The sequence below is a fragment of the Dreissena polymorpha genome, chromosome 3 (assembly GCF_020536995.1).
Source record: "Dreissena polymorpha isolate Duluth1 chromosome 3, UMN_Dpol_1.0, whole genome shotgun sequence".
Lineage (NCBI taxonomy): Eukaryota > Metazoa > Mollusca > Bivalvia > Myida > Dreissenidae > Dreissena > Dreissena polymorpha.
The window spans coordinates 47582401-47654489 of NC_068357.1; the positions used below are offsets into that span (position 1 = coordinate 47582401).

General features: G+C 36.6%; 2 protein-coding genes and 1 non-coding gene across 52 annotated transcripts; all 3 read left to right on the top strand.

Annotated features, from left to right (window-relative positions):
• Window positions 1–10238: 10238 nt before the first annotated feature.
• Window positions 10239–31893, top strand: LOC127874025 (uncharacterized). Of its 50 annotated transcripts, none has more exons than XR_008046540.1 (13): window positions 10239–10276; window positions 11052–11113; window positions 15235–15296; window positions 17338–17399; window positions 19056–19177; window positions 19890–19951; window positions 21626–21747; window positions 22460–22521; window positions 24196–24317; window positions 25030–25091; window positions 26764–26814; window positions 27598–27659; window positions 31763–31849. It is a non-coding gene; the product is annotated as an uncharacterized LOC127874025 (transcript). The 50 variants fall into 50 exon arrangements; XR_008046548.1 differs by having other exon boundaries at window positions 24196–24246; XR_008046553.1 differs by having other exon boundaries at window positions 21626–21676.
• A 10501-nt stretch (window positions 31894–42394) lies between these two features.
• Window positions 42395–47251, top strand: LOC127874029 (zinc finger protein SNAI3-like; the record flags this gene model as incomplete). The annotated part of the gene is made up of 2 exons (XM_052418131.1): window positions 42395–42535; window positions 44902–47251. Coding segments are annotated over 2 exons (396 nt in total), but the record flags the coding sequence as incomplete, so codon positions are not given.
• Window positions 47252–51105: 3854 nt separating this feature from the next.
• LOC127872194 (zinc finger protein 567-like) lies at window positions 51106–57045 on the top strand. The gene is made up of 5 exons (XM_052415524.1): window positions 51106–51118; window positions 52112–52246; window positions 53341–53510; window positions 54996–55230; window positions 56807–57045. Exons 1-5 carry the CDS (start codon window positions 51106–51108, stop codon window positions 57043–57045), a joined length of 792 nt encoding a protein of 263 aa, XP_052271484.1.
• The last annotated feature ends 15044 nt before the right edge of the window (window positions 57046–72089 follow it).

Consider the following 72089-nt stretch of genomic DNA (forward strand, 5'->3'; position numbering starts at 1 on the left):
TCCCCCACCACGCATAAGCCTCACGTGCCCTGTCCATTTGGTTTGTTTTGGTATTTGTTGCATTATTGAACACAACAACTTAAATCTTAAAGGGACATTTAAGCTTTAACAGGCCTAAAATTGCCTTCTTCGGACCGAAAACACCGCGTGTGAAACATATGATATAAAATGGCAAATGACAGATAATCCGCCAAACTTAATATTTTGCTGCATATGCATATGAAGATAATAAATGCAAGAAAAACACATTTTAATCCAATTAATTTCTCCTTTAGGTTACAATATACTAAAAATATTTTGGAGTGCAATGCTATACTCTCTAAAAAACTGAACATCATTTATAAGAAGACACAATTCTCTGTAGGGCACTTGCATGGCTTTATTTAGAATGATTCTTTGTGCAAGTGGTAGGGAAAAACATGATGTTTAACAGAAATTCACTCTTTTGCTTGAAGGTTGGAGACTACATGAGACTTTGACAGATGGCGGGAAACCCTTTTCAAATGGTACGAAGCGGTAAATAGATGGCCATAAAACAGTGACCGCTGATTCGCGTCGAGTTTCTTCTTGCATAACGTTATGACCCCTTTTTTATTGTTTAAATCATTGGTCTTGGAATGCTCTTTAAGAAAAGGTATGGTTATGGGGATGTCTATGCGCAAAAGTTTGACTTTTATTTTAGTTAAAGTATTGCTTTCACATGAATTTGTGTAGGAAATCTTTTAGTATATGTCACTAAACTAACTCTAGGTAAAAATGAAATATCATCTGCAAGTGCCAAATATGACTGGGAAAGCTGATTTTTGGTCATTTCTTAGCAAAAGAGAAGAATATAAGTGCATTAAATGCATGAATTAGATTATTTGACCTGGAATAGTTGTTTTTCAAGTTTGACCCCCCACCCTTATATAGCCGAATAAGGGCTAAATTGCTTTCCGACGTAAATTCAAAGGCATTTGGTTGACTGTGAAGCGTAAATGTGCAACATGAAGTCAGAATTCAACGCCAGGGACTCCGTGATCCAGTAACGCAACAATGCTTGTGCGTAAAGCATGAACATTCAAACAGAGCCCATGTCACCGACATGGAATGGCGGACATTTTTACAGTTTGGACAATGCAGCAGACGCTAACTGAGCCAGCTTTCATATTTAGTTCAATCATGAACATAACAAGCTTTATTACTTGCTATTATTCATGGAAATACACATAAAAATACATAAATGCATTTTCATTTTCATTATACCTATTTCTATTGGGTATTTTGACCTTTTCAGGCAGAGAAATGTCTGGGACTTAGCCGAGGGCAACTGGAGAAGGGTTGTTGATGGCCAACAGGGTAATAATACTAAATACTCTCATGTACACAAGCAAATAAGCATAGTTATGATGCTTAAGGTGTGAAAAACTGTCATAATAAGGTTTGTGGTCACTCAAATCCTTGCAGTCGAGCAATTCCCCGTGCAGTTTGTATTGATAGCTCCGCGTCCTGACACGTAAAGCTCGTGCTTGTTGGCAGCGGAAGTGGCACTTAACAGGTTTTTCCTTGTTCCCAAGCAGGTATGCAGTACATCTGAGTTGATATGCTACTTGTTACCCTACAATTAGCTTGTGTTTGTATTGTTTTCTCACAATATGCTTACAGTCATGGTCCCGGCTTGAAAGGATGTGGCGTCCGACTTAAACATAGGATTGTTGTAGCAAGTGTCCCCTTCATCATTTACCTTAGAGGGATTTTTTGCCAAAATTTGGCATTTCAGCAACTAGTTTTGTTTTTTATTGGTACATGCTTCTCTCATTCAGTGATTTAAGGGAAGTATTGACCTTATTCGCTTGTCTTTGCATACAAAGGTGACATGGATCAATGATATGTATTGTGTTGAGAATTCTGCGGGAAGCTGTGTCCCCAGAAGAAGTACCAGAAAACCCTTTCAGGAAGCTTGCATTGATCTGAGCTGCCTTTCTGCCCCTGTGACAACATGAAACCTCATTTCTAAGCTTATAAGGCTTTCATTACATGTGTGTGTCTTGTTCATTTTAACCTTTCCTTCCATTCTAAACCCCCAAAATGAGCATTTTTGTCTTTGGCTCGGTTATGAAGCCCCATTTTGACCAGATTGCCACCTAAAAATAGTCAAAAGTACTTATTTTGTGCCCAAAATATGAAAACTTGTATTCTCTTTGACCTCTTAATGAGAGCTGGCAGTGATATTGACCATCTTCTGCAGTTTAAAGGCACCCATGACATTATATGCTAGAATATATCATTGGCAGCTGGCAAACAAATTGGCTCCTAGCCCAAGGCGCTTTGAAGATTTCACGCTTTTATTGGTGCGAAACAACAAGTTATTGGAAGCTTATTGATTTCTACACTTCAACGTATCTTTGATCTCTCATTTTCACCGATTTGCTTATTGTCTGTGATGAAATGGATTTTTTTTTGCTTCGAAATTGACATTTTGGGGGTGATTAAAAAAAAAGAACAAAAAAGGCATTATCAAAATTGCTTTGAGTGAAAATATTTAACAAATTCATTCTTCCCCCACCCCGCATAAGCCTCACGTGCCTGTCCATTTGGTTTGTTTTGGTATTTTGTTGCATATATGAACACAACAACTTTAAATCTAAAGGGACATTTAAGCTTAACAGGCCTAAAAATTGCCTTCTTCGGACCGAAACACCCGCGTGTGAAAATATGATATAAATGGCCAAATGGACAGATAATCCAGCCAAACTTAATATTTTGCTGCAATATGCATATGAAGATAATATATGCAAGAAAAACACATTTTAATCAGAATAAATTTCGCCTTTAGGTTACAATATACTAAAATATTTTGGGGAGTGCAATGCTATACTCTCTAAAAACATGAACATCATTTATAGAAGACACAATTCTCTGTAGGGGCACTGCCATGGCTTTATTTTAGAATGAATTCTTGTGCAAGTGGTAGGGAAAACCATTGATGTTTAACAGAAATTCACTCTTTTGCGTTGAAGGTTGGAGAACTACATGAGACTTTGACAGATGGCGGGAAACCCTCTCACTGGTACGAAGCCGGTAATAGATGGCATAAAACAAGTGACCGCTGATTCGCGTCGAGTTCTTTCTTGCATAAACGTATGACCCCCCTTTTTTTTATTGTTTAATCATTGCGTCTTGGATGCTCTTAAGAAAAGGTATTTGGTTATGGGATGGTCTAGCGCAAAGTTTGACTTTATTTTTAGTTAAAGTTATTGCTTTCACATTGAATTTGTGTAGGAAATCTTTAGTATATTGTCACCTAAACTAACTCTAGGTAAAATAAATATCATCTGCAAGTGCCAAATATGACTGGGAAGCTGATTTTTGGTCATTTCTTAGCAAAAGAGAAGAATATAAGTGCATTAAATGCATGAATTTAGATATTTGGACCTGGAATAGTTGGTTTTCAAGTTGACCCCCCACCCTTATATAGCGATAAGGGCTAAATTGCTTTCCGACGTAAATTCAAAGGCATTTTGGTTGACTGTGAAGCGTAAATGTGCAACATGAAGTCAGAATTCAACGCCAGTGACTCCGTGATCCAGTAACGCAACATTGCTTGTGCGTAAAGCATGAACATTCAAACAGAGCCCCATGTCACCGACATGGAATGGCGGGACATTTTACAGTTTGGACAATGCAGCAGACGCTTAACTGAGCCAGCTTTCAATTAGTTCAATCATGAACATAACAAGCTTTATTACTTGCTATTATTCATGGAATACACATAAAATACATAAATGCATTTTCATTTTTCATTTTATAACCTATTTCTATTGGGTTATTTTGACCTTTTCAGGCAGAGAAAGTTCTGGACTTAGCCGAGGGCAACTGGAGAGGGTTGTTGATGGCAAAACAGGTAATAATACTAAATTACTCTCATGTACAACAGCAAATAAGCATAGTTATGATGCTAAGGTGTGAAAAACTGTCATAATAAGGTTTGTGGTCACTAAAATCCTTGCAGTCGAGCAATTCCCCGTGCAGTTTGTATTGATAGCTCCGCGTCCTGAACGTAAAGCTCGTGCTTTGTTGGCAGCGGAAGTTGGCACTTAACAGGTTTTTTCCTTGTTCCCAAGCATGTATGCAGTACATCTGAGTTGATCTGCTACTTGTACGCTACAATTAGCTTGTGTTTGGTATTGTTTTCTCACATATGCTTACAGTCATGGTCCGGCTTGAAAGGATGTGGCGTCCGACTTAAACATAGGATTGTTTGTAGCAAGTGTCCCCTTCATCATTACCTTAGAGGGATCTTTTTGCCAAAATTTGGCATTTCAGCAACTAGTTTTGTTTTATTGGATACATGCTTCTCTCATTCAGTGATTTAATGGAAGTATTGACCTTATTCGCTAGTCTTTGCATACAAGGTGACATGTATCAATGATATGTATTGTGTTGAGAATTCTGCGGGAAGCTGTGTCCCAGAAGAAGTACCAGAAACCCCTTTCAGGAAGCTTGCATGATCTGAGCTGCCTTTCTGCCCCTGTGACAACATGAACCTCATTTCTAAGCTTATAAGGCTTTCATTACATGTGTGTGTCTTGTTCATTTTAACCTTTCCTTCCATTTCTAAACCCCCACAAAATGAGCATTTTTGTCTTTGGCTCGGTTATGAAGCCCCATTTTGACCAGATTGCCACCTAAAATAGTCAAAAGTACTTATTTGTGCCAAAATATGGAAAACTTGTATGTCTCTTTGAACCTTCTTAATGAGAGCTGGCAGTGAATATTGACCATCTTCTGCAGTTTAAAGGCCACCATGACATTATAGCTAGAATATATCATTGGCAGCTGGCAAACAATTGGCTCCTAGCACCAAGGCGCTTTGACGATTTCACGCTTTTATTGGTGCGAAACAACAAGTTATTGGAAGCTTATTGATTTCTACACTTCAACGTATCTTTGATCTCTCATTTTCACCGATTTGCTTATTGTCTGTGATGAAATTGGATTTTTTTTTTGCTTCGAAATTGACATTTTTGGGGGTGATTTAAAAAAAAAGACAAAAAAAGGCATTATCAAAATTGCTTTGAGTGAAAATATTTAACAATTCATTCTTCCCCCACCCCGCATAAGCCTCACGTGCCTGTCCATTTGGTTTGTTTTGGTATTTGTTGCATATATTGAACACAACAACTTTAAATCTTAAAGGGACATTTAAGCTTAACAGGCCTAAAATTGCCTTCTTCGGACCGAAAACACCAGCGTGTGAAAATATGATATAAAATGGCCAAAATGGACAGATAATCCAGCCAAACTTAATATTTTGCTGCAATATGCATATGAAGATAATAATATGCAAGAAAAAACACATTTTAATCAGAATAATTTCTCCTTTAGGTTACAATATACTAAAATATTTTGGAGTGCAATGCTATACTCTCTAAAAACATGAACATCATTTATAAGAAGACATAATTCTCTGTAGGGGCCATTGCCATGGCTTTATTTTAGAATGATTCTTTGTGCAAGTGGTAGGGAAAACATTGATGTTTAACAGAAATTCACTCTTTTGCTTGAAGGTTGGAGACTACATGAGACTTTGACAGATGGCGGGAAACCCTTCTCACTGGTACGAAGCCGGTAAATAGATGGCCATAAAACAGTGACCGCTGATTGCGCGTCGAGTTCTTTCTTGCATAACGTATGACCCCCCCTTTTTTATGTTTAAATCATTGCGTCTTGGAATGCTCTTTAAGAAAAGGTATGGTTATGGGGATGTCTCTGCGCAAAAGTTTGACTTTATTTTTAGTTAAAGTTATTGCTTTCACATTGAATTTGTGTAGGAAAATCTTTTAGTATATTGTCACCTAAACTACTCTAGGTAAAAATGGAAATATCATCTGCAAGTGCCAAATATGACTGGGAAAGCTGATTTTTGGTCATTTCTTAGCAAAAGAGAAGAATATAAGTGCATTAAATGCATGAATTTAGATTATTTGACCTGGAATAGTTGTTTTTTCAAGTTGACCCCCCACCCTTATATAGCCGAATAAGGGCTAAATTGCTTTCCGACGTAAATTCAAAGGCATTTTGGTTGACTGTGAAGCGTAAATGTGCAACATGAAGTCAGAATTCAACGCCAGGGACTCCGTGATCCAGTAACGCAACAATTGCTTGTGCGTAAAGCATGAACATTCAAACAGAGCCCCATGTCACCGACATGGAATGGCGGACATTTTTACAGTTTGGACAATGCAGCAGACGCTAACTGAGCCAGCTTTCATATTTAGTTCAATCATGAACATAACAAGCTTTATTACTTGCTATTATTCATGGAAATACACATAAAATACATAAATGCATTTCATTTTTCATTTTATACCTATTTCTATTGGGTATTTTGACCTTTTCAGGCAGAGAAATGTCTGGGACTTAGCCGAGGGCAACTGGAGAAGGGGTTGTTGATGGCAAAACAGGTAATAATACTAAATTACTCTCATGTACACAAGCAAATAAGCATAGTTATGATGCTTAAGGTGGGAAAAACTGTCATAATAAGGTTTGTGGTCACTCAAATCCTTGCAGTCGAGCAATTCCCCGTGCAGTTTGTATTGATAGCTCCGCGTCCTGACACGTAAAGCTCGTGCTTTGTTGGCAGCGGAAGTTGGCACTTAACAGGTTTTTCCTTGTTCCCAAGCATGTATGCAGTACATCTGAGTTGATATGCTACTTGTTACCCTACAATTAGCTTGTGTTTGGTATTGTTTCTCACAATATGCTTACAGTCATGGTCCCGGCTTGAAAGGATGTGGCGTCCGACTTAAACATAGGATTGTTGTAGCAAGTGTCCCCTTCATCATTTACCTTAGAGGGATCTTTTTGCCAAAATTTGGCATTTCAGCAACTAGTTTTGTTTTTTATTTGGTACATGCTTCTCTCATTCAGTGATTTAAGGGAAGTATTGACCTTATTCGCTTGTCTTTGCATACAAAGGTGACATGGATCAATGATATGTATTGTGTTGAGAATTCTGCGGGAAGCTGTGTCCCCAGAAGAAGTACCAGAAACCCCTTTCAGGAAGCTTGCATTGATCTGAGCTGCCTTTCTGCCCCTGTGACAACATGAAACCTCATTTCTAAGCTTATAAGGCTTTCATTACATGTGTGTGTCTTGTTCATTTTAACCTTTCCTTCCATTCTAAACCCCCAAAATGAGCATTTTTGTCTTGGCTCGGTTATGAAGCCCCATTTTGACCAGATTGCCACCTAAAAATAGTCAAAAGTACTTATTTGTGCCCAAAATATGAAAACTTGTATTCTCTTTGACCTCTTAATGAGAGCTGGCAGTGAATATTGACCATCTTCTGCAGTTTAAAGGCACCCATGACATTATATGCTAGAATATATCATTGGCAGCTGGCCAACAAATTGGCTCCTAGCACCAAGGCGCTTTGAAGATTTCACGCTTTTATTGGTGCGAAACAACAAGTTATTGGAAGCTTATTGATTTCTACACTTCAACGTATCTTTGATCTCTCATTTTCACCGATTTGCTTATTGTCTGTGATGAAATTGGATTTTTTTTTTGCTTCGAAATGACATTTTGGGGTATTTAAAAAAAAAGAACAAAAAAGGCATTATCAAATGCTTTGAGTGAAAATATTAACAAATTCATTCTTCCCCCACCCCTCATAAGCCTCACGTGCCTGTCCATTTGGTTTGTTTTGGTATTTTGTTGGCATATATTGAACACAACAACCTTAAATCTTAAAGGACATTTAAGCTTTAACAGGCCTAAAATTGCCTTCTTCGGACCGAAAACACCCGCGTGTGGAAAATATGATATAAAATGGCCAAATGGACAGATAATCAGCCAAACTAATATTTTGCTGCAATATGCAATATGAAGATAATAATATGCAAGAAAAACAACATTTTAATCAGAAAAATTTCTCCTTTAAACTAACTCTAGGTAAAAATGAAATATCATCTGCAAGTGCCACATATGACTGGGAAAGCTGATTTTGGTCATTTCTTAGCAAAAGAGAAGAATATAAGTGCATTAAATGCATGAATTTAGATTATTGACCTGGATAGTTGTTTTTCAAGTTGACCCCCCACCCTTATATAGCCGAAATAAGGGCTAAATGCTTTCCGACGTTAAATTTCAAAGGCATTTTGGTTGACTGGTGAAGCGTAAATGTGCAACATGAAGTCAGAATCAACGCCAGGACTCCGTGATCCAGTAACGCAACAATTGCTTGTGCGTAAAGCATGAACATTCAAACAGAGCCCCATGTCACCGACATGGAATGGCGGACATTTTACAGTTTGGACAATGCAGCAGACGCTTAACTGAGCCAGCTTTCATATTTAGTTTCAATCATGAACATAACAAGCTTTATTACTTGCTATTATTCATGGAAATACACATAAAATACATAAATGCATTTTCATTTTTCATTTTATACCTATTTCTATTGGGTATTTTGACCTTTTCAGGCAGAGAAATGTCTGGGACTTAGCCGAGGGCAACTGGAGAAGGGTTGTGTTGATGGCAAAACAGGTAATAATACTAAATTACTCTCATGTACACAAGCAAATAAGCATAGTTTATGATGCTTAAGGTGTGAAAAACTGTCATAATAAGGTTTGTGGTCACTCAAATCCTTGCAGTCGAGCAATTCCCCGTTGCAGTTTGTATTGATAGCTCCGCGTCCTGACACGTAAAGCTCGTGCTTTGTTGGCAGCGGAAGTGGCACTTAACAGGTTTTTCCTTGTTCCCAAGCATGTATGCAGTACATCTGAGTTGATATGCTACTTGTTACCCTACAATTAGCTTGTGTTTGGTATTGTTTTCTCACAATTATGCTTACAGTCATGGTCCCGGCTTGAAAGGATGTGGCGTCCGACTTAAACATAGGATTGTTGTAGCAAGTGTCCCCTTCATCATTTACCTTAGAGGGATCTTTTTTGCCAAAATTTGGCATTTTCAGCAACTAGTTTTGTTTTTTTATTTGGTACATGCTTCTCTCATTCAGTGATTTAAGGAAGTATTGACCTTATTCGCTTGTCTTTGCATACAAAGGTGACATGGATCAATGATATGTATTGTGTTGAGAATTCTGCGGGAAGCTGTGTCCCCAGAAGAAGTACCAGAAAACCCCTTTCAGGAAGCTTGCATTGATCTGAGCTGCCTTTCTGCCCCTGTGACAACATGAAACCTCATTTCTAAGCTTATAAGGCTTTCATTACATGTGTGTGTCTTGTTCATTTTAACCTTTCCTTCCATTCTAAACCCCCAAAATGAGCATTTTTGTCTTTGGCTCGGTTATGAAGCCCCATTTTGACCAGATTGCCACCTAAAAATAGTCAAAAGTACTTATTTTGTGCCCAAAATATGAAAACTTGTATTCTCTTTGACCTCTTAATGAGAGCTGGCAGTGAATATTGACCATCTTCTGCAGTTTAAAGGCACCATTGACATTATATGCTAGAATATATCATTGGCAGCTGGCAAACAAATTGGCTCCTAGCACCAAGGCGCTTTGAAGATTTCACGCTTTTATTGGTGCGAAAACAACAAGTTATTGGAAGCTTATTGATTTCTACACTTCAACGTATCTTTGATCTCTCATTTTCACCGATTTGCTTATGTCTGTGATGAAATTGGATTTTTTTTTGCTTCGAAATTGACATTTTTGGGGTGATTTAAAAAAAAAGAACAAAAAAGGCATTATCAAAATTGCTTTGAGTGAAAATATTTAACAAATTCATTCTTCCCCCACCCCGCATAAGCCTCACGTGCCTGTCCATTTGGTTTGTTTTGGTATTTTGTTGCATATATTGAACACAACAAACTTTAAATCTTAAAGGGACATTTAAGCTTTAACAGGCCCTAAAATTGCCTTCTTCGGACCGAAAACACCCGCGTGTGAAAATATGATATAAATGGCCAAATGGACAGATAATCCAGCCAACTTAATATTTTGCTGCAATATGCATATGAAGATAATAATATGCAGAAAAACACATTTTAATCAGAATAAATTTCTCCTTTAGGTTACAATATACTAAAATATTTTGGAGTGCAATGCTATACTCTCTAAAAACATGAACACTCATTTATAAGAAGACACAATTCTCTGTAGGGGCACTGCCATGGCTTTATTTTAGAATGATTCTTTGTGCAAGTGGTAGGGAAAACATTGATGTTTAACAGAAATTCACTCTTTTGCTTGAAGGTTGGAGACTACATGAGGACTTTGACAGATGGCGGGAAACCCTTCTCAACTGGTACGAAGCCGGTAAAATAGCTGGCCATAAAACAGTGACGCTGATTCGCGTCGAGTTCTTTCTTGCATAACGTATGACCCCCCTTTTTTATTGTTTAAATCATTGCGTCTTGGAATGCTTCTTTAAGAAAAGGTATGGTTATGGGGATGTCTATGCGCAAATGTTTGACTTTATTTTTCGTAAAGTTATTGCTTTCACATTGAATTGTGGTAGGAAATCTTTAGTATATGTCACCTAAACTAACTCTAGGTAAAAATGAAATATCATCTGCAAGTGCCAAATAATGGAACTGGGAAAGCTGATTTTTGGTCATTCTTAGCAAAAGAGAAGAATATAAGTGCATTAAATGCATGAATTTAGATATTTGACCTGGAATAGTTGTTTTTCAAGTTGACCCCCCACCCTTATATAGCCGAATAAGGGCTAATTGCTTTCCGACGTAAATTCAAAAGGCATTTTGGTGACTGTGAAGCGTCGTAAATGTGCAAATTAAGTCAGAATTCAACGCCAGGGACTCCGTGATCCAGTAACGCAAACAATGCTTGTGCCGTTAAAGCTATGAACATTCAAACAGAGCCCCATGTCACCCGACATGGAATGGCGGACATTTTTACAGTTTGGACAATGCAGCAGACGCTTAAACTGAGCCAGCTTTCATATTAGTTCAATCATGAACATAACAAGCTTTATTACTTGCTATTATTCATGGAAATACACATAAAATACATAAATGCATTTTCATTTTTCATTTTATACCTATTTCTATTGGGTATTTGACCTTTTCAGGCAGAGAAATGTCTGGGACTTAGCCGAGGGCAACTGGAGAAGGGTTGTTGATGGCAAAACAGGTAATAATACTAAATTACTCTCATGTACACAAGCAAATAAGCATAGTTATGATGCTTAAGGTGTGAAAAACTGTCAGTAATAAGTTTGTGGTCACTCAAATCCTTGCAGTCGAGCAATTCCCCGTGCAGTTTGTATTGATAGCTCCGCGTCCTGACACGTAAAGCTCGTGCTTTGTTGGCAGCGGAAGTTGGCACTTAACAGGTTTTTCCTTGTTCCCAAGCATGTATGCAGTACATCTGAGTTGATATGCTACTTGTTACCCTACAATTAGCTGTGTTTGGTATTGTTTTCTCACAATATGCTTACAGTCATGGTCCCGGCTTGAAAGGATGTGGCGTCCGACTTAACATAGGATTGTTGTAGCAAGTGTCCCCTTCATCATTTACCTTATAGGGATCTTTTTGCCAAAATTTGGCATTTCAGCAACTAGTTTTGTTTTTTATTTGGTACATGCTTCTCTCATTCAGTGATTTAAGGGAAGTATTGACCTTATTCGCTTGTCTTTGCATACAAAGGTGACATGGATCAATGATATGTATTGTGTTGAGAATTCTGCGGGAAGCTTGTGTCCCCAGAAGAAGTACCAGAAACCCCTTTCAGGAAGCTTGCATTGATCTGAGCTGCCTTTCTGCCCCTGTGACAACATGAAACCTCATTTCTAAGCTTATAAGGCTTTCATTACATGTGTGTGTCTTGTTCATTTTAACCTTTCCTTCCATTCTAAACCCCCAAATGAGCATTTTTGTCTTTGGCTCGGTATGAAGCCCCATTTTGACCAGATTGCCACCTAAAAATAGTCAAAAGTACTTATTTTGTGCCCAAAATATGAAAACTTGTATTCTCTTTGACCTCTTAATGAGAGCTGGCAGTGAATATTGACCATCTTCTGCAGTTTAAAGGCACCCATGACATTATATGCTAGAATATATCATTGGCAGCTGGCAAACAAATTGGCTCCTAGCACCAAGGCGCTTTGAAGATTTCACGCTTTTATTGGTGCGAAACAACAAGTTATTGGAAGCTTATTGATTTCTACACTTCAACGTATCTTTGATCTCTCATTTTCACCGATTTGCTTATTGTCTGTGATGAAATTGGATTTTTTTTTGCTTCGAAATTGACATTTTTGGGGTGATTTAAAAAAAAGAACAAAAAAGGCATTATCAAAATTGCTTTGAGTGAAAATATTTAACAAATTCATTCTTCCCCCACCACGCATAAGCCTCACGTGCCTGTCCATTGGTTTGTTTTGGTATTTTGTTGCATATATGAACACAACAACTTTAAATCTTAAAGGGACATTAAGCTTTAACAGGCCTAAAATTGCCTTCTTCGGACCGAAAACACCCGCGTGTGAAATATGATATAAAATGGCCAAATGGACAGATAATCCAGCCAAACTTAATATTTTGCTGCAATATGCATATGAAGATAATAATATGCAAGAAAAACACATTTTAATCAGAATAAATTTCTCCTTTAACTAACTCTAGGTAAAAATGAAATATCATCTGCAAGTGCCAAATATGACTGGGAAAGCTGATTTTTGGTCATTTCTTAGCAAAAGAGAAGAATATAAGTGCATTAAATGCATGAATTTAGATTATTTGACCTGGAATAGTTGTTTTTCAAGTGACCCCCCACCCTTATATAGCCGAATAAGGGCTAAATTGCTTTCCGACGTAAATTCAAAGGCATTTGGTTGACTGTGAAGCGTAAATGTGCAACATGAAGTCAGAATTCAACGCCAGGGGACTCCGTGATCCAGTAACGCAACAATTGCTTGTGCGTAAAGCATGAACATTCAAACAGAGCCCCATGTCACCGACATGGAATGGCGGACATTTTTACAGTTTGGACAATGCAGCAGACGCTTAACTGAGCCAGCTTTCATATTTAGTTCAATCATGAACATAACAAGCTTTATTACTTGCTATTATTCATGGAAATACACATAAAATACATAAATGCATTTTCATTTTTCATTTTATACCTATTTCTATTGGGTATTTTGACCTTTTCAGGCAGAGAAATGTCTGGGACTTAGCCGAGGGCAACTGGAGAAGGGTTGTTGATGGCAAAAACAGGTAATAATACTAAATTACTCTCATGTACACAAGCAAATAAGCATAGTTATGATGCTTAAGGTGTGAAAACTGTCATAATAAGGTTTGTGGTCACTCAAATCCTTGCAGTCGAGCTATTTCCCCGTGCAGTTTGTATTGATAGCTCCGCGTCCTGACACGTAAAGCTCGTGCTTTGTTGGCAGCGGAAGTTGGCACTTAACAGGTTTTTCCTTGTTCCCAAGCATGTATGCAGTACATCTGAGTTGATATGCTACTTGTTACCCTACAATTAGCTTGTGTTTGGTATTGTTTCTCACAATATGCTTACAGTCATGGTCCCGGCTTGAAAGGATGTGGCGTCCGACTTAAACATAGGATTGTTGTAGCAAGTGTCCCCTTCATCATTTACCTTAGAGGGATCTTTTTGCCAAAATTTGGCATTTCAGCAACTAGTTTTGTTTTTTATTTGGTACATGCTTCTCTCATTCAGTGATTTAAGGGAAGTATTGACCTTATTCGCTTGTCTTTGCATACAAAGGTGACATGGATCAATGATATGTATTGTGTTGAGAATTCTGCGGGAAGCTGTGTCCCCAGAAGAAGTACCAGAAACCCCTTTCAGGAAGCTTGCATTGATCTGAGCTGCCTTTCTGCCCCTGTGACAACATGAAACCTCATTTCTAAGCTTATAAGGCTTTCATTACATGTGTGTGTCTTGTTCATTTTAACCTTTCCTTCCATTCTAAACCCCCAAATGAGCATTTTGTCTTTGGCTCGGTTATGAAGCCCCATTTTGACCAGATTGCCACCTAAAAATAGTCAAAAGTACTTATTTTGTGCCCAAATATGAAAACTTGTATTCTCTTTGACCTCTTAATGAGAGCTGGCAGTGAATATGACCATCTTCTGCAGTTTAAAGGCACCCATGACATTATATGCTAGAATATATCATTGGCAGCTGGCAAACAAATTGGCTCCTAGCACCAAGGCGCTTTGAAGATTTCACGCTTTTATTGGTGCGAAACAACAAGTTATTGGAAGCTTATTGATTTCTACACTTCAACGTATCTTTGATCTCTCATTTTCACCGATTTGCTTATTGTCTGTGATGAAATGGATTTTTTTTTTGCTTCGAAATTGACATTTTTGGGGGTGATTTAAAAAAAAAGAACAAAAAAGGCATTATCAAAATTGCTTTGAGTGAAAATATTTAACAAATTCATTCTTCCCCCACCCGCATAAGCCTCACGTGCCTGTCCATTTGGTTTGTTTTGGTATTTTGTTGCATATATTGAACACAACAACTTTAAATCTTAAAGGGACATTTAAGCTTTAACAGGCCTAAAATTGCCTTCTTCGGACCGAAAACACCCGCGTGTGAAAATATGATATAAAATGGCCAAATGGACAGATAATCCAGCCAAACTTAATATTTTGCTGCAATATGCATATGAAGATAATAATATGCAAGAAAAACACATTTTAATCAGAATAAATTTCTCCTTAATAAACTAACTCTAGGTAAAAATGAAATATCATCTGCAAGTGCCAAATATGACTGGGAAAGCTGATTTTTGGTCATTTCTTAGCAAAGAGAAGAATATAAGTGCATTAAATGCATGAATTTAGATTATTTGACCTGGAATAGTTGTTTTTCAAGTTGACCCCCCCACCCTTATATAGCCGAATAAGGGCTAAATTGCTTTCCGACGTAAATTCAAAGGCATTTTGGTTGACTGTGAAGCGTAAATGTGCAACATGAAGTCAGAATTCAACTGCCAGGGACTCCGTGATCCAGTAACGCAACAATTGCTTGTGCGTAAAGCATGAACATTCAAACAGAGCCCCATGTCACCGACATGGAATGGCGGACATTTTTACAGTTTGGACAATGCAGCAGACGCTTAACTGAGCCAGCTTTCATATATAGTTCAATCATGAACATAACAAGCTTTATTACTTGCTATTATTCATGGAAATACACATAAAATACATAAATGCATTTTCATTTTTCATTTTATACCTATTTCTATTGGGTATTTTGACCTTTTCAGGCAGAGAAATGTCTGGGACTTAGCCGAGGGCAACTGGAGAAGGGTTGTTGATGGCAAAACAGGTAATAATACTAAATTACTCTCATGTACACAAGCAAATAAGCATAGTTATGATGCTTAAGGTGTGAAAAACTGTCATAATAAGGTTTGTGGTCACTCAAATCCTTGCAGTCGAGCAATTCCCCGTGCAGTTTGTATTGATAGCTCCGCGTCCTGACACGTAAAGCTCGTGCTTTGTTGGCAGCGGAAGTTGGCACTTAACAGGTTTTTCCTTGTTCCCAAGCATGTATGCAGTACATCTGAGTTGATATGCTACTTGTTACCCTACAATTAGCTTGTGTTTGGTATTGTTTTCTCACAATATGCTTACAGTCATGGTCCCGGCTTGAAAGGATGTGGCGTCCGACTTAAACATAGGATTGTTGTAGCAAGTGTCCCCTTCATCATTTACCTTAGAGGGATCTTTTTGCCAAAATTTGGCATTTCAGCAACTAGTTTTGTTTTTTATTTGGTACATGCTTCTCTCATTCAGTGATTTAAGGGAAGTATTGACCTTATTCGCTTGTCTTTGCATACAAAGGTGACATGGATCAATGATATGTATTGTGTTGAGAATTCTGCGGGAAGCTGTGTCCCCGAGAAGAAGTACCAGAAACCCCTTTCAGGAAGCTTGCATTGATCTGAGCTGCCTTTTCTGCCCCTGTGACAACATGAAACCTCATTTCTAAGCTTATAAGGCTTTCATTACATGTGTGTGTCTTGTTCATTTTAACCTTTCCTTCCATTCTAAACCCCCAAAATGAGCATTTTTGTCTTTGGCTCGGTTATGAAGCCCCATTTTGACCAGATTGCCACCTAAAAATAGTCAAAAGTACTTATTTTGTGCCCAAAATATGAAAACTTGTATTCTCTTTGACCTCTTAATGAGAGCTGGCAGTGAATATTGACCATCTTCTGCAGTTTAAAGGCACCCATGACATTATATGCTAGAATATATCATTGGCAGCTGGCAAACAAATTGGCTCCTAGCACCAAGGCGCTTTGAAGATTTCACGCTTTTATTGGTGCGAAACAACAAGTTATTGGAAGCTTATTGATTTCTACACTTCAACGTATCTTTGATCCCTCATTTTCACCGGATTTGCTTATTGTCTGTGATGAAATTGGATTTTTTTTGCTTCGAAATTGACATTTTTGGGGGGTGATTTAAAAAAAAGAACAAAAAAGGCATTATCAAAATTGCTTTGAGTGAAAATATTTAACAAATTCATTCTTCCCCCACCCCGCATAAGCCTCACGTGCCTGTCCATTTGGTTTGTTTTGGTATTTTGTTGCATATATTGAACACAACAACTTTAAATCTTAAAGGGACATTTAAGCTTTAACAGGCCTAAAATTGCCTTCTTTGGACCGAAAACACCCGCGTGTGAAAATATGATATAAAATGGCCAAATGGACAGATAATCCAGCCAAACTTAATATTTTGCTGCAATATGCATATGAAGATAATAATATGCAAGAAAAACACATTTTAATCAGAATAAATTTCTCCTTTATAAACTAACTCTAGGTAAAAATGAAATATCATCTGCAAGTGCCAAATATGACTGGGAAAGCTGATTTTTGGTCATTTCTTAGCAAAAGAGAAGAATATAAGTGCATTAAATGCATGAATTTAGATTATTTGACCTGGAATAGTTGTTTTTCAAGTTGACCCCCCCACCCTTATATAGCCGAATAAGGGCTAAATTGCTTTCCGACGTAAATTCAAAGGCATTTTGGTTGACTGTGAAGCGTAAATTTGCAACATGAAGTCAGAATTCAACGCCAGGGACTCCGTGATCCAGTAACGCAACAATTGCTTGTGCGTAAAGCATGAACATTCAAACAGAGCCCCATGTCACCGACATGGAATGGCGGACATTTTTACAGTTTGGACAATGCAGCAGACGCTTAACTGAGCCAGCTTTCATATTTAGTTCAATCATGAACATAACAAGCTTTATTACTTGCTATTATTCATGGAAATACACATAAAATACATAAATGCATTTTCATTTTTCATTTTATACTTATTTCTATTGGGTATTTTGACCTTTTCAGGCAGAGAAATGTCTGGGACTTAGCCGAGGGCAACTGGAGAAGGGTTGTTGATGGCAAAACAGGTAATAATACTAAATTACTCTCATGTACACAAGCAAATAAGCATAGTTATGATGCTTAAGGTGTGAAAAACTGTCATAATAAGGTTTGTGGTCACTCAAATCCTTGCAGTCGAGCAATTCCCCGTGCAGTTTGTATTGATAGCTCCGCGTCCTGACACGTAAAGCTCGTGCTTTGTTGGCAGCGGAAGTTGGCACTTAACAGGTTTTTCCTTGTTCCCAAGCATGTATGCAGTACATCTGAGTTGATATGCTACTTGTTACCCTACAATTAGCTTGTGTTTGGTATTGTTTTCTCACAATATGCTTACAGTCATGGTCCCGGCTTGAAAGGATGTGGCGTCCGACTTAAACATAGGATTGTTGTAGCAAGTGTCCCCTTCATCATTTACCTTAGAGGGATCTTTTTGCCAAAATTTGGCATTTCAGCAACTAGTTTTGTTTTTTATTTGGTACATGCTTCTCTCATTCAGTGATTTAAGGGAAGTATTGACCTTATTCGCTTGTCTTTGCATACAAAGGTGACATGGATCAATGATATGTATTGTGTTGAGAATTCTGCGGGAAGCTGTGTCCCCAGAAGAAGTACCAGAAACCCCTTTCAGGAAGCTTGCATTGATCTGAGCTGCCTTTCTGCCCCTGTGACAACATGAAACCTCATTTCTAAGCTTATAAGGCTTTCATTACATGTGTGTGTCTTGTTCATTTTAACCTTTCCTTCCATTCTAAACCCCCAAAATGAGCATTTTTGTCTTTGGCTCGGTTATGAAGCCCCATTTTGACCAGATTGCCACCTAAAAATAGTCAAAAGTACTTATTTTGTGCCCAAAATATGAAAACTTGTATTCTCTTTGACCTCTTAATGAGAGCTGGCAGTGAATATTGACCATCTTCTGCAGTTTAAAGGCACCCATGACATTATATGCTAGAATATATCATTGGCAGCTGGCAAACAAATTGGCTCCTAGCACCAAGGCGCTTTGAAGATTTCACTGCTTTTATTGGTGCGAAACAACAAGTTATTGGAAGCTTATTGATTTCTACACTTCAACGTATCTTTGATCTCTCATTTTCACCGATTTGCTTATTGTCTGTGATGAAATTGGATTTTTTTTTTGCTTCGAAATTGACATTTTTGGGGTGATTTAAAAAAAAGAACAAAAAAGGCATTATCAAAATTGCTTTGAGTGAAAATATTTAACAAATTCATTCTTCCCCCACCCCGCATAAGCCTCACGTGCCTGTCCATTTGGTTTGTTTTGGTATTTTGTTGCATATATTGAACACAACAACTTTAAATCTTAAAGGGACATTTAAGCTTTAACAGGCCTAAAATTGCCTTCTTCGGACCGAAAACACCCGCGTGTGAAAATATGATATAAAATGGCCAAATGGACAGATAATCCAGCCAAACTTAATATTTTGCTGCAATATGCATATGAAGATAATAATATGCAAGAAAAACACATTTTAATCAGAATAAATTTCTCCTTTAGGTTACAATATACAAACATTTATGTATAAAAACATGAACATCATTTATAAGAAGACACAATTCTCTGTAGGGGCACTTGCCATGGCTTTATTTTAGAATGATTCTTTGTGCAAGTGGTAGGGAAAACATTGATGTTTAACAGAAATTCACTCTTTTGCTTGAAGGTTGGAGACTACATGGGACTTTGACAGATGGCGGGAAACCCTTCTCAACTGGTACGAAGCCGGTAAATAGATGGCCATAAAACAGTGACCGCTGATTCGCGTCGAGTTCTTTCTTGCATAACGTATGACCCCCCTTTTTTATTGTTTAAATCATTGCGTCTTGGAATGCTCTTTAAGAAAAGGTATGGTTATGGGGATGTCTATGCGCAAAAGTTTGACTTTATTTTTAGTTAAAGTTATTGCTTTCACATTGAATTTGTGTAGGAAATCTTTTAGTATATTGTCACCTAAACTAACTCTAGGTAAAAATGAAATATCATCTGCAAGTGCCAAATATGACTGGGAAAGCTGATTTTTGGTCATTTCTTAGCAAAAGAGAAGAATATAAGTGCATTAAATGCATGAATTTAGATTATTTGACCTGGAATAGTTGTTTTTCAAGTTGACCCCCCACCCTTATATAGCCGAATAAGGGCTAAATTGCTTTCCGACGTAAATTCAAAGGCATTTTGGTTGACTGTGAAGCGTAAAAGTGCAACATGAAGTCAGAATTCAACGCCAGGGACTCCGTGATCCAGTAACGCAACAATTGCTTGTGCGTAAAGCATGAACATTCAAACAGAGCCCCATGTCACCGACATGGAATGGCGGACATTTTTACAGTTTGGACAATGCAGCAGACGCTTAACTGAGCCAGCTTTCATATTTAGTTCAATCATGAACATAACAAGCTTTATTACTTGCTATTATTCATGGAAATACACATAAAATACATAAATGCATTTTCATTTTTCATTTTATACCTATTTCTATTGGGTATTTTGACCTTTTCAGGCAGAGAAATGTCTGGGACTTAGCCGAGGGCAACTGGAGAAGGGTTGTTGATGGCAAAACAGGTAATAATACTAAATTACTCTCATGTACACAAGCAAATAAGCATAGTTATGATGCTTAAGGTGTGAAAAACTGTCATAATAAGGTTTGTGGTCACTCAAATCCTTGCAGTCGAGCAATTCCCCGTGCAGTTTGTATTGATAGCTCCGCGTCCTGACACGTAAAGCTCGTGCTTTGTTGGCAGCGGAAGTTGGCACTTAACAGGTTTTTCCTTGTTCCCAAGCATGTATGCAGTACATCTGAGTTGATATGCTACTTGTTACCCTACAATTAGCTTGTGTTTGGTATTGTTTTCTCACAATATGCTTACAGTCATGGTCCCGGCTTGAAAGGATGTGGCGTCCGACTTAAACATAGGATTGTTGTAGCAAGTGTCCCCTTCATCATTTACCTTAGAGGGATCTTTTGCCAAAATTTGGCATTTCAGCAACTAGTTTTGTTTTTTATTTGGTACATGCTTCTCTCATTCAGTGATTTAAGGGAAGTATTGACCTTATTCGCTTGTCTTTGCATACAAAGGTGACATGGATCAATGATATGTATTGTGTTGAGAATTCTGCGGGAAGCTGTGTCCCCAGAAGAAGTACCAGAAACCCCTTTCAGGAAGCTTGCATTGATCTGAGCTGCCTTTCTGCCCCTGTGACAACATGAAACCTCATTTCTAAGCTTATAAGGCTTTCATTACATGTGTGTGTCTTGTTCATTTTAACCTTTCCTTCCATTCTAAACCCCCAAAATGAGCATTTTTGTCTTTGGCTCGGTTATGAAGCCCCATTTTGACCAGATTGCCACCTAAAAATAGTCAAAAGTACTTATTTTGTGCCCAAAATATGAAAACTTGTATTCTCTTTGACCTCTTAATGAGAGCTGGCAGTGAATATTGACCATCTTCTGCAGTTTAAAGGCACCCATGACATTATATGCTAGAATATATCATTGGCAGCTGGCAAACAAATTGGCTCCTAGCACCAAGGCGCTTTGAAGATTTCACGCTTTTATTGGTGCGAAACAACAAGTTATTGGAAGCTTATTGATTTCTACACTTCAACGTATCTTTGATCTCTCATTTTCACCGATTTGCTTATTGTCTGTGATGAAATTGGATTTTTTTTTTTGCTTCGAAATTGACATTTTTGGGGTGATTTAAAAAAAAGAACAAAAAAGGCATTATCAAAATTGCTTTGAGTGAAAATATTTAACAAATTCATTCTTCCCCCACCCCGCATAAGCCTCACGTGCCTGTCCATTTGGTTTGTTTTGGTATTTTGTTGCATATATTGAACACAACAACTTTAAATCTTAAAGGGACATTTAAGCTTTAACAGGCCTAAAATTGCCTTCTTCGGACCGAAAACACCCGCGTGTGAAAATATGATATAAAATGGCCAAATGGACAGATAATCCAGCCAAACTTAATATTTTGCTGCAATATGCATATGAAGATAATAATATGCAAGAAAAACACATTTTAATCAGAATAAATTTCTCCTTTAGGTTACAATATACTAAAATATTTTGGAGTGCAATGCTATACTCTCTAAAAACATGAACATCATTTATAAGAAGACACAATTCTCTGTAGGGGCACTTGCCATGGCTTTATTTTAGAATGATTCTTTGTGCAAGTGGTAGGGAAAACATTGATGTTTAACAGAAATTCACTCTTTTGCTTGAAGGTTGGAGACTACATGAGACTTTGACAGATGGCGGGAAACCCTTCTCAACTGGTACGAAGCCGGTAAATAGATGGCCATAAAACAGTGACCGCTGATTCGCGTCGAGTTCTTTCTTGCATAACGTATGACCCCCCTTTTTTATTGTTTAAATCATTGCGTCTTGGAATGCTCTTTAAGAAAAGGTATGGTTATGGGGATGTCTATGCGCAAAAGTTTGACTTTATTTTTAGTTAAAGTTATTGCTTTCACATTGAATTTGTGTAGGAAATCTTTTAGTATATTGTCACCTAAACTAACTCTAGGTAAAAATGAAATATCATCTGCAAGTGCCAAATATGACTGGGAAAGCTGATTTTTGGTCATTTCTTAGCAAAAGAGAAGAATATAAGTGCATTAAATGCATGAATTTAGATTATTTGACCTGGAATAGTTGTTTTTCAAGTTGACCCCCCACCCTTATATAGCCGAATAAGGGCTAAATTGCTTTCCGACGTAAATTCAAAGGCATTTTGGTTGACTGTGAAGCGTAAATGTGCAACATGAAGTCAGAATTCAACGCCAGGGACTCCGTGATCCAGTAACGCAACAATTGCTTGTGCGTAAAGCATGAACATTCAAACAGAGCCCCATGTCACCGACATGGAATGGCGGACATTTTTACAGTTTGGACAATGCAGCAGACGCTTAACTGAGCCAGCTTTCATATTTAGTTCAATCATGAACATAACAAGCTTTATTACTTGCTATTATTCATGGAAATACACATAAAATACATAAATGCATTTTCATTTTTCATTTTATACCTATTTCTATTGGGTATTTTGACCTTTTCAGGCAGAGAAATGTCTGGGACTTAGCCGAGGGCAACTGGAGAAGGGTTGTTGATGGCAAAACAGGTAATAATACTAAATTACTCTCATGTACACAAGCAAATAAGCATAGTTATGATGCTTAAGGTGTGAAAAACTGTCATAATAAGGTTTGTGGTCACTCAAATCCTTGCAGTCGAGCAATTCCCCGTGCAGTTTGTATTGATAGCTCCGCGTCCTGACACGTAAAGCTCGTGCTTTGTTGGCAGCGGAAGTTGGCACTTAACAGGTTTTTCCTTGTTCCCAAGCATGTATGCAGTACATCTGAGTTGATATGCTACTTGTTACCCTACAATTAGCTTGTGTTTGGTATTGTTTTCTCACAATATGCTTACAGTCATGGTCCCGGCTTGAAAGGATGTGGCGTCCGACTTAAACATAGGATTGTTGTAGCAAGTGTCCCCTTCATCATTTACCTTAGAGGGATCTTTTTGCCAAAATTTGGCATTTCAGCAACTAGTTTTGTTTTTTATTTGGTACATGCTTCTCTCATTCAGTGATTTAAGGGAAGTATTGACCTTATTCGCTTGTCTTTGCATACAAAGGTGACATGGATCAATGATATGTATTGTGTTGAGAATTCTGCGGGAAGCTGTGTCCCCAGAAGAAGTACCAGAAACCCCTTTCAGGAAGCTTGCATTGATCTGAGCTGCCTTTCTGCCCCTGTGACAACATGAAACCTCATTTCTAAGCTTATAAGGCTTTCATTACATGTGTGTGTCTTGTTCATTTTAACCTTTCCTTCCATTCTAAACCCCCAAAATGAGCATTTTTGTCTTTGGCTCGGTTATGAAGCCCCATTTTGACCAGATTGCCACCTAAAAATAGTCAAAAGTACTTATTTTGTGCCCAAAATATGAAAACTTGTATTCTCTTTGACCTCTTAATGAGAGCTGGCAGTGAATATTGACCATCTTCTGCAGTTTAAAGGCACCCATGACATTATATGCTAGAATATATCATTGGCAGCTGGCAAACAAATTGGCTCCTAGCACCAAGGCGCTTTGAAGATTTCACGCTTTTATTGGTGCGAAACAACAAGTTATTGGAAGCTTATTGATTTCTACACTTCAACGTATCTTTGATCTCTCATTTTCACCGATTTGCTTATTGTCTGTGATGAAATTGGATTTTTTTTTGCTTCGAAATTGACATTTTTGGGGTGATTTAAAAAAAAAGAACAAAAAAGGCATTATCAAAATTGCTTTGAGTGAAAATATTTAACAAATTCATTCTTCCCCCACCCCGCATAAGCCTCACGTGCCTGTCCATTTGGTTTGTTTTGGTATTTTGTTGCATATATTGAACACAACAACTTTAAATCTTAAAGGGACATTTAAGCTTTAACAGGCCTAAAATTGCCTTCTTCGGACCGAAAACACCCGCGTGTGAAAATATGATATAAAATGGCCAAATGGACAGATAATCCAGCCAAACTTAATATTTTGCTGCAATATGCATATGAAGATAATAATATGCAAGAAAAACACATTTTAATCAGAATAAATTTCTCCTTTAGGTTACAATATACTAAAATATTTTGGAGTGCAATGCTATACTCTCTAAAAACATGAACATCATTTATAAGAAGACACAATTCTCTGTAGGGGCACTTGCCATGGCTTTATTTTAGAATGATTCTTTGTGCAAGTGGTAGGGAAAACATTGATGTTTAACAGAAATTCACTCTTTTGCTTGAAGGTTGGAGACTACATGAGACTTTGACAGATGGCGGGAAACCCTTCTCAACTGGTACGAAGCCGGTAAATAGATGGCCATAAAACAGTGACCGCTGATTCGCGTCGAGTTCTTTCTTGCATAACGTATGACCCCCCTTTTTTATTGTTTAAATCATTGCGTCTTGGAATGCTCTTTAAGAAAAGGTATGGTTATGGGGATGTCTATGCGCAAAAGTTTGACTTTATTTTTAGTTAAAGTTATTGCTTTCACATTGAATTTGTGTAGGAAATCTTTTAGTATATTGTCACCTAAACAAACTCTAGGTAAAAATGAAATATCATCTGCAAGTGCCAAATATGACTGGGAAAGCTGATTTTTGGTCATTTCTTAGCAAAAGAGAAGAATATAAGTGCATTAAATGCATGAATTTAGATTATTTGACCTGGAATAGTTGTTTTTCAAGTTGACCCCCCACCCTTATATAGCCGAATAAGGGCTAAATTGCTTTCCGACGTAAATTCAAAGGCATTTTGGTTGACTGTGAAGCGTAAATGTGCAACATGAAGTCAGAATTCAACGCCAGGGACTCCGTGATCCAGTAACGCAACAATTGCTTGTGCGTAAAGCATGAACATTCAAACAGAGCCCCATGTCACCGACATGGAATGGCGGACATTTTTACAGTTTGGACAATGCAGCAGACGCTTAACTGAGCCAGCTTTCATATTTAGTTCAATCATGAACATAACAAGCTTTATTACTTGCTATTATTCATGGAAATACACATAAAATACATAAATGCATTTTCATTTTTCATTTTATACCTATTTCTATTGGGTATTTTGACCTTTTCAGGCAGAGAAATGTCTGGGACTTAGCCGAGGGCAACTGGAGAAGGGTTGTTGATGGCAAAACAGGTAATAATACTAAATTACTCTCATGTACACAAGCAAATAAGCATAGTTATGATGCTTAAGGTGTGAAAAACTGTCATAATAAGGTTTGTGGTCACTCAAATCCTTGCAGTCGAGCAATTCCCCGTGCAGTTTGTATTGATAGCCCCGCGTCCTGACACGTAAAGCTCGTGCTTTGTTGGCAGCGGAAGTTGGCACTTAACAGGTTTTTCCTTGTTCCCAAGCATGTATGCAGTACATCTGAGTTGATATGCTACTTGTTACCCTACAATTAGCTTGTGTTTGGTATTGTTTTCTCACAATATGCTTACAGTCATGGTCCCGGCTTGAAAGGATGTGGCGTCCGACTTAAACATAGGATTGTTGTAGCAAGTGTCCCCTTCATCATTTACCTTAGAGGGATCTTTTTGCCAAAATTTGGCATTTCAGCAACTAGTTTTGTTTTTTATTTGGTACATGCTTCTCTCATTCAGTGATTTAAGGGAAGTATTGACCTTATTCGCTTGTCTTTGCATACAAAGGTGACATGGATCAATGATATGTATTGTGTTGAGAATTCTGTGGGAAGCTGTGTCCCCAGAAGAAGTACCAGAAACCCCTTTCAGGAAGCTTGCATTGATCTGAGCTGCCTGTCTGCCCCTGTGACAACATGAAACCTCATTTCTAAGCTTATAAGGCTTTCATTACATGTGTGTGTCTTGTTCATTTTAACCTTTCCTTCCATTCTAAACCCCCAAAATGAGCATTTTTGTCTTTGGCTCGGTTATGAAGCCCCATTTTGACCAGATTGCCACCTAAAAATAGTCAAAAGTACTTATTTGTGCCCAAAATATGAAAACTTGTATTCTCTTTGACCTCTTAATGAGAGCTGGCAGTGAATATTGACCATCTTCTGCAGTTTAAAGGCACCCATGACATTATATGCTAGAATATATCATTGGCAGCTGGCAAACAAATTGGCTCCTAGCACCAAGGCGCTTTGAAGATTTCACGCTTTTATTGGTGCGAAACAACAAGTTATTGGAAGCTTATTGATTTCTACACTTCAACGTATCTTTGATCTCTCATTTTCACCGATTTGCTTATTGTCTGTGATGAAATTGGATTTTTTTTTGCTTCGAAATTGACATTTTTGGGGTGATTTAAAAAAAAGAACAAAAAAGGCATTATCAAAATTGCTTTGAGTGAAAATATTTAACAAATTCATTCTTCCCCCACCCCGCATAAGCCTCACGTGCCTGTCCATTTGGTTTGTTTTGGTATTTTGTTGCATATATTGAACACAACAACTTTAAATCTTAAAGGGACATTTAAGCTTTAACAGGCCTAAAATTGCCTTCTTCGGACCGAAAACACCCGCGTGTGAAAATATGATATAAAATGGCCAAATGGACAGATAATCCAGCCAAACCTAATATTTTGCTGCAATATGCATATGAAGATAATAATATGCAAGAAAAACACATTTTAATCAGAATAAATTTCTCCTTTAGGTTACAATATACTAAAATATTTTGGAGTGCAATGCTATACTCTCTAAAAACATGAACATCATTTATAAGAAGACACAATTCTCTGTAGGGGCACTTGCCATGGCTTTATTTTAGAATGATTCTTTGTGCAAGTGGTAGAGAAAACATTGATGTTTAACAGAAATTCACTCTTTTGCTTGAAGGTTGGAGACTACATGAGACTTTGACAGATGGCGGGAAACCCTTCTCAACTGGTACGAAGCCGGTAAATAGATGAACATAAAACAGTGACCGCTGATTCGCGTCGAGTTCTTTCTTGCATAACGTATGACCCCCCTTTTTTATTGTTTAAATCATTGCGTCTTGGAATGCTCTTTAAGAAAAGGTATGGTTATGGGGATGTCTATGCGCAAAAGTTTGACTTTATTTTTAGTTAAAGTTATTGCTTTCACATTGAATTTGTGTAGGAAATCTTTTAGTATATTGTCACCTAAACTAACTCTAGGTAAAAATGAAATATCATCTGCAAGTGCCAAATATGACTGGGAAAGCTGATTTTTGGTCATTTCTTAGCAAAAGAGAAGAATATAAGTGCATTAAATGCATGAATTTAGATTATTTGACCTGGAATAGTTGTTTTTCAAGTTGACCCCCCACCCTTATATAGCCGAATAAGGGCTAAATTGCTTTCCGACGTAAATTCAAAGGCATTTTGGTTGACTGTGAAGCGTAAATGTGCAACATGAAGTCAGAATTCAACGCCAGGGACTCCGTGATCCAGTAACGCAACAATTGCTTGTGCGTAAAGCATGAACATTCAAACAGAGCCCCATGTCACCGACATGGAATGGCGGACATTTTTACAGTTTGGACAATGCAGCAGACGCTTAACTGAGCCAGCTTTCATATTTAGTTCAATCATGAACATAACAAGCTTTATTACTTGCTATTATTCATGGAAATACACATAAAATACATAAATGCATTTTCATTTTTCATTTTATACCTATTTCTATTGGGTATTTTGACCTTTTCAGGCAGAGAAATGTCTGGGACTTAGCCGAGGGCAACTGGAGAAGGGTTGTTGATGGCAAAACAGGTAATAATACTAAATTACTCTCATGTACACAAGCAAATAAGCATAGTTATGATGCTTAAGGTGTGAAAAACTGTCATAATAAGGTTTGTGGTCACTCAAATCCTTGCAGTCGAGCAATTCCCCGTGCAGTTTGTATTGATAGCTCCGCGTCCTGACACGTAAAGCTCGTGCTTTGTTGGCAGCGGAAGTTGGCACTTAACAGGTTTTTCCTTGTTCCCAAGCATGTATGCAGTACATCTGAGTTGATATGCTACTTGTTACCCTACAATTAGCTTGTGTTTGGTATTGTTTTCTCACAATATGCTTACAGTCATGGTCCCGGCTTGAAAGGATGTGGCGTCCGACTTAAACATAGGATTGTTGTAGCAAGTGTCCCCTTCATCATTTACCTTAGAGGGATCTTTTTGCCAAAATTTGGCATTTCAGCAACTAGTTTTGTTTTTTATTTGGTACATGCTTCTCTCATTCAGTGATTTAAGGGAAGTATTGACCTTATTCGCTTGTCTTTGCATACAAAGGTGACATGGATCAATGATATGTATTGTGTTGAGAATTCTGCGGGAAGCTGTGTCCCCAGAAGAAGTACCAGAAACCCCTTTCAGGAAGCTTGCATTGATCTGAGCTGCCTTTCTGCCCCTGTGACAACATGAAACCTCATTTCTAAGCTTATAAGGCTTTCATTACATGTGTGTGTCTTGTTCATTTTAACCTTTCCTTCCATTCTAAACCCCCAAAATGAGCATTTTTGTCTTTGGCTCGGTTATGAAGCCCCATTTTGACCAGATTGCCACCTAAAAATAGTCAAAAGTACTTATTTGTGCCCAAAATATGAAAACTTGTATTCTCTTTGACCTCTTAATGAGAGCTGGCAGTGAATATTGACCATCTTCTGCAGTTTGAAGGCACCCATGACATTATATGCTAGAATATATCATTGGCAGCTGGCAAACAAATTGGCTCCTAGCACCAAGGCGCTTTGAAGATTTCACGCTTTTATTGGTGCGAAACAACAAGTTATTGGAAGCTTATTGATTTCTACACTTCAACGTATCTTTGATCTCTCATTTTCACCGATTTGCTTATTGTCTGTGATGAAATTGGATTTTTTTTTTTGCTTCGAAATTGACATTTTTGGGGTGATTTAAAAAAAAGAACAAAAAGGCATTATCAAAATTGCTTTGAGTGAAAATATTTAACAAATTCATTCTTCCCCCACCACGCATAAGCCTCACATGCCTGTCCATTTGGTTTGTTTTGGTATTTTGTTGCATATATTGAACACAACAACTTTAAATCTTAAAGGGACATTTAAGCTTTAACAGGCCTAAAATTGCCTTCTTCGGACCGAAAACACCCGCGTGTGAAAATATGATATAAAATGGCCAAATGGACAGATAATCCAGCCAAACTTAATATTTTGCTGCAATATGCATATGAAGATAATAATATGCAAGAAAAACACATTTTAATCAGAATAAATTTCTCCTAAATATTTTATTTGTAAAATCAACTGTTTCAATCGACAATTAATTACGACACATTTCTTCGTTATCAAACACCGGAATAGAGTCGGACAATACAATTGTGAGCGTGTTTCACATCGATCGCCTCATCATAATTGAATTATGTTTATTCCATAAACAGTATCATACAGATATTTTTCAGTATTTTTGTTAGGATTTGCAAAAAGAGATGATTTCTTTAGATAACATATATATATTTATGTTGGATGAACAATAAAAGTAAAAAATAATTAATATTAACGTTCAATCTGAAAATGGATATTATTAAAACGCTTAAAAACCGATGAAATTCGTTTAAAACGCTTCTTAACCGCTGAAAATCTATTTTTCGGTTAAAAACGCTTATTTTTATGCGATTTTTAACCGTTTAATCGCGGAACACAATCGCTTACGCTACTGTATACATGCGTTGTTGTTTTTTTGAATATTGTAAAAAGGCTTAAATGATTTCTCTCCTATAACCTTTAACAATTAAATGTGACCTTGACCTTCAACCAAGGACTTGCTTCTTGCATTTGGAACTTTATCTCAGTAGACTTGTAAGATCTGTTATTTGATAATCTTTTTTAGGCCCAAGACTATGTTTTGAACTTTGACCTTGAATAGTGACTATTGTCTAAATGGTCATTAAATTGTCTAAGCATCCATTGTAATTGTAAAAATGGAAGTTGTCATTGCTTAACGTGTTATTTTTAATGTCAGAATGCTCATTGTCATCGTCAAAATTGTCATTGTCATGGTTAAAATGGTTATAGTCATTCTCTAAATAGTCTTTGTCTTAATATTCATTTTCATTGTCAAACTGATCATTGTAATTGTCAAAATGGACATTATCATTGTTAAAGGGATCTTTTCACGCTTTTGTAAATTGACAAAATTGAAAAAAGTTGTTTCAGATTCGTAAGTTTTCGTTTTAGTTATGATATTTGTGAGGAAACAGTAATACTGAACATTAACCATGCTCTGATATAGCCATTATATGCATCTTTTGACGATTTTAAAACCTAAAAATTATAAAGCGTTGCAACGCGAAACGATCGAATAATTTGGAGAGTTCTGTTTTTGTCGTTAAATTTTGTGAAACTACGAAGGTTGCTTATATAAGGTATAAAATACGTCAACAATGTGTACTCGGCGGAATAGCTCAGTAGACTAAAGCGTTTTTACTTCAGGACTCAAGGGGTCACTGGTTCGAAACCTGCTCCGGGCAATGTTCTTTTCCTTTTTTTATTTTTTTTCTTGATTTTTTACTGGAGCTTTTATGATCCAATGTTTACATTTATCAATATAAAGCATTTAATGAATAAGTTAAAAAAATGCCAAAATCTGTGAAAAGGCCCCTTTAAAATAGTCATTGTCAAATTGGTCATTGTTATTGTCTAAATAAGGATTGTCATTGTTTTAATTGTTTTTGTAATTGTCTAAATAGTCATTTCCATTATCAAAACTGTCATTGTCATTGTCTAAATAGTCATCGTCATTTTCAAAATAGTCATTGTCATTGCCTCAATGTTTATTTTCATTGTCTAAATGGCCATTGTCATTGTCTAAATGGTCTTTGTCTAAATAGTCATTGTCATTTTACTAATGGTCATTGTCTTAGTGGTCATTATCATTGTCGTAACTTCCTAAATTAAACTCATTTTTTGTTTAATCAAAACATGTGCGTGAGTCATCTTTCACATAATAACACCTGGGTTAACTTCCAAATCCAAAACTTTTTAAATAAAAAAATACAGGTTACATATAAATTTTGTAATACCAAATAAAAAAAATTAAAAAATCAAAATTTATTTTACTTTTTTATCAGATGGTTCATCGTTAATCATTTGTTGACACATTGTTTACATCGTGATCAGTTTGGTTGTACTTATATAGCTCATATACTTCACATGTATACTTCGCATAGCAATAATTGTATGGTTCAATAATTATAACCAATATACAAAAATGTTCTTTGTTTCAATAAATAGTTTATTTGAGCATTTTTCTCGGACAAATGCACTTCATTCAGTCCACACAGGTTTAACAGGGACGACATTTTCCGCCCAGACTGGAATTTCGTTTAAAGAAAACAAAAACTTATTTAACGAAAAAGTTCATAAAAGCGGAACGTGTCCCCCCTAATTAGTAGCCTGTGCGGACTGCGCAGGCTAATCCGGGATGACACTTTATGCAAATCCATTTAGCCCAGTTTTCCCAGAACTAGGTTTTATTGCATATAAACCTTTAGGAGTGTGATTCCTTATATGTTGTAATCCTCGTAGTAAACTATGCTTAGTTTTTTTATTACAATTTTTTTTCGAACCGTTTTTATTAAATTCACCACTTGTTATTCACCATCTCTATGAATAACTTACCGTTGATGTACAACAAAATACAATGAATAAAATTCTGTCCTTTTAAAAATCTCTATGACTTTTTTGTTCTAAGGCCGTTGTTCTTTCGTGTTCTAAGACCGCTGTTCTTTTGTGTTCTAAGACCGATGTTCGTTTGTGTTATCAGACCGCTTTTTTGGTAATAAGACTTAAAAAAGTCAACTACCACGGAGAATTATGGCCACGAACTCTTTCCTTGCAGGTAACGGCTCGCAGATGGTTTCGCTGGGAAGCATTCGCCTCTTCCCATGTCCATTATGTCCTAAGCTGTTCCCCAGTCGGTTCAACCTTCTAGAACACACGCGCACCCACACTGGAGAGAAACCATTCAAGTGTGATGTCTGGGAGTACAGGTCCGCCAAGAAAGGGAACCTGACCCGGCACATGCTCGTAATGCACAATTCTATTCAGTAACCGCATGGGACCTGGGTCGCCTAGCGACCTGGAGGTCACGGGTTCGATCCATACAGTGGTGGCGTTCTTAATATCACCCCTAAAAGGCCCAATACAGACACCAAAAACTGGTTTTACCCAGGAAACGGCATCGAGATTGTTTCAATAAGCCTTAGGCGTTTGGTGCATTCGAGCTAAAATAAATAGATTTTAAAAAACTCTTACTTGCAGGTAAAGGCAAGTCGGCGATTTCGCTGAGTGCCATCCGTTACTTCCGGTGTCCAGTGTGCCCTAAGCTGTTCCCCAGTCGGTTTAGCCTCCTGGAACACTCGCGTACACACACCGGGGAGAAACCATTTAAATGTGACGTGTGCGAGTACAGGTCGGCCAAGAAAGGAAACCTGACCAGACACATGCTTATAGTGCACAATTCCATTCAGTAACCACCTGGATTTCATCATTGGAGCCTCGTTCTGAGAAAACTGGGCTTAATGCATGTGCATTAAGTGTCGTCCCAGATTAGCTTGTGCATTCCGCTAAGGCTAATCAGGGACGACACTTTCCGCTTTTTGGAATAATTCGTTTAAATAACTTTTTTTTTAAACGAAAATCCATTAAAAGTGGAAAGTCTCGGCCCTGGTAAGCAGGTGCGAAATGCACAGGTTAATCTGGGATAAAACTTTACGCACTTGCATTAAGTCCAGTTTTTCCAGAGCGCGGCTTATTGAGTGACGTAGCTGAATGTTATTGAGAAACCAGGCGCGATTTATAGTTGAATGACAGTGCACACTAGAATTGCATAACTGTCTGACATTAAGTAATGTTCTGATATGTATTTTTAAGTGACATTGTACAATGTCGAGTGATTATACACACCATCACCTGGAAACAATATTCGGAACATTTTGAGCGACATTCAGCATTGAATACAGGACGGTGCAAGTGTGTTACATGGCGGCAATGAATAATAACATTGAGTGCACGTGTTTATGGTTTACGTGTGTTGACTGCAAAATATACTCGAATGGTAGTGACTTGTGATTAAAACAAGATCGTGTGTTCTTTATGTAAAACAGTTCTACTGCATTGTTATTTGTGTCGGTGAAAATGTCTATATTCTGCCGCTCACCACGTGAATATTGCGGTTTCATGAGATAGCGATACCTTGGGCAGTCATTTAAAAGAGGGCTACTTCGATTTCCAATCTTAAAGCAGCATAGTCACAGAAGTCTGTCTTACATAGAATTTGAATACACACGCCATATTAGGCTAAATGTGGATGCACTAAGATAAAGTCCGCGGAAGAATAACATAGATTCTTACTTTTCAACGCTAGATTGATCATTGTCGGCTCAGGTACTATTTTAAAGTACCCCGTACTCTTCAGTTTACTACAAAGTACCCGGGAAACGGAACATATACTAAATCGTACTCCTGAGTATGGCCATATTTTCCGTACCCAGGGTGCACTGCAGTATATTTTAGAGTACCCGTGGTTCTTTTTAAGAGTCTCTGAGCAACGACCAATTGAGCCTTATGAACTGTCACATTATATTAAATTCAAACACTCAAAACATTGTTTTCATGTAAATGTACCCGTGAAATAAAATTCGAGCACTTCCGTTATCATGTTGTTTCGATCACTTCGGTTACATACATACGTATTAAAGCTACACGTGTGTGCAATTATTAAATGCGGCGGATTCGTGTTTTTTAAACTGATCTAAATGGTGTACGCACAAGTGTATCTACAAAGTGACGTTCTTATCGATGAATGGCGACTTTTGAAACTGTTTAGTGGAAGCGTCTTATGCATACGTTGGTGCAAGATGAAAACGGTACTTCCTTTTTATGAGAAGTGACACCTTTGTATACAATATTCATAGGCGGCAAAAGTTAGTCGATTCATTTGATGTTTCACACCTTGCTAGATCTAAATCACCTATTTAAACTATTTTTTCTTCTTTTTCGTACACAGCATTTCCCACTTATAACAGGCAATCGCTAAATGTTTTAACTTTAAACTGTCTGTCGCCCGGTTTTTGAAGTCGCATTATAAGAAGATACTTTGATGAAAGTACATAAGGCGTGGCGTGCTCGATAAGTGGTTGTCAAAGCCTTCAAAATCACTAAAATCGTTGAGCTTATAGGGGGCGAAGCCCCCCCTGGACCCCCTAACAGGGCTTTGCACTGCACCCACCAGGGGCCCTTGCGGCACCCTGTACCCCAAGCAAATCTTTAAATATCCCGCCTCCTAACGAGAAATCCTGGATCCGCCCCTGATACTATCCGAGGGCAAGGTTTGGAACTGATATTCAAGTCAAAATATCTCATTCAACTATGATAACAAACCATTTTGGCTTAAGCTGAACATTTATAAGCCTGGCCGTTTTATTTTTTTATTTTATAAGTTTAACACATTGTAATTTAGTTAATTTATGTCTGATTTTATTTAAACATAAACATACGTTCGTTGCAGAAGGCGATTTCTATTTTTTTGGAACAAGCTTCATTCTCTATTGTTTTGATAAAATGTTTTGTTTTAAATGCAGACTATTTGAAATTAAAGTTGGTGCTTTGTATAAAATAATCATTGTGTTGCACACGTCTCATATTATCATGCTGCATATGGGTACTTTTATTTGATTTCATCTTAACTAAATTTGACATTCTAAAAGATAAGTTATGGATAAATGGTTTGCCGATATTTTTATTATGTATATGGGTCAAAAACAAAACCGATTAAACACGGAATCATATGCACATTATGGGGAAAAACACCTCGCATCTGTTACTACCTCTGTCTGTTGACGTTTTCAACCGAGCTAACAAAGATGGTAGAGCGCTGGACTACAAATTGGAGGGTCGCGGGGTCGATTTCCAGCCGACCACATTAGTTGTATGGTGATTGGTTAAGAAATAATGTTTACGGTCATTCTTCCCATACGTATGACTTATGCATGGCTGGCTTTAATTTGTGCACTTAATAAGGCTCCATTGGTCGTTTTCGGCTCAGGAAGTTCTTAAAAATACCCCGGGTTTTCTTAAGTTTACTACAATTAACCCCGGGTACTTTGAAGTTCACTTTAGAGAAACCGGGGTATTTTTTTAAGTATACTACAATCAACCCCGGGTACTTTGTAGTACACTTTAGAGTAATCGTGGTATTTTTTAAGTATACTACAATTAACCCCGGGTACTTTGAAGTACACTTTAGAGTAACCGGGGTATTTTTTAAGTATACTACAATTAACCCCGGGTACTTTGAAGTACACTTTAGAGTAACCGGGGTATTTTTTATGTATATTACAATTAACCCCGGGTACTTTGAAGTACACTTTAGAGTAACCGGGGTATTTTTTAAGTATACTACAATTAACCCGGGGTACTTTGAAGTACACTTTAGAGTAACCGGGGTACATTTAAGTATAATACAATTAACCCCGGGTACTTTGAAGAACACTTTAGAGTAACCGGGTTATTTTTTAAGTATACTACAATTAACCCCGGGTACTTTGAAGTACACTTTAGAGTAACCGGGGTATTTTTTAAGTATACTACAATTAACCCGGGGTACTTTGAAGTACACTTTAGAGTAACCGGGGTATTTTTTAAGTATACTACAATTAACCCGGGGTACTTTGAAGTACACTTTAGAGTAACCGGGGTACATTTAAGTATAATACAATTAACCCCGGGTACTTTGAAGTACACTTTAGAGTAACCGGGTTATTTTTTAAGTATACTACAATTAACCCCGGGTACTTTGAAGTACACTTTAGAGTAACCGGGGTATTTTTTAAGTATACTACAATTAACCCGGGGTACTTTGAAGTACACTTTAGAGTAACCGGGGTATTTTTTAAGTAGACTTCAATTAACCAGGGGTACTTTGAAGTACACTTTAGAGTAACCGGGGTACATTTAAGTATAATACAATTAACCCCGGGTACTTTGAAGTACACTTTAGAGTGACCGGGTTATTTTTTAAGTATACTACAATTAACCCCGGGTACTTTGAAGTACACTTTAGAGTAACCGGGGTACATTTAAGTAGTACCTAAGCCGACAATTACAAATCGAGGCTTACTCACAATAGTGGTAAACCAGATTGCCCAGAAAAAGTTTGGCTAAGGTAACTCACAGCCGTTACATGGCTTAAATACTGATGAATACGGCGAACATAAAAATAAACGATAAGCGTTGGTCTGAAGCGATGTCTCTGTACTACGCGGTCGTACTTCCGATGGTATAGGTGTCGTGTAACCGGTGTATACACAAGTTACCGCCCCTTGTTTCAACTCCGGCATAATACTGATATTCAATTAATTGTAAATTAAAAAGAAGAGAACACGTGCGCTATTCTATCCAAAGGTGTAAAAGGTGCTTTGAACATAACCATTCATTTTAGAAACCCTTTTGATTCACGTGTTTCTGCATGGAATTGTATTTCAACTGAAAAGAAGATAGGGAATCCCCGGTTTCAGGTCCAGGTTTTACCCCACCCCACCCAAAGCTTGTATAGACCGGTATGCGGTACGACTTAAGTGCGACTATGACTCATATTCGCGAATATGACTGAAAGGGGCGAATATGAACAGACATCGCCTGTTTTAAAATGTTTTTCTTAAACAAAATTATATGGAAATCATTCAATGAATAAAAATCTTCCTAAAATAAGATCGAGTGAACATTGAGTTTTTTTTCCTGAGATTTTTTATTGTTGAGACGTCGTGGTTATATTGTTGGTGGTCATAATGTCTAGTTAATTGCTCTATTTATGTTAGGCCAAACAAAAAAATAGTCTTGGTTCAGGGAACCCGACTGACCCTATTTTTTGCCCCGACCCTAACGATTTTTTTGTTCTGCGGAAAAAAATCTGATGGCTATGTTTTTCGCCGGTACAGTACACCACAGTACAAATTTAACCTATAGGGCATTGTATCTGATAACCATCGCAAATTGTGACCACAAAAAAGGCTGTCAGGATATGAGTGTTACCCCAACCTCATCAACAGCAGCTGAGATTTTTGATGAAAATTTGGAAAGTCTTTTTAAAATAGGACAAACATTAAAGTAAAATTTTAGGGAAATGTCAAAGTTCCTCCCCCCCCCCCCCATTACATCATGCATCAAACCTTTCAAGCAGTATTGTAGATTTAAGTGTTAATACAGTTATCTTTAATCTGTTGACCAATTTTTGTGTCTTGTACTATTATAAAACATGTATTTGAAAGCCAGTTTTCAGTATCGTTACGATCTGTTGTATGTCAATAAATTAGGAATAGGAACATGTTTTTTTCCAAGCTGTCTAGGTTCTAGAATGATGAATGTTTAGAGTTTTTGAGGTCACTAAGTGGTATATATTTATATACTTCAAATTTTTATGCCCCCTCTTAAGGTGAGCATAAAGATTTGCCCCTGTCTGTCCGTCCCACAATGTTGTATCCAAAAGTGTTTGAGTTATAGTCATGAAACTTTATATGGATCTTAAAGAACAATCTTTTACATGATAGTCTAACCTGAACCCACAGGACCTGAGTGCACTGTTATGAAGTACACCAAGACCTAGCTAATGCCTTACATGGGTCTCTGTGAATCCACTCAACATGTCACCATGTACACATGTTACTGACAGAATTTGCAAAAGGCAAATAATTATATGTACTACAAAACAATCATTTGCATATGTGATAAATGTTATACCTTTATGAATATAAAAAGACATTGTATTTATGGATGAAAAATAAATACAAGACGTGTTCTCGTTTGTGAATTCTTTACGCAGGTTAGCATTAGAAGAGAGGGTGATTAAAAGGCAAAAGGTGCATAAAGAGCTAGGAATGATGAAATGATGAATAATATACAAGACTAAACACCACATGTGCAATGTTAACCATTTGGTCAGTGTTTAAACAATCATGGGTGCATTAACTGACCCTTTTTTACCCTGAAATCAGTCTACTGGTAAAAAAAACATAAAAAAAGAACCCACCTACCTCCTACATTTTTCTGGCCATGTTCAATGAACCAAGACATTTTTTGGCCTTAACAGGTTTTACACATGATGTATATTTTTCATTATACAGTTATTTGTTGATAAAAATATTGCAGAAAAAAGCATCAATATTGCCAATATTGGTTCATATTTTGTCGTTTCGTTCATATCGCGAATATGAGTCATATTCGCCTTTTAGACGGACCCTGCATAGACCGTTGCAAGTGGGTGACAACATCATATATGACTTTTTAAGTATTTTATTTTATGTTATGTTGCATTTTTATCCCCACGCTTTTTGAAAAAAAGGTGGGGATATTGTGGTTATCTCCGCCGTCCGTCCGTCTGTCTGTCTGTCCGTCCGTCCTGGCCACTATCTCCTCCTACACTAAAAGCACTAGAACCTTGAAACTTACACACATGGTAGCTATGAGCATATGTGCGACCCTGCACTATTTGGAATTTTGATCTGACCCCTGGGTCAAAAGTTATAGCGGTTGGGGTGGGGCCGCGTCAGAAATTATCACTCATTTTTTTAGGTTATTTTACATTTACTTCTTTATTTCTACACCGATTCACTTCAAATTGATACTGGACCTCTCTTATGACAATACGGTCAATCTCAACCATGCATAGCCCCATTCCCAACCCTGGGGCGCCCCGCCCACATAGGCCACACCCACCAAAAATTTCCATTTACTATAATTTTTTCATTTCTACAAGGATTCACTTCAAATTGATACTGAACTTTTGTTATGACATTAGGGTCAATCTCAACTATGCATGGCCCCAATCCCAACCCTGGGGCGCCCCGCCCACATAGGCCACACCCACCAAAAAAATCCATTTACTATAATTTTTTCATTTCTACACGGATTCACTTCAAATTGATACTGAACTTCTCTTATGACATTAGGGTCAATCTCAACTATGCATGGCCCCATAACCAACCCTGGGGCCCCGCCCACATAGACCACACCCACCCAAAATTGCCTTTACTATAATTTCTTCATTTCTACACCGATTCACTTCAAATTGATATTGAACTTCTCTCATGACAATACAGTCAATCTCAACTATGCATGGCCCCATTACCAACCCTGGGGCGCCCCGCCCACATAGACCACACCCACCCAAAATTGCCTTTTACTATAATTTCTTCATTTCTACACCGATTCACTTCAAATTGATACTGAACCTCTCTTATGACAATACGGTCAATCTCAACTATGAATGGCCCCATTACCAATCCTGGGGCCCCGCCCACATAGACCACACCAAAATTGCCTTTTACTATAATTTCTTCTTTTCTACACCGATTCACTTCAAATTGATACTGAACTTCTCTTATGACAATATGGTCAATCTCAACTATGCATGGCACAATTACCAACCCTGGGGCGCCCTGCCCACATATGTCACACCCACCCAAAATTTCCTTTTACTATAACTTCTTCATTTCTACACCAATTCACTTCTAATTGATGATGAACTTCTCTTGTGACAATACGGTCAATCTCAGCTATGCATGGCCCCATTACCAACCCTGGGGCACACCTAGGTCAAACATTCGGCGTGGGAATACGCGTCGGCCTCTGCCGCGCCATTTCTAGTTTGTCTTGTATTGTATAGGCAATTGGTCCATGACCTTAAAGAAAAGACTTGCATATATGTATAAACAATAAAAATTATACCTCATGATAATGTTATTGATTTTAATTATTCCTTAATTAATAAATCATTTGCATGTGAAATAGAAATATCCCTACATGCTTCAAAAATAGAGATTGTGACCTTACCTTTTTTATTTGTATGATGCAAATCATAATATTTTATTAGTAATTTTAGTAATTCAATTATTTATTTGAGAATGTAAAAAATAACAATAAGGTAGCTGCATTTCTAATAATCAGTTTTGCCTGTTTTCAATAGATGTGATATGTTTGCACATATTTTCAGTATCAGTATGAAGATGAAACAGTCGAGATATAAATTTGTTGTTAAAGCATTTGTAGATTTTCTTGTTGAGTTGCAAAAAAATAATGGTCTTAGACAGGCCTTTTATCTTGTATACAAAATCTTTTGAAACGTTATATTGAAATATAATTTTAATGACTAAATATTATGTGTCACTGACCTTACACTAAAAAATACATTTCAAGTTACCGAGCCAACCAATGAAAAAGAGTGTTCCGGACAAGGTAAGATAACATTATGTTACAAGCTTCTACCTACATTGTATCTTTACCAGACAAATCTTTCTGACATGCTGTTTTTCTTGTGTTTTTGTGTGTGTAGGTCAGCAAAAATCAAGCATAATCCTGGATACCATAACACTGTTTTATATTAGGAATATAACAAATTACAATATGTTGTTACGATGTTTGTAGATTTGTGCTTGTTGACTTGTTAAGTTACAATAGAATAACTGTCTTAGACAGGCCGTTACGGAAACCTGATTGAACTTGTATATACACAATCTGTTTACTGAGTTACCTGACTGGAGATTACTGACGTCATACAGAAAAATACACTTCAAGTGACCCAGCCAACCAATGAAAAACGAGTGTTGTGTACAAGGTAAGATAAAGTTATGTCCAGCCAACCAATGAAAAACGAGTGTTGTGTACAAGGTAAGATAAAGTTATGTCCAGCCAACCAATGAAAAACGAGTGTTGTGTACAAGGTAAGATAAAGTTATGTCCAGCCAACCAATGAAAAACGAGTGTTGTGTACAAGGTAAGATAAAGTTATGTCCAGCCAACCAATGAAAAACGAGTGTTGTGTACAAGGTAAGATAAAGTTATGTCCAGCCAACCAATGAAAAACGAGTGTTGTGTACAAGGTAAGATAGAGTTATGTCCAGCCAACCAATGAAAAACGAGTGTTGTGTACAAGGTAAGATAAAGTTATGTCCAGCCAACCAATGAAAAACGAGTGTTATGTACAAGGTAAGATAAAGTTATGTTCCAAACCTATCTGAATCAGCCTTATCCTTCTACTCCTGAAAGCAGTTTTTCTTGGTTATTTGTAGGTCGGCACGAATCAGGCATTATCGTGGACAGCATAACACAGGGATTTCGTCAATTCTGTTGCCCAGTTTGCGCTAAGCTGTTTTCCAGTCGGAGCAACATCGATTCACACATACGAATGCACACGGGAGACAAACCATTCCAGTGCAACATTTGCTCCTACAAGTCCACGCAGAAAGGGAACTTGCGGCAACACAGGATGGCTGTTCACAATTTTGCGGAATGATCACGAAGCAGGCTTCATAATTGTATAAACACTGAAAATGTATTGTAGAAATAAAATTATTTGTCGGCTGATAAAACCATGTTGAAAGCAGTGTTCAATTTAAAAACGTGTTAATTAAACAATATGCTATGCACTGCAGCGATTTCTTCAGAGTTTGAAAACCAGGATTCAAATGAACCTGTGCTCCAAATATTTTGGGGTATAATGGAATGTTCAGTTTTCAAAAAACTAAAGTCCAGAGTTATTTTGTTTCTGCATATTTTTCAAATGCTTTGCAAATGTTACTTTGCATTAACTTAAGTGAAATACTAAAGAGAACACAATTCGTATGACATAAATATATTTTTGAGGTAGCATTTTGGTAATTCAATCTTAAAAATGAAGGAAAGCAGACCAGTTGCAGGGGTCAAAAGTGAGAAAATTGCAAAATTCAATTGAAATCCTTGCTATTGTATTCATGCATATGCATACTGACGTCAAAGTCTGACAAATATCTAACCAATTTAATCCGTGATTTAAAAATGGCATCAATCACATCTGCTTTAAAGGTCAAATGTTTGTACTTCATAATATAAAGACTATAGACTTGTAGAAATGATACATGTGATAAAGCAGAATTGTGGTGAATGGATAAGATTCGCTGTTTTGATAGAATGATTATACATGTATATAATATCCATAGTTTGTTTAAGGATATTGAAGGATATTCATAAATATTATATGAACTATACGCTTTCTGTAGCCATTTTGGAAATAGAATAAATCAAGTGCAATGGCCTTTTCTTTAAATGGCCAAGTTATTCTTGACATGACATTCCTGTAAATGGGGTGCTGGAACATCTGTCTTTCACAGGGATTAAAACCCTTATTTAAAGGTCGCCCTGGCTTAGTGGATATTGTAACCGCCTAGCGACTTGGAGGTCATAGATTCAATCCCCACTTTAGAGCGTTCTTTAGATCTCCCACAAACACACCAAGTACTGGTTCTTCCCAGGAACGTACTCTAGAGCCTTTCATTAAGCCTTCGGCTTTGGACGCAATCCAGCTAAAATAATTAGGTTTAAACTAAATCCTTCTGTTTCAGACATATAGGCACTGTGTAAATGGTTCTGGCACATTTGTTTTTCACAGGGATTCAAACCCTTCTGTTTCAGACCTGAGGGCTCTGTGCTGTGATTTCTGTAAGAAGTTGTTCCCCTCGACGGCTCACCTGACCATGCACCTGCAGGTCCACATCAGGGAGAGGCCGTACTAGTGCCACGTGTGCCACAAGGGATTCAACCAGAAGGGGAACCTCAGGAGGCATTACTTGGCCTTGCATCACAAGTAAGGGCTCCCACTTCCTCAAAATTTTCCTTAGCCAAATTTGCCTCACTTTGGCAAAATGTGTGTAATTTTGGCTATTTTTATGGGTTTTCATGAATAAAAAGTTAAAGCCAAATACAATTTTCTTTAGCCAAATGGATCAATATGTAGCCATTTGCTAATTTAGTGAATGGAATAGAAAGCCTTGAAATTCCTTGTTGTGAACTGCTTGATTCCCATAAGTGTTTAAAGATGATGAATCAGAAATTTATTTATAACTCTTGTTTAAAAAAATAATATAAGGAGGCATTACATTGCCTTGCATCACAATTATTCGTCGTGAACGTCCCTAAAGTGTTTAAATATGATGAATCAGTACTTTTTAGCTCACCTGAGTGCTTCTTGCTCATGGTGAGCTTTTGTGACTGTCTTTTGTTCGTCGGTAGTTGTCCGTCCTTCGTCGTCATTGCTTACCTTGATAATATTTTTGTTTAATCAAATTGGTTAGTATCTCTCATTAAAAAAAATAATTTTGTCTCTGTTTCACAATCCAAAAATTATTCAATCCCTAGTGGAAATATTAACAATTTTTTTTTTTAATTTAATGAAAAAAGGTGCCAGCATTTATTTTTTCATTTATACTTTCAACACCTGCATCAAAGATTATGACTGGAAATATTTTTGAGAAGTAGATTCGCTGACACATAAATTTTGAAAACTCCAGCGTTCATTGAGAGCAATCAGGTTACCAGCAAGATGTAGACAAACAGACGTTTTGATAGGCCAAATTAGTGGGCAATGAAACGGTCCTTAATTTGAGATGACTTCAAATATGTTATTAAAAGTCATGCTTAATATATATTTTGTAAAGTATTCTTTTTTGGCAAAATTCAGTTTCTATAAGACTTAAGGCTACCCAGATAGCTTATAACATTTTTATGCCCCCTTTTTAAAAAAAAGGGGGTATATTGTTTTTGGCCTGTCTGTCTGTCTGTCATTCTGTCTGTCTGTCCAAAACTTTAATAAATCTTAAAGTTTTGTCATAACGTTTGCAATATTGAAGATAGCAACTTCATATTTGGCATGCATGTGTATCTCATGGAGCCACACATTTTGAGTGGTGAAAGGTCAAGGTCATTCTTCAAGGTCAAAGGTAAAAAAAAAGCTGTTCTGACAAACACATCTCTTGTTTCAATAATGATGATAAAACCATTTGTGATAGATTTAAACATGTTATGAACCTACAAGGCAGATATATTGTTAAAGCTTTGAATTAGAAAAGTGACCTTTGATGGAACTATTATAACTTTCTGTTTAATAGCATTATATCAGATAAAACATACTTTTTACAAGAAATTTGAGATGTTACTTTGCTGAATTTGTATTGTTGATCTTAGACTATGAATATTTTTATCTCTGTTTTCATACAATTATTGTCAATAATTGGGTATATTTGATAATCCCTTTTACAATTATTATATTCTTTATTGAAAGAAGTATTGTGTTATTGACATAATTGACATAATTCACATAACAATAGTTAAACAATAAAAATCTGATGTCACTGAAATATTTAAAAAAGTTGCCTCCCCTGGTGCGTTTGAATTTAAAATCCTAGCATCAAAAGTCTTAAAAGCTTTTCAATAGTCCAGCAAAATAAAATGTGTTTTTAATGTTTACCGTTATTTAAGTGGTAATGTTTTTTTTCAATTTGTACAGGAATATTATGTTTGTATTCCATTCAGTTGAATTTTTTATGATTAAGAATTGTTTTCAATATAAATATGCCTTTTTCTATCACTGTATAATAATTCTTCACTTTGTCGATTTGTGAAATAAACAGGTCCATCTATCATAATACTTTCTTTTATTGTTTTATACTTTTTATGCAAGGTATGGTATGCACTGTGATGTAAAACAAAATCAAGTCATCATGTTTCATCAGTTTTGTTTAGTTATTTATGGAAGTAAAATTCAGACTGTTTCCTTTGTTCACATGCTGTTTTATAAACCTCAATATAATGTGAGTTACATGAGGTCTTTTTGATTGAGATTTTGAGAATTGTTAATGCTATTATTCATGGAATAAAGTTAAGATAGTAGTTTCCTGGATACATTTGTATAATATTTTGTTTCTTAGTTAAGTAAATGTGTTTAATGTTCTGATGTACTGTTTTAGTGTTTTTTTTAACAAACTTAACGCTTGAAAAAACCATTAACCTTATGTATGTCGTAATGTTAAGTTACAATATGAGAACAAAAATTCTTTAATTATATTTTCTAATTTCAGACTCGAGTCAAATTTCCAACCGCTATTTAGACACCAGCCTATTTAACACTCCGGATAAAACTCTCAAGAATACTTCAGTTCTATTTTCTAATTTCAGACTCAAGCCCAATTTACAAACAGCTATCTAGACAAGAGCCAACTGGGCCCTCCTACTGAAAAAAATCGTCAACACAGCTGCCCATTTTGTCAGAAATGTTTCCCACGCAAGTGGCACCTGGAGAACCACGTTCGTACCCACACCGACGTCAGACAGTTCGTGTGTAGGTTGTGCGGGAAAACATTCAGTGTGAAGGGAAACTTGAAGGCTCACCTGGTGACTCACGTTGGCGTGGGCAGTCAACTGATGATGTGATAATGTGACTTTGATTCCCTTCTTGAAAATGAGAATTTAATGAGCATTAAATGCAGCTGTTTTGGCATAGTATTTAATGCACTTAAATACACTTGTACATTTCTATGCCCCCCTTGGAAGAAGAGGGGGTATATTGTTTTGAACATGTCGGTCGGTACCGTCCACCACATGGTTTCCAGATGCTAACCCAAGAACGCTTAGGCCTGGGATCACAAAACTTCATAGGGACATTGGTCATGACCGGCAGATGACCCCTATTGATTTTCAGGTCACAAGGTCAAAGTTCAAGGTCACAGTGACCTGAAGCAGTAAAATGGTTTCCGGATAGTAACTCAAGAACACTTAGGCCTGGAATCACGAAACTTCATAGGGACATTGCTCATGACCGGCAGATGACCCTTATTGATTTTCAGGTCACTAGGTCAAAGGTCAAGGTCACAGTGACCTGAAGCAGTAAAATGGTTTTCGGATGATAACTCAAGAACGCTTAGGCCTGGGATCACAAAACTTCATAGGGACATTGGTCATGACCGGCATGACCGGCAGATGACCCCTATTGATTTTCATGTCATTAGGTCAAAGGTCAAGGTCACAGTGACCTGATGCAGTAAAATGGTTTCCGGTTGATAACTCAAGAACGCTTAGGCCTGGGATCACGAAACTTCATAGGGACATTGGTCATGACTGGCAGATGACCCCTATTGATTTTCAGGTCACTAGGTCAAGGTCACACAATGGCTGCCACTACAACTGACAGCCAATTTGGGGGTCATGCATGTTTTACAAACAGCCCTTGTTTCATTTTTATTTTGTTTTATGTTTACAAAAAAGTGTATTAATACAGTGGACAATATACTTAAAACGCACTCACAATGTACTGAAACATACTTATTTTAAGTTAAAGTGTACTTTTCGCATAAATAAATACACCTTGAAAGCACATAAGTGCAAAAAAATACCAAAAAAATACACCTTTTTTGTTGTCGAGTGTCAGTTGTGTGGGTTAACATTCAGTGTGAAGTGAAACTTGAAGGCTCACATGGTTACACACTTTGGAAGTCAACTGATGATGTAACAGAAATTAATGCGGAGGAGAAATGTAAAAAAAAAAATGGGCTCCATCTTTATCATTGGTTATTTGCATTGTTATTGTAACATGAAATCTTTCTTGAATGAGATTGTTTTATTATGTTGTAATTTGTGATGATTTTTTCATTGACGTTGAGGAAAACCCATTATGTTTTTAAGCGGTGTATTCAATCGTGCAGGGAATACTGAATACTAGTACAATGTAAATGTTGTGTACCACACTCAACATGTTTTTAAACCGCTCATTAATAGCATACAAAAAAATCAACTAAAATTCTACATGTGATAATGTGACTTCAATTGTTGTACCGTGTGACAATGTTTTTTTTTGTTCATTTTCAGACATGTTTTATTAAAACTGAAATTATTTTTCAACTTGAACATTTGCTTGTAATAAGTAATTGTGCTGCAACCTTAGGTCTTGGCTTGTGATAACGTGACATTGTGAAAATATTTTTAAAGTTTTTTTTCCAGACATTGTTATCAATCTACGCAGAAAGCGTTAAACATATTTTTACGTTCTTTTTCCAGACATTTTTTTGCAATCTACGCAGAAAGCGTTAAAAATATTTCTTAAGTTCTTTTTCCAGACATTTTATCAATCTATGCAGAAAGCGTTAACAATATTTCTTAAGTTCTTTTTCCAGACATTTGCATCAATCAACGCAGAAAGCGTTAACAATATTTCTTAAATTCTTTTTCTATACATTTTTATTAAAACTCAACTTATTTTGCAACTTGAACATTTCCTTTTTATAGGTCACTTGGTAGCAACCTGAGGTCTTGGTTTGTTAGAGGACTCTTGTTTGCTATTTGATCATTAATTTTGCATGTCATTTTATTTGAAACATATGCATGGTAAGGAGCTAGGTATTAGACATGGAAGCCACTTTTAAAACCTTGAACTAAACAAGATATTTTTGTAACATCAATAAAAGGCTTTCTGGTTTTACATAATAACTTACGGGTAGATTTATCTATTTGAATAAAATCATTGTGCACTAAACAGCACTTTGGGGTTTTGGTATATAATCCCAACCCTTAACCATATTGTATATACTTTATAATTTTTCCATGTTTAACGTCTACATAATTTTGAAGGCCTTTGCAAACAGTTTGGATCCAGATGAGACGCCACAGAATGTGGCGTCTCATCAGGATCCAAACTGTTTGCTATTCTGATAGTATTCTTAGAAAAAAATCGAAGAAAACGCTAATTTAAGAAAACCAGCTGACAACATTTTAGCAGACGACAAATTTCAAGGGTCAAACAAGTAAAAAAGCCTGTCAGCTTAAGTATGTGAAATATGGGATGACATGAGTCTACAATACAACACTTATCATCGTATGTTGACATACAGTTCTATTTGCTCATTTCAGACTTCATGGGAACTAACCAGACCTTTATCGACAAGAGCAGCACACACGCTTTGATTACTTATTGCAGGCATGCCTACGCCTGCCCGTATTGTCAGAAAAACTTCAAATGCAAACTTCACATGGAAAACCATATTTGCATTCACACGGGAGAAAAACCATTCAAGTGTCGAATGTGCGGAAAAACCTTCAATGTGTAGGGAAATTTGAAGGCGCACATGGTTAGGCATGTTAGCAGTGAGCAGATAATGTGATACAGTGTTGTCTTGTGAGCCGTTATTCGGCCTCATTCACAATGTGATACAGTGTTGTCTTGTGAGCCGTTATTCGGCCTTATTCACAATGTCTTGATACAGTGTTGTCTTGTGAGCCGTTATTCGGCCTTATTCACAATGTGATACAGTGCTGTCTTGTGAGCCGTTATTCGGCCTTATTCACAATGTGATACAGTGTTGTCTTGTGAGCCGTTATTCGGCCTCATTCACAATGTGATACAGTGTTGTCTTGTTAGCCGTTATTCGGCCTCATTCACAATGTGATACAGTGTTGTCTTGTGAGCCGTTATTCGGCCTCATTCACAATGTGATACTGTGTTGTCTTGTGAGCCGTTATTCGGCCTCATTCACAATGTGATACAGTGTTGTCTTGTAAGCCGTTATTCGGCCTCATTCACAATGTCTAAAAGTATATTGTGATACAGTGTTGTCTTGTGAGCCGTTATTCGGCCTCATTCACAATGTCTTGATACAGTGTTGTCTTGTGAGCCGTTATTCGGCCTAATTCACAATGTGATACAGTGTTGTCTTGTGAGCCGTTATTCGACCTCATTCACAATGTCTAAAAGTATATTGTGATACAGTGTTGGCTTGTGAGCCGTTATTCGGCCTCATTCACAATGTGATACAGTGTTGTCTTGTGAGCCGTTATTCGGCCTCATTCACAATGTCTTGATACAGTGTTGTCTTGTGAGCCGTTATTCGGCCTCATTCACAATGTGATACAGTGTCGTCTTGTGAGCCGTTATTCGGCCTCATTCACAATGTGATACAGTGTTGTCTTGTGAGCCGTTATTCGGCCTCATTCACAATGTGATACAGTGTTGTCTTGTGAGCCGTTATTCGGCCTCATTCACAATGTGATACAGTGTTGTCTTGTGAGCCGTTATTCGGCCTTATTTACAATGTGATACAGTGTTGTCTTGTGAGCCGTTATTCGGCCTTATTCACAATGTGATACAGTGTTGTCTTGTGAGCCGTTATTCGGCCTCATTCACAATGTGATACAGTGCTGTCTTGTGAGCCGTTATTCGGCCTTATTCACAATGTGATACAGTGTTGTCTTGTGAGCCGTTATTCGGCCTTATTCACAATGTCTTGATACAGTGTTGTCTTGTGAGCCGTTATTCGGCCTCATTCACAATGTGATACAGTTTTGTCTTGTGAGCCGTTATTCGGCCTTATTCACAATGTGATACAGTGCTGTCTTGTGAGCCGTTATTCGGCCTTATTCACAATGTGATACAGTGTTGTCTTGTGAGCCGTTATTCGGCCTTATTCACAATGTGATAAGTGCTGTCTTGTGAGCCGTTATTCGGCCTCATTCACAATGTCTAAAAGTATATTTTTCCCAAAGGACTGACTAAAATTCCCAAATTGAAGGGTTAAGAAAAAAAATTGTGAATAAAATGCAACATTTAGTTAATTTCCCTATGCATTTTATTGTCTAACCTTAGTAAACATGATATTAAAAGCACTTTTTAATTTAAATGTATTTGATTGCCAAAAAACAACAACAGCACTTTCCCAAAATAAATTAAAATGACGTTATTTTTCCCAATCCAAAGGACTTCTCTCCCTTACCCAAAATGCTGTGATAAATTTATGTGACTTCAACTGTTATTCTGTGTGGCAATGAGTGTTTTTTTAGAAGTTTCTATAAATACTACTAGTTTTGCAACATGAAAGTTTGCTTGTAATAAGTCACTAGGCTGCAAGCTGAGGTCTCGAGTGTGAGACGACTCTTGTTTGCTATTTGATCATTTGCTTGTCATTTTATTTGTGACTTATGCGATGTTAGGAGCTAGGTATATGGCATAGAAGCCTCCTTTCAAAACTTTAAACTTAATTTGATATTTTTATAACTACATGTATAAATAAAAAGCTTTCTGGTTTTACATAATAACTTCAGGGCAAATTTATCTATTTGAATAAAATGAATCTGCAGTATACATGTCTTTTAGGTTTTGGAATAAAATCCCTTTCCTGAAACATACTGTAAAATTTACTTTATGAGCATCACTCTAGAAAAACGTTGTTTAATACATGTGCATAAAGTGTAATCCCAGATAATCCTGTGCAATCTACATAGGCTAATCAGTGACAACACTCTCCGCCTAAAATTGATTTAAAAACAAAGAGACTTCCTTTAAACGAAAAATTCCATAAAAGCGGAAAGTGTTGTCCCTGATTAGCCTATGCAGACTGAACAGGCTTATCTGGGATGACAACGCTAATGCATTAAGCCCAGTGGTCCAAGAACGAGGCTCATATCATTTTCCCTTGATTAATGTGTTCTTAAAAAAATTCAGTCCCCGAACACGTAATAAAGACTGGTAGGCATAACATGAGATGACAATACAACACTTATCATATTACAAAACTTACAGTTCTATTTGCTCATTTCAGACTCCATGCGATCTAACCAGACCTCTATCGACAATAGCAGCAGGAAAACTTTTGAACACTTGTTATTTCTTTATATAAAAACTTGATTTCCTGATTTTTTTTGCATTTAAAAATCAGATTTTTACATGGTTCTATTTGCTTATTTTAGATTTCACTAACCGGACCTTTATCGACAAGAGCAGAATAAACACTTTGACTCCTTACCGCCCGCACGCCTGCCCATATTGTCAGAAAACCTTCCAATTCAAACTGCACCTGGAAAACCACATTCGAATACACACGGGGGAAAAGCCATTCAAGTGCTCTACATGCGGGAAAAGCTTCAACGTGAAGGGAAACTTGACATAATGCTCGTGCGTAAAGTGTCTCCTAGATTAGCCTGTGCAGTCCGCACAGGCTAATCAGGGACGATACTTTCCGCTTAAACTGAATTTTCGCTAAGAGACATCATTTTAACGAAAAATTTCATAAAAGCGGAAATTGTTGTCCCTGATTAGCATGTTCACAGGCTTATCTGGGACGACAATTTACGCACAAGCAATATGCCCAGTTTTCTCAGAACACGACACAAATGAGGATGCGGTGGCATATTGGATATGTGGATGTGGTGTTCCCCTAGCAGGTTTGATCCCCTCTGTGCGAGCGTTCCTTTGATCTCAACACCATGTACTGGTTCTACCCTAGAAACTGACTCGAGAGCATTTCAATAAGCCTAAGGCCTTCGGCGCAATCGAGCTAAAATAAATAGGTTTTAACTAATTGGTGAAGTGACTTGGATGTGATGATGTGCTCTAGAGAAATGCCTGTGCGAAGTAACATTACTGTAAAATCATTATTATTCATGGGACATTAATTTTAATTGATTTCTTGTTTTGAACCATCCACAAATTTAATACGAACATGTCAAAAAATGACTGACGCAAATGCTTGTCCACAAAAGAGTCATTTTTCTAAAAAAACATGAATTTCATTTCGACGAATATATATATGATTTAACAGTTTTTTTGTAATATTTGGTCTTTTCATAGTTGTAAGCAATCACTTTGTTTGGAACTTAAAATCCTCTTCGAGAAATCATTTTGTTTTGCAATTTAATGTTTTTCTTTGTTAGATGCACTTATGGATTTTGTTTGAACTTACGCAGTGTTAGAAGCTAGATATAAGGCATTGAAGCAACTTTTTAAAATGGTTAACTTAACAAGAATTATTTATAACATTAAAAAAAGCCTTCTGGCTTAACAAAATAACTTAAGGGTAAATTTATGTTTTTTAATAAAAGCATTCTGCAGTATACATGTCTGGAGTTTTGGTATTGAATCCCTCCTCTATACCATATCGTAAAATTTACTATACGAGCATCACTTTAGGAAAACGTGGCTTAATGCATGTACGCAAGTGTCATCCAAGATTAGCCTGTGCAGTCTACACAAGCTTATCAGTGAAGACACTTTTTGCAGAAAATGGATTTTTTCTTAAAAGAGACCTTCTTTAAATAAAATTTTCCATAAATGTGGAAATTGTTGTCCCTGATTAGCCAGTGCAGACTCCACATGCTAGTCTGGAATGACACTACGCTCATGCATTAAGCCCAGTGTTCCAAGAACGAGGCTGATATTATTTTTGCTTGTTTAATGTGAACATAAAAGTGTTCAATCGCCAAACAGGTATTAAAAGCCGGTTAGCGCAGGTATGTAACGTGTAACATAATATGAGGCTACAAAACAACACTTATTATCTATTGCAGACTTGCAGTTCTATTTGCTCATCATATAATGCAGACTTACATTTCTATTTGCTCATTTCAGGCTTCATGCGATCCAACCAGACCTCTATCAACAAGAGCTGCCAGAACACTTCGGAACACTTTCCTTACCCTCAGCACAGTTGTCCATATTGTCACAAAATCTTCCTACGTAAACTCCACCTGGAAAACCATGTTCGTACGCACACAGGAGACAGACCATACAAGTGTCCTGTGTGCGAGGAAAGCTTCAATGTGAAGGGAAACTTAAAGTCACATATGGTGACCCACATTGTCAATAAATGAAGTGAACTTCGCTATGAGAAAAAGGGGCCTAATGCATGTGTGTAAAGTGTCATCCCAGAATAGCCTTTGCAGTTCACTTTTATGGTAATTTTTCTTTAAGGGAAGTCTTTTTTTAGCAAAAATCGAGTTGTGGTCCAAAGTGTTGTCCCTGATAAGCCTGTGTGGACTGCACAGGCAACTTGGAAGATTCTTTTCACACATGCATTAAGCCTTATTTTTCCAGAATATGACTCGTGAAGTGACTTGGAAGTTGGATGTGATGATGTGCTCTAGAGATGTGCCTGTATGAAGTCAAATTATTTTGAAACTGGAACTTGGTTTTTTTATGGTTGTGAGCAGTGACTTTGTTCGGAACTTGAAATCCGCTTTGAGTGATCATTCTGATTTTTAATTTAAGGGTTTTCTGTTTTAAAAGGCACTATGTTTTTACGGATTTCCTTGCAATTAACATTTTATATGGAACTTTAGTTATTATGATTTGACTGGAGGAAATGCCCTTCTCTGCCAATAAGTAAATAAATACACTTATTATAATGTGAAAATCTTGCTTGTTGCTCTTGACCTTTAAAGAACACAAATATTTATCTTAATTAATTGCTTTAAACTAAACGTTTTCTTTTGGATGGGAAGTTCAATTAGAACTATACAGAGGATAGTTACCTATCATCAGTAAAGCTGGTTGGCACAGGTACTTTGAGCGACACATTAAATGTAGAGTTACACTCCTTCAATAATATCTTAATACGACTTAAGTACTATAAAATCATATATATTCGGCAGCATAATATTTAGTGGTTATTCAAAAAATCATTTTTTCAAGGACAGTTACGTTAATGGATTTCTGATTTTGGATAAGAAAGCCATTTGCGTAGCACCTATCTGATGTGTTTGTATTGAAGATGTTGATGGGTCAACCCATCAAAAACAACAAAAATTAATGTCCTATGAATAATAGTGATTTTACCGTATTTTTGCATTTTTTTTCAGACTCTGGGCAACTTCTTAAAAGCCCTAGTTTTGACCAGAGCGGAATGGACAACACCCTGGACAAGAACCGCCAACACTGCTGTCCATATTGCTCGAAAGGTTTCAATCGCAAACTTCACCTTGAGAACCACATTCGAACGCACACGGGGGACAAACGGTTCCAATGTCGGGTGTGTCAGTAGAGCTTTAGCGTGAAGGGAAGTTTAAAGTCACACATGGTGACCCATATTGGGGGTCGTTAAGTGGATGATGGGACTTGGATAGTTAACCCTGCTGACATTTAGTTTTAGAGTAGTAAAATTCACGATTCCACTCGGATAGTTAATGCGCTGAACTTAAGATTTAGAGACACGCTAGAAAGTGGAGTCAAATTGTGCACATTGATGCATATGAACTCACTTTTTTTGGAAGTTATGCATTTTCTTGTGATTGGTAGGTATAAGTGACATAAAGCTATTTAGCTTGTTTCATATATATTCATAACCTTAAGCGTCTTATATATAACTTCAGCTGTTAATGTTCTTTGTCACTTTCATGTTTTCTCATTCCTCAGTTAAATGTTACTTTGTTAATTAATATTGCATTGGACACAAAGTATTCCTGTACATGTAAATGTTCACCATTTAAATATATGTACATCGTTCATTATACTAATGAGTCTCTGATGAAGTCATGTATTTGCGACTTTTGTAACACTACATTAAAAGTTCTCAAACAATTCCAATTTGTCTTTTCAGAATTTCCGTTAATTGTATTTTATCTACTGGTAGTGTGTATTACTATATGTGGCGTCACAGGGTATTCACTACAACATATATAACTCTTTCAGTGCTGGAACCGAATTTTGAAGGCCTTTGCAAACAGTTTGGATCCAGATGAGACGCCACAGAACGTGGCGTCTCATCAGGATCCAAACTGTTTGCTATTCTGATAGTGGTCTTTGAAAAAAGTGAAGAAAATTATGATTTTAGAAATTCAGCAGACGACATTTTAGCAGACGACAAATTTCCCAGCATGCAAAGGATTAATGCAAGTCATAAGACAAAGATGATATCTGTGTATAAACTAACATGATCAGATTCTGGTGTCACATATAACATGTTCTTACCATTCCTATGCTGGGATATTTGTCGTCTGCTAAAATGTCGTCTGCTGAATTTATAAAATTAACATTTTCTTCGATTTTTTTTCCTAAGACCACTGTCAGAAGAGCAAACAGTTTGGATCCTAATGAGACGCCACGTTCTGTGGAGTCTCATTTGGATCCAAACTGTTTGCAAAGGCCTTAATAATCCGGTTCCAGCCCTCAAAGGGCTAAATTAATGTATACCAAGTGAAACTCTAGCTACACCAGCAAGAGACAACCAGTTTTATGGCATGGTGACCTTTATTTATTGCAAGGAACCAATCTCAAACAAAGACACAAAACACATGTAACGGATATAGGTATTTTTCTTATGAAGTAATTAATTTTTCTGCATGCGACAACATTGCTCTGCTGGGATCGTTCATTAGATATTCTAAAAAAGACACCAAGTACTGGTTCCGCTCAGGCAAAGGACTCTAGAGCGTTTCAATAAGCCAAAGTCTTATACAAATGTTTAAATAAAAAGCTTTAAACTAAGAAAAATCTTATTGGCCTGTTCTTTTTGAAGCAATCGCAGAGAGTCGGACAAACACCGAGCCCGAGGGTAGAGGAGACCACATGTACTCGAGCAGTTCAGCCAGGAAGTTCCAGTGCCATTTCTGCGATAAAGGATTTCATCGGAAACTGTTTCTGGACAATCACATATGAACCCCCAACTGGAGAAAAACCGTTCATTTTCCGCATCTGTGGCAAGAGTTTCGGTGTGAAATGCAGTCTGAGCAGGCACATGCTCGTTCATGCTGGTGATGCGCTAGACCTTTGAGCGCTGAAACCGGATTTTGAAGGCCTTTGCAAACAGTTTGGATCCAGATGAGATGCCACAAAACGTGGTATCTCATCAGGATCCAAACTGTTTGCTATTCTGAAAGTATTCTTTAAAAAAATTGAAGAAAATGCTAATTTTAGAAATTCAGCAGACGACATTTTGGCAGACGACAAATTACCCAGCATGCAAAGGGCTAGACTTGTTCAGTTGTCCACAAGGATCTGACAGTCCTCCAAAATGATCTGTTCAACAGGCTGTAAACCTGTTATATTATTATTATATTATAGAAGTTTTCTTATTTACGCAGTGCTCCAGCTAGGCCTAAATAGAGGGCACAGCACCCTGCCGCCTTAAGGTCCCACCCTGTCCCCTCGGACACCCGCAATACCCTTTTTTGTTTTGATCACATTGTTGTGCAGAAAATTGTATTAGTAGTTACAATGAATTATCTTAATCTACACCGTGAAACTAGTTTTATTAATTATAGAAACATGTTTTCAATGAAAATAAATGCAGTATGCAGTATGTAATTTATTGAAAATATGCCACGGGGGTAATAGAAGCATGTGTGATCTAGTGCTCTTTTTACAAAAGAACACCCTGTCTTTTTCAAATCATAGCTGGAGCACTGTTATGGTGTACTGAATTGTTTCTGTGAAAAATCACTGTTATTAAGTTCGAATTGTAACTGTAGGAAAAACTGTTACATTTTGATGAAAACTATCAGGACAAATATTTCACATGTATTCTTTATATTTTATATTTTGTTTTTCATGAAATAGTGCAAATAAACTATATTGATCCATGCATCGATTTTCATTTTTAATTGAACATAAAAATATAGTGTGTGGTCTGCAATTATATGTTAACATGTATCATATATACATGGAAACACATGTGTACATGAGGCAAGGGAAGTACTTGTTTCAGTTTTGAGTTATTTTAGTGTAAATATAAGATTAGCTTTTGAATATAAAAAACTGTGTTTTAATCAGCATCTGAAAAAAAAAATCTCTATGTCAAACTTTAATATTTCTTAGTCAATATTTAATATCTCTAATTCATTGGGAGACTTGGCGGACATCATATCAATTACACCTATGTTATATAAATCCGAGCCTCGGTCTGCGAAAATGGGGTTTTAAGCATGTGCGTAAAGTGTCGTCAATGTTTGCTATCATTGAATTTTATGTCTTAACCCTTTGAGCGCTGGAACCGGATTTTGAAGGCCTTTGCAAACAGTTTGGATCCAGATGAGACGCCACATAACGTGGCGTCTCATCAGGATCCAAACTGTTTGCTATTCTGATAGTATTCTTTGGAAAAAAAATCAAAGAAAATGCTAATTTTAGAAATTTAGCAGACAACATTTATAGCAGACGACAAATTTCCCAGCATGCAAATGGTTAATTAAGGATGTCTGTTCTAAACTAAAATCTAGTCTAGGCAGAAAGTGTCGTCCCTGATAAGTCTGTGTGGCTTTTGAAACACATGCATTAAGCCCTGTTTTCCCATAGCGAGACTCAAATCATTTTAATGTTTGTTATTTGCAGGTTTTGGGAGGACCATGGTCATCTTGGACCCCACGTACAGTCAAAACCAAAGGCACCAGTGCGAGATCTGTCAAAAGTATTTTCCGCGCAGGCTAGCCCTGGAGAACCACCTGCGCACGCTCACTGGCGACCAACCCTTTGCGTGCCCCATGTGTGCCAAGCGCTTTGCCGTGAAGGGAAATCTGAAACGCCACATGGTTACACACTACATGGACAATTCACTGCCTAACAGTTCTTAGATTTGTTCTTATTGATTGTATGTGTTAAACGATTGGCTGAAATCTTGTCATTATAAGTTTCAAAATTTAGTTATAATTGTCTTCTATTGATGATGGTGACACTCTTCCTGGGCTCTTCACCAAATAACAGCCATTAGTTATTTCCTGTGAAAAAACAACATTTTACGATCGCGTAATATGTGTTTAATTCCCTAACCTCACAATGTATAACGTGAACCATGTATGACGCCCACCAGATTTTTAAATGCCAAACTGCAGGAAAACAAATTCTATTAAAGACAATTAGTTTTTATGTATAACATAAAGCCACTTTTAGAAATTGAAAGTTGGAGGTATAAAACAGCACCTAATACATGGTAAGGTGAATTAGCTTAAATCTTATTATAAATTTCAAATTGAAAGTGTTTAAAGGTATTACATGTATCTTCTTATTATGATACTTTTTCTAATTGATCATTTCCAATTCTGAAACAATTTTTTTCTTGCTCGTTTTGCAACAGAACTTTTTTCAAATAAGGAAAATTATTGAACATTATTAAAAATGTTTTTATGCAAAAGATTATGTCTTTAAGAGGGACAATGGTAGATGACATGATGTTGAAAAGGAAAATATCACTAAAAACTCATGTTATATGTGTAAAATATACCATTATTGACTTTAAACTTCAGTGCACATTCTAGATTATAATAGACTGATGTTTTTGGTCTACGGACCCTGCAGAAAATAAAGTTAAAAAAAACCCTGTAGTTTTCAACTTTTTACATTAAACCTTTTAGCGCTGGAACCGAATTTTAAAGGCCTTTGCAAACAATTTGGATCCAGATGAGACGCCACAGAACGTGGCGTCTCATCTGGATCCAAACTGTTTGCTATTCTGATGGTATTCTTTGAAATAAAGTGAAGGAAATGATGATTTTAGAAATTCAGCAGACGACATTTTAGCAGACGACAAATTTCCCAGCATGCAAAGGGTTAAGCATTATGATAGTGGCGAAGATCTTTAATGGATATATCAGAAAATTGGTAAAAGCACTTGTGTCTGAATGAGTTATAAGTACTTGTATGAAGTATATAGTATAGCTTTTGTTACATTGAGAAGATTGTCAGCGTTTAAGTGGTAGGGTGGAGCCGGGGAGGTTAGAATATGGACATAAGAGTATTTCTGAATAGCAAAGTACTATGAGTGCATTTGTCACAGTTATATGAGACATTCCCGTTTAATATTCAAATATTATTTTGGAAAATAGTTACTGTAATAAAACCTATACACAAACATAATTTGTTTAAGTTGTTTATATCCTGTTTTGAAAATGATGTTTTGTGTGACCTGATAGTAATTTATTTTTTTCTCTAAAGTTTCAAACACGCCATATTGGACTGCAATAATACCACTCTGTAGTGATGATAAACATTTCATTATAAAAACAATTTCTTGTTACAATTTTTAACTTGAGCTAAGCGTGTTCCAAATTTATTTTATGTTACATATTATAAATTACTAAATCGAATGCAATGCATGAATGTTAACGTATGAAATGATAAAAATTAATACTTTAAATTAAAAAAAAATTCTCATGAAGCCCATTGAACATGAGATAAAGGTCTGTCAATTTCTTGATAAAGAAATTGTCAAGGTTTTCATTTCCTGACCCTTAATCTGTATTAACAGCATCAATAGGTGACATGCCAGATCCACTGTTTGGGAGCAGGAAACACCCGTGCGAAATCCGCTATAAGACGTTCTTGCGGAGACTTCATGTAGAGAATCACATGCGCGTGCACACCTGTGATCCTCCGTTCGTCTGTCCACATTGCGGGAAACGGTGCAGCCAGAAAGTCAACTTGAAGTCGCATTTTAGCAACTTGCCATAGCGTGTTTTTGTAGACCTGTGTAAGGGTGACAATAATGTGTTCTTTAAGTTATACAGCCTGGTGCCCAAAAGAGATTTAAGTTTAAATGAAGTGTACATTATGACTGTGACAGTCATAATAAACACTTCATTTAAACCTATATTCATGTAGAAAGTTATCACCAGTCAAGTCAATTGCAATAGAGAATGTCAGAAGATTCCTGAATGGATTATGGCAAGATTCGTATTGTGCTTTCATAAACTGACAGCTATGCTAGATATGACATACTTTTATTCACTTGATTGTATTTGTAGAGCAACAACGAAAAGAACAACAAGTAATCAAGCACTTTTTATACCCCGTTTCGACTTTATGATTTGCAAATAGATCTAAAGTATACTGTGTATTGTAAATTGTTGTTTTCTGAAGTTACAGAAACAAAATAAATATGGTCTCTTAAAGGGACTTGTTCACAGACTTTGGCAATGTTTAAGGTTTGTCATCAAATGCTTTAAATCGATAAATGTAAACATCAGAAATTAAGAGCTCCATTATAAAACATGAATAGAATTGAATAAAGTAAAAAAGCTTGAACCACTGACCATCCAGGCTGTAAGCAATCCAAGTATTTTTACAAAATACATCCAAAAAAAGAAGCACTCCAAATAATTCAATCTTTTTTGCATTTGTGAGACTGTATATCATTAAACTTATTTTGCTCTCTGATTTACAGTGTTCTTGTGTTTTTTTTAAATCTAGGATAACAAAATCTATTTCAAAATTCGGTAACCAAGTTTGTTTAAGTGATAAAAACACATACTTGAAATCCACTTACAATTAAAGCATTCATCATTCAAAATAAATGAGAGATAAAGGTAATAAAGTAAAACTAAAAAATCAATTAAGTTCCCATGGAGATCTATGAATGTATGCGGGGCAGGTGTTTTTTTATAGAGAAGCTTCTCAAAGTATTCTTTTATTTACTTTTAATCTGTTTTCTTTTACACCACCAAGGGATATTAGATGTATTTGTGCACAAAGGAGCACAAAAGGATCAAAAATAAAACCCCAGTAAACCTACTATTAGACCTAACTGTTTCTAATACAAATTCAGGGAAGGTAACTTACTAATGTCTTCGATTCCTTATAGAGAACGTTCTCAAAGTCATCTTGTATTGACACCTAATCTGTTTTCTTTTACAGAACAAAGGGGATGGCGAGACCCTATTTTTTGGAATATGAAAAACCAGTGTGAAATCTGCTACAAACTGTTCATACGACAACAAATCTAGAGATTCACATGAGAGTGCATACTGGAGAAAAACCGTTTGTCTGTTCATATTGTGGGAAAGGATGCAGTTAGAAAAGCAACATGAAGTCGCATTTCAAAACTTGCCATAGTGAGCTTTTGTAGATCAGTGTGACCATCCCTTTGTCTGTTTGTCTGTCCACGTTGCGGGAAACAGTGCAGTCAGAAAGTAAACTTGAAGTGGCATTGTTCAACTTGCCATAGTGTGTTTCTGGAGGCCAGAAAGTGTTTTTTAAGTGTTAATTATTACTAATTACCTTAGCATTTCCTCTTTTTAGCATACCACGGTACTTTGAACCAGAAACAAGATGCCGCATCGCAATTGCTAGCTTCATATCTGGTTCAATTGGAAGTCTGTAGTTTTTGCGCTGTTTCGTTATCCTTGGGCCCACTCGTGCGAAAATCTCATCAAACATCTCGGGTGGCATTCTCATGAAGTTGATGAATGCGGGTTGGTCCTCTCGTCGTAGTTCGACCATAAGTTGGCCATACAGACCGAACTGACGCCTCCGCTCGGGGCCCTGCCAAGCCCTGATCTACCATCTGCGCTGCCTCCGTCTCCTTGCTCTCTTTTGAGCAAGACGGTGCATGGCCAGATTAGCATCCAAAAGGCCAATTTTAGCCTGCACGAAGGTGGCTTGACACTCTAATTAAATTCGAGCGTGACACTCCATTTTACACGTCCTTCTCACAAGGCGTACCAATGTGAAATGATACTTCAGGTTTGTTCCGCCACACTTCCCGCACTTTTGTAAACGTTAGCTGCCCGTTATTATCTGTTGAGCATGCGTTTTGTGTCCGGAACGATGCTGTTTATCCGTTGCAAGTCTGGTATTAGTCCGGTAGTTGTCCGGTGGTGGACCAGGACAACCGGACATTAACGGACATGAACCGGATACGTACAGGAGGTGTAACGCACGAGTTCCGAACAAACCGTAAACTAACGTATGAAGACCGCAAATCAAACGGAGGTCATTGTCCGTTTTATCCGGTGGAAAATTTTGAACATGCTTAAAACTTTCCAACGGACGGAACGGATGTCACCGGACATCGCCGAACAAGGAGCGGATTCACCGGATATGAAACGGACATTAAACGGATAAAGAACGGACACGAACGGATAAAATGATTTTATGTCCGTTTCTCGTCCGTTACCTCGGTGTATGCACATACAACATGAAAAGTTTTGGATAATGCCCATGAGTCTGTGCAAATTCGTTCATGCGGCACACAGACACAATTATGGTGCTGCAACAAATACGAAATATCTTGTTGATTGGTGTTAATTTGTTCATAATAACTGTTCGTTGAGGTAAACAATATTTGACTTAGGGTACAATATAAAAATTATTAAATAAACTTTATAAAATATTCCTGATTCAAATGCAAATGTTGGTTAACAATTACCGGTATTTATCGCTTTCAACTGACCGATGCCAACATTTTAAACCTCATCTATATCGTTTGATATGCCTATATGAAAAAGTTTAAGTGCTATATAGGGTAATATCAAAGTCAGGTAATGTGAGTTTGCAGAGTGTTGGATGGAAGTAACAGAGCCGTTTAGAATACGTTCAACAGTAGGTTTATGTCAATTCAAAATGAGGTATCTCAGGAGAAGTGAGTGAACGTGTTCATAGATATCATCAATGCCAGCTTCAATGCATTGTTCTAATCAGTATTGATGTTAGAAGACATTTACCCTTTTTAGTAAATCAAAGCTTTTGGATAACCAGGGCTTTGAAACTTCTGAATAAGTCATAAAGTAGGTCCATGGGTCAACATGAGTTGATGTGAGATTATGGAGAATGTTCATAGATATCCATTCTGGTATCAAAGCGTTTAAGGAAGCAGTATTGATGTTATTAAGATACTGAACCTTTTGAATTAGTCACAGTCCACAATGCGGTCAATGCAAAGGTAACAATGAGACCTGGATATATGGGTATGTTGAGAGTGCTCAATTATAACATCCATGAACGTATTAAGCATTGTAGCTATGGAAGGGAATATCCGCCAGTCCATTCATGTTGCCAAATGACAATTTCATATTGCTTAATGACAATTGCATACTGCTAAATGACAATTGCATTTTGCTTTATTTTATTTGTTACAAAATAACTGCGTCTTTCTTGCGTTTTTATGCTTGTTTTCTATCAGTAAGTGAAATGTTGCGTGCATATTTCTTTTTAATGTTTACTCGATGTATGTTAATCATGCATTCTTTCGAATTAATGACAAATGAATTATTTCTGTTAAATTGCTCATGTGGCTATCTTCTTGTTGCTGAACTATTATCATTTCAACACTTACTTTTGATAGAAACTGGCATTTTTTGTAAGTTCTACTAAGCGAAATGAATAAGCACAAGGCAGCAGCTCACATGAAGTAAGCCGAATGCATTAAGACGAATGCATTAGTAATACTGAATTCATACACGGCGGAGAACCAGAGTTTTCTGTAGTTTTCGGTAGTTTTCGTAAAAGGTTAATATTTAGAACGGTGTGGTATTATACATCTACCAGATGAATTACTGTACTGCGTCGTTTCGAACGTATTTTCCACTGTTCTTATTCAGGTAAAGGTTATTTGTTTATTGTACTTGTTTATTAGGTAAATTGCATACGATTGTAATCCCCATTTCGAACGTTGAGTTGTCATTTGGTTTGTGATTAAGGTCTATTTGAAGTTAATGGGCGTAATCTTGTTTTCATTTACACGTCAAACGGCCCATATAGTATCATTATACCGAAGGTGGCTTACGATGATTAAAACGTCTAACTATTGGCTTGTCTGAATTTAACTATGTATTTCATACTTTTTTCATCGCATATCTTCGTAACGCTGTCTTTATCTAATAAAATCGTACCTAGGTTGGTAAAATTGTATCTTATTCAAATTATTCATTTTAATTGTTTTTTACTAGTTTATCCCCAATACGGCATGGAAATCCATTTACAGAGCTAATTAAAATGGAAAGCAATGTGATAAAAAAGTATGTACAGTTACCTCATTAACGAACAAAAATAATTATGTTTTCTGGAATTTAATGGTTTCTCTTTTTAATTTCAAATGTTTATATTTGTGATACTGTTTTATACTATAATCAATTTTTTTGACCATCTTACACCTATTTCTGTATATTGGGTTCGAGATGACTTTGGAAAGGTACCAGTTGACCAAAAAAACAGGAATAAGTTGACCAAAATGGGTTTGAGTTGACCACAGTACGGGTTGAACAGTTACTTAATAGGTGTCTTCATACAGACACATTTAATGAAGATTTTTCTTTTATAGACTTAAATGGTAGATCGATCTTGTTTTTCTTTGCATCTATAATGTGTAGCTCAGTGATCAAGTTAATGTTTACAGTTTGTAACTCAGGGGTCCTGGGTATGATCCTCACATGCGGTGCTGATTTTTTTCATGGGAGTGTCCTCTGGCGAGACTGCAGAGCCCTAGCCTAGTACTGGTGAAACCCAGGAAGCATAATTAAGTGTATCTTTGCCTCAATGTAAGTTAAATACACGGGCATAAACACATATGAACAAACACATCAAGATGTTAGTACATGTAGGGTAATGGGGGGGGGTGAAGATTTCCCATGAAGATGGTACTTAGATGATCAAAGCAGATCATATTTCTGTGAAAAAAGTATAGAAACTTAGATCAGCAAGTGTCATATCTGACTACGTAACAGTTATTATCTCTCTATTCTATCATTATACTACATAACGGTGACTTGTTTTTATAAATAAAAAATGATGGACATAATTTAATACAGAGCAATAACTGCGCACTTAAACCGCCTCTTGAAGACTGTGATAGTTCTTCTTAATATCAAAGCGTTTAAAGTACTCGGCGACTGATAAAGAGAATTGTTCACTTGAAACTAAGTGATGCCTTAAGCACACACACACAACTAAACAATACCACCAATTTGAGAATATATTGGAAGAACTTTGTTTTCTATGAAACCTTGGTCTGCTAAATAGTTGTTTTAGATAATACATTGTTATCACTTATAAGCTAGTATTGTAACATAGTGTAAAACAATTTAAAACAATTCCCACAAGATGATATTCATGACATATGTTATCAAAATTTATAAATGTCACTTCCCTCTAAGACAAGACATTCATGCATATAACTTTATACTCGTTATTATAATAATTATATACCACCATGTTTTTAAATCGATAAAGCTAATTGTAAATTAAAAATACTGCAAGCTTAAGCTATTGGTTTGGTCTCTTTAACATATCGATTTAAACAATCAAATAACTACTATCCGCGGATTAATGAAGGAAGTTTTGCAGATTGTATTATAGTGTTTCTATTGAGACACATGCCTGAACCATATAAAAGAACTATGAGTGTTCTCCTTAATAAGGAAGTTTTTAGGTGGCTGGTCTATTCATACTATTTAGTCTTCAAGTATAAGTAAGTGTTGTATGAAGCACATACTAAACTTAACAATACCATCATGCGACTATCTACTTTAATATTTTTGTTTCTTTTATGAAATTGATTGCCCTGTTAACGAAGATTGAAGAAGCACACTTATTATCGTAACAAATGTTTGTAACACTCAATATATGATGAAAGGTTTTTGTTTTTGCGTGACATTTATTGTTTATAAGTATGCTATCATCAAACATTTAAACGCTATTTTTTCGACCCCCCCCCCCTAGCTCTATGACAAGACAATCATTCAGAGGAATGCATACACAATTTTATTCTGATGTTTCAAAAACCTTTGTGCAAACGATTGTATACATAAATTAATAAATAATGTCGTCATAAGTTTATGTGTTACAGTGATTAATGTCTAAATCAAACACCGCTGACCTTTTTCAAAGAGATAGCCATAACAAATTGTATTTTGACATAACATATCTTATAAAACATAAGTTGGAAAATAGCCGCATTACATTCAGATAGAAATGTACACAATCAACATCTTAGCACACCAATCCAAAATTATATAGAAATGATTATATGTTTTAATTTGAAACATACAGATCATAATCACTTATATTCTAGAATAACAAAAGTCAATCATAAGTTAATATTGTCGTACGATCTTTGATAAGACGGACCCCTGAATGCAGTAGTGCAATTCACATGCATATGTTGGTTTTTAACGTATATTGCACCAGTTAATAGATTGTTTTGAAAACAATTGTATGGTCATGGTACAGTTGCATATGTCTAGTCATAAGCAGTATGTGTGGGATACACTAGCTACAGGACCAGAGGGATCATTTTGTTTTCAGATGATGTTTATGTAATGTGTGTTTCATCCTAATATTTATTTAACCAGTATGCCATGTATTACATATATTTTCTTATAAAATTGTAAAAAAAGGTTATTCAATATTTTGACACGCTTTTTCATGATGGATTACTTCTTCCACAGTCATTACAAGAAAAACAACAACAACATAATTGATCCTCGGTCTGGGAAAATGGGTCTTAATGCATGTGTGTCAAGTGTTAATCAGGGCAAATCAGTGATGAAATTTTCGCTAAATTGAATTTTTCGATAATAAAGTCTCTGACGGAAAGTGTTGTCCCTGATAAGCCTGTGCTGACGGTACAGGCTAATCTGAGAAAACATTTGGAGCACGTGCATTGAGTCCAATTTTCCCAGAGCCAGACTCAAATGTTAAAGCAATGCCCGTTAAATTAAGAAATTTATCCAATGACAAAAAAGTGGTTTGCTATTCATTGAAAATCTCATAATTATTCAAATAAAAAATGATTTATTCATTATTTACAACAAGATGCAATTATCTTTCCAAAACAACACAATTGGCATTTCATGTAAAAGCTATTCACACTAGATGATAAATTAAACTGGTATTTATGATAAACAATACCATAATAAAGAAGCACAGACATTTCTCACTATTCCTTTCATAGCAATTCATATTGAATTCAACAACAACTAGAAATGGCGCGGCAGAGGCCGACGCGTATCCCTACGCCGCATGTTTGACCCAGGGGGTACCCCAGGGTTGTTAATGGGGCCATGCATAGTTGAGATTGACCGTATTGTCATAAGATATATTCAGTATAATTTGGAAGTGAATCGGTGTAGAAATGAAGAAGTGAATGTCTTCGTTTGAACATGACATATCTTTTTTATTGCGTAAATCGATTCCGCTTAGAATGGCCTTTAAGAAAAGGTATGGTTATGGGGGTCTGTATGTGCAAATGTTGCATTTAATTTCGCTTAAAGTTGTCACTTTTACATTGAATTATAAAGGGAAACTATTAAGTATATTATGACCTCCAAGCAAAACAATATTAGGCATTTTGTAGACAGGTAAGTTTTTTACCCTATCACCGCTTTTTTACGGAGGATTCCAGAGATAGTCGATGTATCACGGTTGAAACCGGAGATTTTGATTTTGATGTTTAGAGTGATCTCCCGGCAATAGTAATTTACGCTGCAATTTGCGCTGGAATTAGGTTTTTTAGTATTGGTTCCCATTTTTGCATTGTGAACTATTTATAATGGCGGTGTATTCAAAACCGAAGACTAATTCTAAATCAGAGACGCACTAGCAATCGACTTAAGCAGTAATATAGATCCACAAAGATATTAACAGCTTGTTAAATTCAGTAGCAACATAGCCAAATGCACATAGTTAAAGAAAGAACGCCGTTAGAATAAGCATTAATACAAATTCCAAAAGTTTAACTGCAGTTGTCAATGACACACACGAAGTAAAGATATATATATATGAAGTAATTATAAACTTATCAATATGTGACAATGAGATGAAGTGTTTGCATTGCAAATGTAACTAGGCAAAATGCAACTACCATGTATCAGAAAACATGTGCTAGTAGTTAAAATGAGACTGTCATTTAACATCATGGTTGGACTGGCGGATATTCCCTTCCATATGTAGCAAGCAGTATTAATGTTATAATAAACTATGATTAACCTAATACAAACAGGCTGAATAACGTACAGGCTATGTGCTGAAACTGCCTCCCAGCATCGGTAGATGCTAGGCCTCACAAAATCAAGCCCCTTGGGAGATTGTTTTCCGGAATACATTGTAAAACTGCTGAACACATTTTAAGTTGCTTTTAATAATTATAATTAACATTTGTATTTGTGAACTTGGATGTTCTGAAGCGTTTAGTTGGTGAATTGAACGTTTCTTTGCCCTCACGATCACAAATGAAATTATTCTCGGTTTGATAAATACGGTATAGTATGGTTTATTACGTGTTATTTAGAAGAGAGATTATGGTAATGGTTTAGCGCGAATAATGCACGGGTTTTGTGTGCATGTTTTAGCGCGAAAGCGCACGAGTTTTTCGTTTTGGGGTATATATGATTTGCACATCTATTGAGTCGCCATTCGAGGGTGTATTTGACAGGCAAACGTTATGGAACAAGAAAATGAAAGGGTGATTATTCCGCCCGCCCGCCCTTAATGAGCAAATGTATGGTTAAATAATTGGTTACATTGCTTTTATGTTTATAATTTTGCAATTATAAAGTCTATATTTAGTATATTTTCAGTTCAGTTTTTAGTCCATGTGAGATGGGATCTTAACACAAACCGATTCCTTTACTGGGAAAGACGATGGGTGTATTTTCATTTAAGTCTGAAGCAGCTGAGTTTTCTTGATTATTTTGACTCATTTTTTTAGGTAATATTGTGTTTGAATGAGGTTTTTTAAGTTATGGGTGTCATGTTTTTCGAGACTCTCACTTCCTGGAGATAGTACCTCCAGCATATTTATTGAAATATTAGAATGTTTAAATTTCAGTGTTATTTTTTATTGTCTTTCGTAATGAACGTTTAATTTTAAAGACATTCTTATTGTACGATTACTTCATATTTTCATTTTGGTGTGACTGGTTAGATGTTGAAGTCGGTATAATATAGCTGTTCGTCATATGCATATATATATATCTCGGAATACTTATGATTTATCAACATTCTTTTTAGGTGCATTATGGATTTTATGGTTTGAGTGATTTGTGTGTTTTTATGTTGATGTCCGGGGTGTGTGCGGGATGCTTTTGATGTTTGTTTGTTATGTTAATTTGCGCAATGAAATTGATAATGTTTTAATTACATTTTATACTAAATAATACTTAATGTTTACAGTATTATAAAAGCTGCTTATTTGTAGATTTCTCTAAAATTAGAGGTTTCGGGAGGTGATGAAGGCACCTAGACACCGGTCTTGAGCCATGGGTCCTCATACGTCCCCCTGCCATGAAAAGAAAAAATAAGAAAACAAAAATGGCAGTAGGGTTGCGTATCCCGCTCGCGGTTTTACCTGAATCGTTTATTACTACTGATTATTGTATGGGGTGTACGTGAAGTCATATACACTTCTCTTGATTGATGGTGATGAATGAATCTTGCAGATATTAGCAGCTTCTTTGAACAAATTAATGTTTCACAATTGTTAATTTATAATATTTAAGTTAGCGTGATTGATGGGCATTGGGGGCGTCCTGTGTGCACTTTGGGCATCGGCCGGGATCAGTTTATTCAAACAGTAACTCTTTATTTGAGATATATACATGACGTCTTATTGTTATGAATAAATTTGCATTTTTTCACATGACACACATGTGCATGTGAAGAATTCATAACTACATGCCCTACAGCATTTAAATAGTATCGTTTCAGTTCTTTATACACATGAACAAAGATGTTTCACCAGTTTCCAGTCGTCTCGAGGCTCATCAATTGAGCGGTGCCGTTGAGGTCTATATCCATTGCACATACAACCCATACGGGCGTCAGAAGAATTGTTTTTTGCATTTATATGTTGAAAGTCCTGTCAAATACAAGCACTCACTCCTATTTTGTCTTTGGTTTATTATTTGTATGATAATGATAATGATGATGATATGGGTTATAAAGATGATGAGATTTTAATAGTATTTTGAGAATAGAGAATAATAAATTTACTCATAACTATGAGTAAAAAATGTTCAATGCTTATACATATTTGTAAGTCACAAAATATGTACACTGTGATACAAAAAAAAGCATTTACACATGTCGATAATAAGATATTGAAACATACAAGCTACGCCAATTAGTTGATATATAGTTACCATTGAAACATAAGTGTTTCCTGTTTTTAAGATGATTTTCTGTAAACGTTGAATACATACAAAACGGGCAATAAGGAAGTTTATGTATTCAAATCCGTATGTACGTTTCATCCTTAAGCATTTCCAAGTATTATGATTTAATATAGATATAAACTATATCTTTATTCTTAATCTGTTATTTTCCTGTTGCCTAAAATAAGGGTCCTACAGTGGAAGAGGGTTAATTGAAAAATGTATTGGCATAGTTACAACGAAAGTGCTTGTAATAGCTCTGTATATATAATGTAGCACGAGTTTCAAACTTTTTTGATGTAACTGTTGTGATAAAACTATATACAATGACATTATTTCCAGTTGTCTGTGCTATTTATATGAAAAATGCATTTCATTGAAACAAATAAATAATGTGTATATCTAGCAACTCGAAAACATTTAAGTTATTTCACACGATACATGCCGTTCATGTTTCTTATTCGTGCTTGACTATGATTTCTGCTACGAATACGTTTTTGCCAGTTCATCGCCGAGAAAGAAACACCGATATTACAAAATGTACAAATTATCATCGACAATAACGTCAGCAACCGATGTATTGTTTAAATTGTAATCTGCAACAAACACAGGTCAAGATCTTTTGAAATAGCATCAACGTACATACACTTTACTTAAAAGGCATTTATGAAATTGTTCAGAATGACGGACGATAATCATCCAACGACGCCAGGGCGGTAAAAAAGCATCAATGCTTTTTAAGCTAATTATAATACATGCGAATGCTTTTTAAAGTCACTGATACAAGTTAATGCTTGGAAATATAAAAAGACCCAAACGCCATGTCACATACCAAAAGAAGCAAATCATTGAAACAATTGGTAATCTAACAAACGTTCAGACAGATGCTAACACGTCCAATTGGAATGGATGGACGAAATCACACCCGCTTTTTTATTCCTCCATCGACAACGCTCGTAAGCACATTCAAAAGCTCGCCCGTTAATTTATTTTGAACACAGTGATTGAGTGAATGATAAAGCAATAGACTTAAGATATGTTGGACTATATTATTGATCATGGGTTGACTATCGTTCAAATAATTTAGAACAAACAGTTCATTATGCATGGATCGGGATTTTAAGACAAAATAATATTTGAGTAAAGATTTGGCCAGTATGAACACTAACACCGTGTTATAAACACTTAAATGACTGAATTAAATTGCTGAAGTGGTGATAAATTGGTATGGCCAGTGTACGGAATGGCACATAAGCGGGGTTATGTATACCCGCTTGAATTACGTCCAGAAAGGCGACTATGCATTAACTATTGAGAGGGCATACGTCAGGAAGTTCATATACCCGCCATTCGGTTTGTGTAGTTAGAGAAAAGCAGGACGATGCTATAGAAGTAAGAAATGGTGTTTGAGTACGCTAACGACTCAACAGAATGGACAGTTAGTCGACCTAACGTATTGTTCGTTATCATTTTGATGACACAAGCGTTTTTGGTTTGGATTGAAGTATAATGGTCATGGCGTGTTCCACTCGACGTTATTTGAGAGACGTGTTTAAATCTGCATTGACCATGTTTCATATATATTTTTAAAATTAAATATATAAAATGACTAGGCCGGGTACCGCCATAATTTTTCTGCTGGTCATAGAAGAACTGTTGATACTATCTTACTGAACTGAGTGGGTGATCTACGGAAATAATTGATTACAAATACTGATTGTGCATTCCGTAACTAAATAAGGAGCATATTTAACCGTCATGCATTAATATCGCTTAGTAAACGATATCATTTTTTTTTTATTAAACTGTGTACAAAACCGCGATAGTAACATGTATTAAGACAATTTAAAAGCCTCAGTTCGGTAGAATTATGTTGATGTAGGATACAGCATTTCTTCAGCTTTTTAATGGTCGCAAAACATACAAATATGCTTTAATAATAAATTTATAAACTATGTGTGTCAGTGTAAAGGGCATACATTGATTTAACTCGATGTTGGTATATTACTTTTGATCCCGGACATTGGTTCCTTCGGACTATGATTTCTATGCTAATGTTTACACTAGCGATCATTGGTTCCTACGTTATTTTGAAAACCCAGACAATTGTTCATACATTTTATTGACAGCCTGGACATGGGTTCCTTCATTCTATTGACACTCCGGATATCGGTTTCTACATTTACATCCGGGTATTAATTAGTATATTATTACTGCTCAGGACTTCGCCGGACATACGTGCGTTATATAGATATATTATATAACTCAATTTTGAATGCAGTTACTTGACAATTCAGAGCTGGTTTCTAAAACATGAGACAAATTCAACAAATGCATCTGTTGAACAAAGTTAAACTGCCAGCTCTTACAAACATGACCACTTTTTGATTTGAAATGCAAACACTTTATAATTCAGTCTATCAGTTTTCATTCTTTGAAACCTATGTCACTGACGAGCGACACAAACCCATTGTTTCACATGTGGCGGTTGCCAACAAAGCTCACCAAAAAATGCTACTGTTGGTGTATATTTACCAAGACCCAAATAAAACGCATTATGCAAGAATGTGACTTGAATGGGACTTGTTTCCCCAAATTGAAGCGCCATATGAAAGTATAGGCCAAATTTTGCTATCAAATAACTTGGTGAAAACCTTATACGGCATACCTCCCATGCTTTTACACCTAGCAATCAACAAACCAAGTGCACGGCCAGCACTTTGAGCTACAGACTGTGCAGTTTTCGTATAATTCAA

Coding starts and splice junctions, on each gene's coding strand:
- LOC127872194 (XM_052415524.1), top strand. Junction 52,247..53,340: donor CCACCTGGAAAACCATGTTC/GTACGCACACAG, acceptor ATTTTTTTTCAG/ACTCTGGGCAACTTCTTAAA. Junction 55,231..56,806: donor GCACATGCTCGTTCATGCTG/GTGATGCGCTAG, acceptor TGTTATTTGCAG/GTTTTGGGAGGACCATGGTC.